Here is a 72089-nt window from a genome sequence, read left to right on the forward strand (position 1 = left end):
GTCCTTGTGACTCGTTGTGTGAACCATTTGTCCTTGTTCTTTAGTCCATGTGACTCGTTGTTTAAACCATTTCTCCTTAGTATTTAGTCCTTGTGACTCGTTTTGTGGACCATTTGTCCTTGTTCATTTATCCTTGTGACTCGATGTGTGAACCATTTGTCCTTGTTCATTACTCCTAGTGAATCGTTGTTCTTTAGTCCTTGTGTGAACCATTTTTTCTTGTTCTTTAGTCCTTGTGACTCGTTGTGTGGAATATTTGTCCTTGTTCATTAGTCCTTGTGACTCGTTGTGTGAACCATTTTTCCTTGTTCTTTCGTCCAAGTGACTCATTGTTTAAACCATTTGTCCTAAATCTTTAGTCCTTGTGACTCGTTGTGTGAACCATTTGTCCTTGTTCATTTGTCCTTGTGACTCGATGTGTGAACCATTTGTCCTTGTTCATTACTCCTAGTGAATCGTTGTTCTTTAGTCCTTGTGTGAACCATTTATCCTTGTTCTTTAGTACTTGTGACTCGTCGTGAGAAATATTTGTCCTTGTTCATTAGTCCTTGTGACTCCTTGTGTGAACCATTTTTCCTTGTTCTTTAGTCCATGTGACTCGTTGTTTACACCATTTCTCCTTAATCTTTAGTCCTTGTGACTCGTTGTGTGAACCATTTGTCCTTGTTCTTTTATCCATGTGACTCGATGTGTGAACCATTTGTCCTTGTTCATTACCCCTAGAGAATACTTGTTCTTTAGTCCTTGTGACTCGTTGTGTGAAATATTTGTCCTTGTTCATTAGTCCTTGTGACTCGTTGTGTGAACCATTTTCCCTTATTCTTAAGTCAATGTGACTCATTGTTTAAACCATTTCTCCTTAATCTTTAGTCCTTGTGACTCGTTGTGTGAACCATTTGTCCTTGTTCTTTAGTCCATGTGACTCGTTGTTTAAACCATTTGTCCTTAATCTTTAGTCCTTGTCACTCGTTGTGTGAACCCTTTGTCCTTGTTCGTTTGTCCTTGTGACTCGATGTGTGAACCATTTGTCCTTGTTCATTACTCCTAGTGAATCGTTGTTCTTTAGTCCTCGTGTGAACCATTTGTCCTTGTTCTTTAGTCCTTGTGACTCGTTGTGTGAAATATTTGTCCTTGTTCATTAGTCCTTGTGACTCGTTGTGTGAACCATTTTTCCTTGTTCTTTCGTTCAAGTGACTCGTTGTTTAAACCATTTGACCTAAATCTTTAGTCCTTGTGACTCGTTGTGTGAACCATTTGTCCTTGTTCAATTGTCCTTGTGACTCGATGTATTGAACCATTAGTCCTTGTTCATTACTCCTAGTGAATCGTTGTTCTTTAGTCCTTGTGTGAACCATTTTTCCTTGTTCTTTAGTCCTTGTCACTCGTTGTGTGAAATATTTGTCCTTGTTCATTAGTCCTTGTGACTCGTTGTGTGAACCATTTGTCCTAAATCTTTAGTCCTTGTGACTCGTTGTGTGAACCATTTGTCCTTGTTCATTTATCCTTGTGACTCGATGATGCGAACCAAGCTAAGGACCAAGCTAATGTCTCGGAATTAGTTGATGGGCTGGACGAGTTGGTTATGAACACTCAAGAGGAGGGTCTGATGTTGGTCCGTAAGTTTCGGCCTTTAAGCTACAAATTTCCTTCTTTTGTTAATTTGCTAAGTGTGGAGCATGGGAGCTGATGGGGATGGCACGCAACCCAAGGTGGACGGTCCACAAGACGTTTTTAGCTTAACATTTCAGATTATGTTTTAAAATAAAATGTTAGCTTAATTGTTGTTTGTCTAAGTTCAATGAACTAGTAGAGTTTATGATTGTAATTAAGTGAAGAGTAAATGATAAACTCTTCACTTTGCTTGGCTTTGCACGGCTGGTTTGAGGGCTATATAATGCCTCTTTTGCTTGAATAAAATCATCCAGAAAATTTGCAAAAACTTGTGTTTACAAAAATCGTTTCTTGCTTAGAAACAAAACTGGTTTTGATTAGGACGCGATTCTAATTAAAATTCTCGAGTTGTTGATCAATAGGTCTTGGTCTCACTCACTTTGATCAAGTAATAGGTCTTACTTGTTCAAAACACTATCCCTTATATACAAAAATCAGAACTGGTTGTACCTAGTACGTTCGGTTCGCCAAAAACAGTCCGTTAATTTTTAATCTTTTGTCCTCTAAATTGATCAGTTTCAGGGCTGCGCGTACCTAGTACGAACAGTCCTCAGCACTGTCCAAATCGTTCTAAATCCGCTGCTCAATTCGTATCATTTGTGGTATCAGAGCTTCGGCTCTTGATCCTTATTTATCGATGGATTTTGATAATCCTAACTTTTTGCAGCAACTTCGTGAGGCCTTGAAAAACGTGCAAGAAAGAGATGATAGGTGGCAACCAAGGCGTTTTGAAAGGGTGGCTGAACCATTCAAGGTGAACGAACTACCCGAGTTCGTTGGAGGGGCTGATCCCGAGGCCTATTTGGAGTGGGAACGGAAGATAGATCGTATGTTTGATTTCAAGGAATTGGATGATGAGAAAAGATGCAAATATGCAATTCTGAAATTAAGCAAGGGAGCATCTCTTTGGTTTGAAGGGTTGAAGGCCAAGAGGGTGCGCGCAGGGAAAGAAAAGATTGATTCTTGGGAGTCTCTGAAACGTAAACTTCGTAAAAGGTATGTGCCAACGACCCATAGGTTAGCTACATATCGTAAGATTGCTGATTTGAGACAAGGAAAATTAAGTGTTAGTGAATATATTGATGAATTTGAAAACTTATGTTTGATGGGTGAATTAGAGGAAGTAGAAGAGCAGAAAATGTCGAGATTTTTGCGTGGATTGAATTATAATATTGCTAGTTCCGTTGAGTTATACCCATATTCTGATTTTGATACTCTTTGTGGTCTTTGTTTGAAAGTGGAGTCACAAGGGAAGTCTAAATATGGGGAGGGTCGAGTTCGATTCGGGAAAGGCTAAATCATGGACCAAAATCAAACAAATCCCAAAACCGAAACACCTAGTAGTTCGTTTGTGAGTCCTAACAAAGCCACGGCCTCTTCAAACACTACCCCTAGGACCACGGCCAAAGAAACTAATCTGTCCAAAGTCCGTTGTTTCAAATGTCAAGGTTTCGGTCATTACCAAAGTACGTGTCCAAACAAAAGAGTCGTGACCTTGAGAGAAGCGGTAGAGTGTAGGGACGAGTTGTTGGCCGAGGAAGAACAGTTGGGTGAACTGTTTAATTTCAATGAAGGTGAGGAAGAGGACGAGTTAGTAGAGGACTATGAGGCACCAATTTACGACACCAATCTGGTTTTGCGGACCTTGCAAGTAAAGACTTTACCTACTGATTCGGAACAAAGAAATCAATTGTTTCATACCAAGTGTCGGGTAAACGATAAGTGGTGTAGTCTAATTATCGATGGGGGTAGTTGTACCAACGCGGCCTCCACTGAAATGGTGTCAAAATTGGGTCTTGTGACTACTAAACATCCGCACCCATATGCATTACATTCGCTAGATGATGGTAGTAGCATTAAGGTGACAAAACAGGCCCGGGTTGGTTTGGTTATGGGTTCCTATGTCGATGAGGTGTTGTGTGACGTTATTCCCATGGATGCTTGTCATATTTTGTTGGGTCGACCATGGCAATATGACCGGGATGTATTGCATAGAGGGAGGAGTAATGAGTATGAGTTGAAGGACAAGGGGAAGCGGATTGTGCTTAAACCAATGTCACCACAAGCTGTCCGTGCTTTGGGTTCAAAACCGAAAGCAAAAGCCCATGCTGCTATGTTGATTGGAGAACGGGATGTGGAGCGTGCCATTGATGATGGAGAACAAGTTTATTTGCTTGTTGCTAAAGAAAACTCGAGTGCTAATGTTGTTTTGCAGGAACATAACCCAATTGACGAGTTGCTTGAAGAGTTTGGGGATGTGTTTCCCGATGAATTACCCGCTGGATTGCCTCCTCTTCGAGGCATTGAACATCAAATTGATCTTATTCCGGGCTCAACCCTTCCAAATAAGGCTGCTTATCGATGTAATCCGGAGGAAACAAAAGAACTCCAAAGGCAAATTGATGAATTAATGGAGAGGGGCTATGTGCGTGAGAGTATGAGTCCGTGTGCTGTTCCGGTGTTGCTCGTACCAAAGAAGGATGGTTCATGGCGTATGTGTGTTGATAGCCGGGCTGTAAACAACATAACCATCAAATATCGCTTCCCAATACCGAGACTTGATGATATGCTTGACGAGCTTCATGGTTCGGTTATCTTCTCAAAAATCGACCTTAGAAGTGGTTACCATCAGATTCGGATGCGTGAGGGTGATGAATGGAAGACGGCTTTTAAAACGAAGCATGGATTGTATGAATGGACCGTCATGCCATTCGGTCTTACCAATGCTCCAAGTACCTTCATGAGATTGATGAATGAGGTACTTAAATCCTTTTTGGGCAGATTTGTTGTAGTTTATCTTGCCGATATTTTGGTGTATAGCAGGAGTATTGATGAGCATTTTGAACATTTGAGGCAAGTGTTTGAAACCTTGCGAAATCAGAAACTTTATGGGAAGCAAGAGAAGTGCTCTTTTCTTGTGGAGAGCGTGGTATTCTTGGGATACGTGGTGTCCAAGGATGGTGTCTCGGTTGATCAATCAAAAATCGAAGCAATCCGATCATGGCCGGAGCCTAAAACAGTTAGTGAGGTACGATCTTTTCATGGGCTTGCTTCTTTTTATCGACGATTCATTCGTAATTTTAGCACCATAACCAGCCATATTATGGAGTGTTTGAAGAAGGGCGGGTTTGAATGGGGTGTGGCTGCTAAACAAGCTTTTGAATTGATTAAGGAACGGTTGTGTACCGCTCCTATCTTGGCGTTACCTGATTTTTCTCAACCGTTCGAAGTTGAGTGCGATGCTAGCGGCGTAGGTATAGGTGCTGTTTTGATTCAAGGGAAAAGACCTATAGCCTATTTTTCAGAGAAGTTGGGTGGAGCTCGATTGAATTATTACACTTATGATAAGGAATTTTATGCTATTGTCCGGGCTCTTGATCATTGGAGTCACTACCTCCGTCCTAACCATTTTATATTGCATTCCGATCATGAATCTTTGAAGTATATCAATGGGCCGCAGAAGTTGAATCATAGGCATGCGAAATGGGTTGAATTCTTACAATCATTTCACTTTTCATCCAAATACAAAGATGGGAAGAGTAATGTTGTAGCCGATGCTTTATATCGTCGATATACTTTGCTGTCCACGCTTGATGTTCGCCTCTTGGGCTTTGAAACTTTGAAAGATTACTATGTTGAAGATGGAGATTTTGGTGCAATATATCTTGAGTGCAAATCAGGAGCTAAGGGAGAGTATTTGATCTAAGACGGTTTTCTCTTTAAAGGAAATCGACTTTGTGTTCCTAAGCATCCTATTCGGGAACTACTTGTAAGGGAGGCTCACGGTGGAGGATTGGCTGGCCATTTCGGAGTGGCAAAAACCGTGGAGATTTTGCAAGAACATTTCTTATGGCCACGATTGCAAAAAGATGTTCATAATGTCGTGGGTAAGTGTGTTACTTGTCAAGTATCGAAGAGCAAGTTCAAACCGGGCGAGTATACTCCTTTGCCAATTCCGGTCAGGCCGTGGGATGATGTTTCAATGGATTTCATTGTTGCTTTGCCACGCACTCAACGTGGTAAGGATGCTATCATGGTGGTGGTTGATCGATTTTCCAAGATGGCTCATTTTGTTGCTTGCCATAAAACCGATGATGCTTCTAATGTGGCTGATTTATACTATCGGGAAATTGTGAGGTTACATGGCATTCCAAAGACTATTGTGTCGGATCGGGATTCTAAATTCTTGAGCTACTTTTGGAATACATTATGGAGGAAAGTGGGTACAAAGTTGCTGTTTAGTACCTCTCACCATCCTCAAACGGATGGGCAAACCGAGGTCACCAATCGTACTTTGGGAACTTTGTTGCGTGGGCTTGTGAGCAAGACACAAAAGGATTGGGATCTCAAGCTTTCTCATGCCGAATTTGCTTATAACAGGTCGCCTACTCATGCTACGGGTCATTCACCATTTGAAATTGTCTACGGTATTAATCCTTATCTTCCTTTGGATTTAATTCCGTTGCCTAAAGATGAGTTGGTGCATAAAGATGCCGAGTCCAAGTTGAAAGCAATGTTGAAGCTTCATGAGCAAGTCCGTGCAAGAATTGAAGCCGTGAATGCAGCCTATAAACGCAAGTCAAGCAAGAATAAGAAGCCAAGGGTGTTTGAGGTTGGAGACTTGGTTTGGGTGCACTTGAGAAAGGAGCGTTTTCCTAGCAAACGAAAGAATAAACTCATGCCTAGAGCGGAAGGTCCTTACAAGATTGTGGGTCGAGTGAACAACAATGCTTACAAGGTTGAACTTCCCGGTGATTATGGTGTTCACGCCACTTTTAATGTTGGTGATCTCTCTCCTTATTTGGATGATGATGGCCTAGCTGAATTGAGGTCAATTCCTTTTCAAGGGGGAGGGGATGATGCGAACCAAGCTAAGGACCAAGCTAATGTCTCGGAATTAGTTGATGGGCTGGACGAGTTGGTTATGAACACTCAAGAGGAGGGTCTGATGTTGGTCCGTAAGTTTCGGCCTTTAAGCTACAAATTTCCTTCTTTTGTTAATTTGCTAAGTGTGGAGCATGGGAGCTGATGGGGATGGCACGCAACCCAAGGTGGACGGTCCACAAGACGTTTTTAGCTTAACATTTCAGATTATGTTTTAAAATAAAATGTTAGCTTAATTGTTGTTTGTCTAAGTTCAATGAACTAGTAGAGTTTATGATTGTAATTAAGTGAAGAGTAAATGATAAACTCTTCACTTTGCTTGGCTTTGCACGGCTGGTTTGAGGGCTATATAATGCCTCTTTTGCTTGAATAAAATCATCCAGAAAATTTGCAAAAACTTGTGTTTACAAAAATCGTTTCTTGCTTAGAAACAAAACTGGTTTTGATTAGGACGCGATTCTAATTAAAATTCTCGAGTTGTTGATCAATAGGTCTTGGTCTCACTCACTTTGATCAAGTAATAGGTCTTACTTGTTCAAAACACTATCCCTTATATACAAAAATCAGAACTGGTTGTACCTAGTACGTTCGGTTCGCCAAAAACAGTCCGTTAATTTTTAATCTTTTGTCCTCTAAATTGATCAGTTTCAGGTCTGCGCGTACCTAGTACGAACAGTCCTCAGCACTGTCCAAATCGTTCTAAATCCGCTGCTCAATTCGTATCACTCGATGTGTGAACCATTTGTCCTTGTTCATTACTCCTAGTGAATCGTTGTTCTTTAGTCCTTGTGTGAACCATTTGTCCTTATTCTTTAGTACTTGTGACTCGTTGTGTGGAATATTTGTCCTTGTTCATTAGTCCTTGTGACTCGTTGTTCATTTGTCCTTGTTCATTTATCCTTGTGACTCGATGTGTGAACCATTTGTCCTTGTTCATTACTCCTAGTGAATCGTTGTTCTTTAGTCCTTGTGTGAACCATTTGTCCTTGTTCATTTGTCCTTGTGACTCGATGTGTGAACCATTTGTCCTTGTTCATTACTCCTAGTGAATCGTTGTTCTTTAGTCCTTGTGTGAACCATTTGTCCTTGTTCTTTAGTACTTGTGACTCGTCGTGAGAAATATTTGTCCTTGTTCATTAGTCCTTGTGACTCCTTGTGTGAACCATTTTTCCTTAATCTTTAGTCCATGTGACTCGTTGTTTACACCATTTCTCCTTAATCTTTAGTCCTTGTGACTCGTTGTGTGAAACATTTGTCCTTGTTCTTTTATCCATGTGACTCGATGTGTGAACCATTTGTCCTTGTTCATTACCCCTAGAGAATCCTTGTTCTTTAGTCCTTGTGACTCGTTGTGTGAAATATTTGTCCTTGTTCATTAGTCCTTGTGACTCGTTGTGTGAACCATTTTCCCTTATTCTTAAGTCAATGTGACTCATTGTTTAAACCATTTCTCCTTAATCTTTAGTCCTTGTGACTCGTTGTGTGAACCATTTGTCCTTGTTCTTTAGTCCATGTGACTCGTTGTTTAAACCATTTGTCCTTAATCTTTAGTCCTTGTGACTCGTTGTGTGAACCATTTGTCCTTGTTCATTTGTCCTTGTGACTCGATGTGTGAACCATTTGTCCTTGTTCATTACTCCTAGTGAATCGTTGTTCTTTAGTCCTTGTGTGAACCATTTGTCCTTGTTCTTTAGTCCTTGTGACTTGTTGTGTGGAATATTTGTCCTTGTTCATTAGTCCTTGTGACTCGTTGTGTGAACCATTTTTCCTTGTTCTTTCGTTCAAGTGACTCGTTGTTTAATCCATTTGTCCTAAATCTTTAGTTCTTGTGACTCGTTGTGTGAACCATTTGTCCTTGTTCATTTGTCCTTGTGACTCGATGTATTGAACCATTAGTCCTTGTTCATTACTCCTAGTGAATCGTTGTTCTTTAGTCCTTGTGTGAACCATTTTTCCTTGTTCTTTAGTCCTTGTGACTCGTTGTCTGAAAGATTTGTCCTTGTTCATTAGTCCTTGTGACTCGTTGTGTGAACCATTTGTCCTTGTTCTTTAGTCCATGTGACTCGTTGTTTAAACCATTTGTCTTTAATCTTTAGTCCTTGTGACTCGTTGTGTGAACCATTTGTCCTTGTTAATTTGTCCTTATGACTCGATGTATTGAACCATTAGTCCTTGTTCATTACTCCTAGTGAATCGTTGTTCTTTAGTCCTTGTGTGAACCATTTGTCCTTGTTCTTTAGTCCTTGTCACTCGTTGTGTGAAATATTTGTCCTTGTTCATTAGTCCTTGTGACTCGTTGTGTGAACCATTATTCCTTATTCTTTAGTCCATGTGACTCTTTGTTTAAACCATTTCTCCTTAAACTTTAGTCCTTGTGATTCGTTGTGTGAACCATTTGTCCTTGTTCTTTAGTCCATGTGACCTGTTGTTTAAACCATTTGTCCTTAATCTTTAGTCCTTGTGACTCGTTCTGTGAACCATTATTCCTTGTTCATTTTTCCTTGTGACTCGATGTGTGAACCATTTGTCCTTGTTCATTACTCCTAGTGAATCGTTATTCTTTAGTCCTTGTGTGAACCATTTGTCCTTGATCTTTAGTCCTTGTGACTCGTTGTGTGAAATATTTGTCCTTGTTCATTAGTCCTCTTGACTCGTTGTGTGAACCATTTGTCCTTGTTCTTTAGTCCATGTGACTCGTTGTTTAAACCATTTCTCCTTAATATTTAGTCCTTGTGACTCGTTTTGTGAACCATTGTCCTTGTTCATTTATCCTTGTGACTCGATGTGTGAACCATTTGTCCTTGTTCATTACTCCTAGTGAATCGTTTTTCTTTAGTCCTTGTGTGAACCATTTGTCCTTGTTCTTTAGTCCTTGTGACTCGTGTGAAATATTTGTCCTTATTCATTAGTCCTTGTGACTCGTTGTGTGAACCATTTGTCCTTGTTCTTTCGTCCAAGTGACTCGTTGTTTAAACCATTTGTCCTAAATCTTTAGTCCTTGTGACTCGTTGTGTGAACCATTTGTCCTTGTTCATTTGTCCTTGTGACTCGATGTATTGAACCATTAGTCCTTGTTCATTACTCCTAGTGAATCGTTGTTCTTTAGTCCTTGTGTGAAATATTTGTCCTTGTTCAGTAGTCCTTGTGACTCGTTGTGTGAACCATTTTTCCTTATTCTTTAGTCCATGTGACTCATTGTTTAAACCATTTCTCCTTAATCTTTAGTCCTTGTGACTCGTTGTGTGAACCATTTGTCCTTGTTCTTTAGTCCATGTGACTTGTTGTTTAAACCATTTGTCCTTAATCTTTAGTCCTTGTGACTCGTTGTGAAAACCATTTGTCCTTGTGACTCGTTGTGTGAAACATTTGTCCATGTTCATTTTTCCTTGTGACTCGTTGTCTGAAAGATTTCTCCTTGTTCATTAGTCCTTGTGACTCGTTGTGTGAACCATTTGTCCTTGTTCTTTAGTCCATGTGACTCGTTGTTTAAACCATTTGTCCTTAATCTTTAGTCCTTGTGACTCGATGTGTGAACCATTTGTCCTTGTTCATTACCCCTAGAGAATCCTTGTTCTTTAGTCCTTGTGACTCGTTGTGTGAAATATTTGTCCTTGTTCATTAGTCCTTGTGACTCGTTGTGTGAACCATTTTCCCTTATTCTTAAGTCAATGTGACTCATTGTTTAAACCATTTCTCCTTAATCTTTAGTCCTTGTGACTCGTTGTGTGAACCATTTGTCCTTGTTCTTTAGTCCATGTGACTCGTTGTTTAAACCATTTGTCCTTAATCTTTAGTCCTTGTGACTCGTTGTGTGAACCATTTGTCCTTGTTCATTTGTCCTTGTGACTCGATGTGTGAACCATTTGTCCTTGTTCATTACTCCTAGTGAATCGTTGTTCTTTAGTCCTTGTGTGAACCATTTGTCCTTGTTCTTTAGTCCTTGTGACTTGTTGTGTGGAATATTTGTCCTTGTTCATTAGTCCTTGTGACTCGTTGTGTGAACCATTTTTCCTTGTTCTTTCGTTCAAGTGACTCGTTGTTTAAACCATTTGTCCTAAATCTTTAGTTCTTGTGACTCGTTGTGTGAACCATTTGTCCTTGTTCATTTGTCCTTGTGACTCGATGTATTGAACCATTAGTCCTTGTTCATTACTCCTAGTGAATCGTTGTTCTTAAGTCCTTGTGTGAACCATTTTTCCTTGTTCTTTAGTCCTTGTGACTCGTTGTCTGAAAGATTTGTCCTTGTTCATTAGTCCTTGTGACTCGTTGTGTGAACCATTTGTCCTTGTTCTTTAGTCCATGTGACTCGTTGTTTAAACCATTTGTCCTTAATCTTTAGTCCTTGTGACTCGTTGTGTGAACCATTTGTCCTTGTTCATTTGTCCTTATGACTCGATGTATTGAACCATTAGTCCTTGTTCATTACTCCTAGTGAATCGTTGTTCTTTAGTCCTTGTGTGAACCATTTGTCCTTGTTCTTTAGTCCTTGTCACTCGTTGTGTGAAATATTTGTCCTTGTTCATTAGTCCTTGTGACTCGTTGTGTGAACCATTATTCCTTATTCTTTAGTCCATGTGACTCTTTGTTTAAACCATTTCTCCTTAATCTTTAGTCCTTGTGATTCGTTGTGTGAACCATTTGTCCTTGTTCTTTAGTCCATGTGACCTGTTGTTTAAACCATTTGTCCTTAATCTTTAGTCCTTGTGACTCGTTCTGTGAACCATTATTCCTTGTTCATTTTTCCTTGTGACTCGATGTGTGAACCATTTGTCCTTGTTCATTACTCCTAGTGAATCGTTATTCTTTAGTCCTTGTGTGAACCATTTGTCCTTGATCTTTAGTCCTTGTGACTCGTTGTGTGAAATATTTGTCCTTGTTCATTAGTCCTCTTGACTCGTTGTGTGAACCATTTGTCCTTGTTCTTTAGTCCATGTGACTCGTTGTTTAAACCATTTCTCCTTAATATTTAGTCCTTGTGACTCGTTTTGTGAACCATTGTCCTTGTTCATTTATCCTTGTGACTCGATGTGTGAACCATTTGTCCTTGTTCATTACTCCTAGTGAATCGTTTTTCTTTAGTCCTTGTGTGAACCATTTGTCCTTGTTCTTTAGTCCTTGTGACTCGTGTGAAATATTTGTCCTTGTTCATTAGTCCTTGTGACTCGTTGTGTGAACCATTTGTCCTTGTTCTTTCGTCCAAGTGACTCGTTGTTTAAACCATTTGTCCTAAATCTTTAGTCCTTGTGACTCGTTGTGTGAACCATTTGTCCTTGTTCATTTGTCCTTGTGACTCGATGTATTGAACCATTAGTCCTTGTTCATTACTCCTAGTGAATCGTTGTTCTTTAGTCCTTGTGTGAAATATTTGTCCTTGTTCAGTAGTCCTTGTGACTCGTTGTGTGAACCATTTTTCCTTATTCTTTAGTCCATGTGACTCATTGTTTAAACCATTTCTCCTTAATCTTTAGTCCTTGTGACTCGTTGTGTGAACCATTTGTCCTTGTTCTTTAGTCCATGTGACTTGTTGTTTAAACCATTTGTCCTTAATCTTTAGTCCTTGTGACTCGTTGTGAAAACCATTTGTCCTTGTGACTCGTTGTGTGAAACATTTGTCCATGTTCATTTTTCCTTGTGACTCGTTGTCTGAAAGATTTCTCCTTGTTCATTAGTCCTTGTGACTCGTTGTGTGAACCATTTGTCCTTGTTCTTTAGTCCATGTGACTCGTTGTTTAAACCATTTGTCCTTAATCTTTAGTCCTTGTGACTCGTTGTGTGAACCATTTGTCCTTGTTCATTTATCCTTGTGACTCGATGTGTGAACCATTTGTCCTTGTTCATTACTCCTAGTGAATCGTTGTTCTTTAGTCCTTGTGTGAACCATTTGTCCTTGTTCTTGAGTCCTTGTGACTCGTTGTGTGAAATATTTGTCCTTGTTCATTAGTCCTTGTGACTCGTTGTGTGAACCTTTTGTCCTTGTTCTTTAGTCCATGTGACTCGTTGTTAAAACCATTTCTCCTTAATCTTTAGTCCTTGTGACTCGTTGTGTGAACCATTTGTCCTTGTTCTTTCGTCCAAGTGACTCGATGTATAAACCATTTGTCCTAAATCTTTAGTCCTTGTGACTCGTTGTGTGAACCATTTGTCATTGTTCATTTGTCCTTGTGACTCGATGTGTGAACCATTTGTCCTTGTTCATTACTCTTAGTGAATCGTTGTTCTTTAGTCCTTGTGTGAACCATTTGTCCTTGTTCTTTAATACTTGTGACTCGTTGTGTGGAATATTTGTCCTTGTTCATTAGTCCTTTTGACTCGTTGTGTGAACCATTTTTCCTTATTCTTTAGTCCATATGACTCATTGTTTAAACCATTTCTCCTTAATCTTTAGTCCTTGTGACTCGTTGTGTGAACCATTTGTCCTTGTTCTTTAGTCCATGTGACTCGTTGTTTAAACCATTTGTCCTTAATCTTTAGTCCTTGTTACTCGTTGTGTGAACCATTAGTCCTTGTTCATTTGTCCTTGTGACTCGATGTGTGAACCATTTGTCCTTGTTCATTACTCCTAGTGAATCGTTATTCTTTAGTCCTTGTGTGAACCATTTGTCCTTGTGACTCGTTGTGTGAAATATTTGTCCTTGTTTATTAGTCCTTGTGACTCGTTGTGTGAACCATTTGTCCTTGTTCTTTAGTCCATGTGACTCGTTGTTTAAACCATTTCTCCTTAATATTTAGTCCTTGTGACTCGTTTTGTGAACCATTTGTCCTTGTTCATTTATCCTTGTGACTCGATGTGTGAACCATTTGTCCTTGTTCATTAGTCCTAGTGAATCGTTGTTCTTTAGTCCTTGTGTGAACCATTTGTCCTTGTTCTTTAGTCCTTGTGACTCGTTGTGTGAAATATTTGTCCTTGTTCATTGGTCCTTGTGACTCGTTGTGTGAACCATTTTTCCTTGTTCTTTCGTCCAAGTGACTCGTTGTTTAAACCATTTGTCCTAAATCTTTAGTCCTTGTGACTCGTTGTGTGAACCTTTTGTCCTTGTTCATTTGTCCTTGTGACTCGATGTATTGAACCATTAGTCCTTGTTCATTACTCCTAGTGAATCGTTGTTTTTTAGTCCTTGTGTGAACCATTTGTCCTTGTTCTTTAGTCCTTGTCACTCGTTATGTGAAATATTTGTCCTTGTTCAGTAGTCCTTGTGACTCGTTCTGTGAACCATTTTTCCTTATTCTTTAGTCCATGTTACTCATTGTTTAAACCATTTCTCCTTAATCTTTAGTCCTTGTGACTCGTTGTGTGAACCATTTGTCCTTGTTCTTTAGTCCATGTGACTCGTTGTTTAAACCATTTGTCCTTAATCTTTAGTCCTTGTGACTCGTTTTGTGAACCATTTGTCCTTGTTCATTTGTCCTTGTGACTCGATGTGTGAACCATTTATCCTTGTTCATTACTCCTAGTGAATCGTTGTTCTTTAGTCCTTGTGTGAACCATTTGTCCTTGTTGTTTAGTCCTTGTGACTCGTTCTGTGAAATATTTGTCCTTGTTCATTAGTCCTTGTGACTCGTTGTGTGAACCATTTTTCCTTGTTCTTTCGTCCAAGTGATTTGTTGTTTAAACCATTTGTCCTAAATCTTTAGTCCTTGTGACTCGTGTGAACCATTTGTCCTTGTTCATTTATCCTTGTGACTCGATGTATTGAACCATTAGTCCTTGTTCATTACTCCTACTGAATCGTTGTTCTTTAGTCCTTGTGTGAACCATTTGTCCTTGTTCTTTAGTCCTTGTCACTCGTTGTGTGAAATATTTGTCCTTGTTCATTAGTCCTTGTGACTCGTTGTGTGAACCATTTTTCCTTATTCTTTAGTCCATGTGACTCATTGTTTAAACCATTTCTCCTTAATCTTTAGTCCTTGTGACTCGTTGTGTGAACCATTTATCCTTGTTCTTTAGTCCATGTGACTCGTTTTTTAAACCATTTGTCCTTAATCTTTAGTCCTTGTGACTCGTTGTGTGAACCATTAATCCTTGTTCATTTGTCCTTGTGACTCGATGTGTGAACCATTTGTCCTTGTTCATTACTCCAAGTGAATCGTTATTCTTTAGTCCTTGTGTGAACCATTTGTCCTTGTTCTTTAGTCCTTGTGACTCGTTGTGTGAAATATTTGTCCTTGTTCATTAGTCCTTGTGACTCCTTGTGTGAACCATTTGTCCTTGTTCTTTAGTACTTGTCACTCGTTGTGTGAAATATTTGTCCTTGTTCATTAGTCCTTGTGACTCGTTGTGTGAACCATTTTTCCTTATTCTTTAGTCCATGTGACTCATTGTTTAAACCATTTGGAGTGTAAACCCCGTGGGTCCTTACGAATTGCAATGGAGCCACCATAGGGTATGCACGAATTTGGCATACTTAAAAAAAAAACAGTTTCTCCCCTTTTCAAATCCTTTAAAAACAGCAAGAAAAAGAGGCAAAACAAGGCACAAAAATAAACAACGGATGCAACGTTACAAGGGACCGTTACAAGCTTGATAAATAAGGACAACTCAAGTCGAGAAAACAACCTCAATTCACGCCCAGACCAGGCTGCTTTGTGGCTGTTTTACACGGTCCTTGGCTGTCCATTCTTGGACTCTTATTTCCTTGTTTTGTTGGACATAAAAATGAAAGATATGGATGTGAAATTACTTCCCAAAGCAAGCACATGGTGAAGAAATTTCACAAACTACCCGGTTAAAGAGTTAAACTACAGCCTAGCACAAGTATTAACTCTCTAATTCGAGCTAGAGGATATGATTAAGGCCTAATCTACAGCCTAGCACAAGATTAGTCCTTAACCTACACGATTAGGAGAGCTTAACCACAGCCTAGCACAGGTTAACCTCCCTTAATCGCACAACCAAGAAAGGCTAAGCCACTATTGGTTGGACAAGAGGGCCCTTAAGCATCCCTTAAGTTTGTGTTTGACACAACAACTTTTTATCATTCATAAAATCTGATTGTTACAATGAGAGAGTGGCCTTTATATAGGCAAGCAAAAGGAAACCCTAAGTATAAGGGCAGCTATCATACTCTAATCTAAGGGTCTTAAACAATCTCATCCAAGGGCTGAGTACAAACTTACTATAGGACAAGTTTACATCAATACCAATTGCATAAAACAATATAAAATAAACAAAAGGGACGTTGGAGTTGGAATAGTGCAGCAGGAGCTACTGACCAGGACACTCCACAAATACAAGCAGGCCAAAACAGCACCACAACCACTTCAGGAAGCAACCAGAATGGGCTAGGTTTAGTGGCTAATGGGTACGAGTACAAGCCCAACCACCAGCTGCCACCATGGCCAGCTGGTTGGTCACTAAACTAGGCTCAGAAAAGTCCTAGGGGTCCAAGGGAGAATCACAATGCAAGTCCTAGAAATCCAAGCTGGACAGAATCGCAAAGAATTGACAAACAACAAAAGCAATCTTTCCATTTCTCGGGAACCATGAGGAAAAAGCATGCAAGGAACTTTTGGCTTGTCTTCCCATATACCAGATACAACCTAGAGCCAATTTTAATGCCAAGGACTCAATCATTTCGTCCTCAAGTGCCTACATTCAACAGAAAAGCCAAAGCAATGCAAAAAAGGACCACAACATGTCACTGTCACCTGCATTTCTCTTTTGTTTTCATTCCAGTTTACAATTAAGAGCTTTTAAACCGTTGTAATATTGTACTTGGACTCTTACCAGCATGTGAGGAGAGATCCTGACCCTTGGATGTAGTTTTTCTTTCAAGTTTGTAACCTAAAAAGGCCTATATAAGGACCTCAACTCGATCATAACACAAACTGATTGATGAATGAAACCTGAGATTTCTCTCAAATTTAAACCTCTTAATCTTGTGCTTAGTCTGTAGATTAGAGTCAGGCTTGGTAATAACCTGTGCTTAGACTGTGGTTATTGATTAAGTACCTGTTAGTAGAGTATAAACCTTCCTGTGCTTAGACTGTGGATGGTTTAGCTTTGCTGTTTGTTTCAGTTGAGTCTTTCCTGTGTTAACCTGTGGGATTTCTTAACTCTAACACCCTAAATTATTAGCTTAATTCCCTGTGAGTATTCTGTGGGTTTTTCAGTTGATAATTATATCCAAGTTCCCTCCTTTCAAGCATTATCCCAGAACTGTCTCGATTCTTATCCTTTGTGCTCGTCGGTCGATTCAGTTGAGTCTTAAAAATACCTTGAATCCTCTACAAATCTTGGTCTTCTGCTCAGAAGTAGTTCTTATATCAAAGTAATTTACTGCCAAGTTTCATGATTTTAGGAGGTCAATTCATAATTTTATTAATTAGCACAAGTTTATTGCATTCCCGAGAACTTGTTTTATTTCTCATGGTTTGATTGTTGTTTTTGTCTAAACCCTTGGGCATTACACCGCAAATTGGTATATCGAGCAAGGTTTTAACACGATTCTATCTTGTGTTAGTCTTGGGAAGGAAAGTGAGTTCATTTTTTACCCTAACTACAACAAAACTACAAAAATAACCCATGAGTGAAGAGAGACTAGCTGGCATTGAAGCCACAGTTGGGGATATGGCCAGAAATATGGGTACGCTGGTGAATGCTATGCATGCTGTCATGGAAAGAATCCCAAACCCAGACCCCAGGGGGCAACCCGCCGAGGAAGGGGTAGAGGGAGAGGCTTTGCCATGGGAGGAAGAGGACAACCATACCACCAGGAGCATGAAGGAGACATGTCGATATCGATGAATCTATGGCGGGGGCATCTACATGGAAAGAGACAAAGATATAAAGGTAGAAATTCCTGATTTCCATGGTAGTTTAAACCCTGAAGATTTGTTAGACTAGATTAGAACTGTTGAGAGAGTCTTTGAATTTAAGGGATATACTGACAGGAAAGCTTTCAAGGTTTCTATCCTTAAATTTAAAGGTTATGCTTCACTTTGGTATGAAACCCTGAAAAGCCAGAGAATGAGAGAAGGCAAGGAACCCATTAAATCTTGGCTAAAACTTAAAAAGAAATTGAAGGATAAGTTTATAGCTAAAGATTACACACAGGATATGTTTATCAAGTTAACCCAATCAAACAAGACCAACAATCTGTTGAGTCTTATCTTAGGAGCTTTGAACAACTTACCCCGCAATGTGAGATCACCGAAAAGCCCGAGCAGAAAATTGCTAGGTTTGTTGAGGGTTTAGATCCTAAGATTGCTATAAGAGTTAGAATGCAACAAGTCTGGTCCTTTGATGAGGCAGTCAACCTGGCATTGAGGATTGAAAAGATGGGAAAAGCCAAAGTCACTACTTCCAAACCCCTTGCCAGACCCACTTTCAAACCTTTTTCTGGGGTTAGGATTGGAGAAACTCCAAAACTTGCAACCCAACCAACACCAGACAAGGGGAAGAGTCATGTGAATACTAGAACCAACACATCTGTGACTGATGGGAAAATTAAATGCTTCCAGTGCCAAGGGTATGGCCATTTTAGGAAGGACTGTCCTTCTAAGAGAACCTTGACAGCAATGGAAGTAGAGCAGTGGGAGAGAGAAGGTTTGGTTCAGTATGAGGAAGATGAGACCCTGATAATGGAGGAAGTGGAGACTGAAGGAGAACCAGAACAAGATGCAGTTGTGGCCCCCCCTGATACAGGTCACAACTTAGTCTTGTGGAGGGTTATGCATTCCCAACACTCACCTCTGGAAGCTGATCAAAGATCCCTGATATTCAGAACCAGATGCACAGTCCAGGGAAGGGTTTGTAACCTGATCATAGATGGGGGAAGTTGTACAAATGTGGCATCAAATGCCATGGTTAGTAAGCTCAACCTGACAACTCAAGAGCACCCAAACCCTTACAAGTTGAGATGGTTGAACAAGGGAGCAGAAGTAAGGGTGGACAAGCAATGCTTGGTTCCATTTTCTATTGGGAAGGTGTATAAAGATGAAGTCTTGTGTGATATTGTTCCAATGGATGCCTGCCACCTACTCTTAGGAAGACCATGGGAGTATGACAGGAATACCACTCACCATGGGAAGGATAACATCTATAGCTTCAAGCATGAGGGCAAGAAAGTTACTCTGACCCCATTACCACCCAACCAGAGAAACTATGGAGGTCCAAGTATGCCAGAGGAGAACAATGGTGTGCTATTTCTTTCTGAAGCAGCCATGATCAAAGAAATGAAGCAAGAACAACCTGTCTGGATGTTACTATCCAAAGAAGTAAGCAAGGAAGGGAGCCCTGAGATACCTGCTGAAGTTAGACCATTAATTCAGAGGTATAAAGAGGTATTTCCAAGAGAGCTGCCTAGTGGGTTGCCACCATTGAGGGGCATTGAACACCACATTGACCTTGTTCCAGGCTCAGTGCTTCCCAACAGGCCAGCTTATAGAAGTGATCCAACTGCTACCAAAGAGTTGCAAAACCAGATTGAGGAACTTATGAGTAAAGGATTTGTCGGGAATCTCTCGGTCCTTGTGCGAGTCCCTGCTCTACTTGTTCCCAAGAAAGATGGAACATGGAGGATGTGTACTTGACAAAGGGCCATTAACAACATCACTGTCAAGTACAGGTTCCCAATACCAAGGTTGGATGACATGTTAGATGAGCTCAGTGGTGCCATGGTATTTTCTAAAATTGATCTCAGGCAAGGGTACCATCAAGTCAGGATAAGGGAAGGAGATGAGTGGAAGACTGCCTTCAAAACTAAACATGGACTGTATGAGTGGCTTGTGATGCCATTTGGTCTTTCTAATGCACCAAGCACCTTTATGAGACTGATGACTGAGGTGCTAAGGCCATGTTTAGGCAAATTTGCAGTGGTCTACTTTGATGACATCTTGGTTTATAGCAGCAGTGAAAGGGAACACCTGAAACATCTTGAAGCTGTGTTCAGGATCCTCAAGGAACAAAAACTATTTGGCAAAATAGAGAAATGCACTTTTATGGTTGAAGAAATGGCATTCCTAGGGTACATTGTCTCTGGAAGAGGGATTACAGTTGATCAGGACAAAATTGTAGCCATTCAATCATGGCCTACTCCTAAAACAATCACTGAGGTGAGGGGGTTCCATGGATTGGCCTCCTTTTATAGGAGATTTATCAAGAACTTCAGTTCAGTTGTTGCTCCAATTACTGAGTGTATGAAGAAAGGAGAGTTCCACTGGACTGAGAATGCTCAACAGTCCTTTGAGAAGATTAAGAAATTGATGTGTGAGACTCCTATTCTGAAATTGCCAGACTTTGATCAACTCTTTGAAGTAGAGTGTGATGCCGAGTGGGGTAGGCATTGGTGCGTCTGATCCAAGCCCAGAAACCTGTAGCATACTTCAGTGAGAAGTTGAATGGAGCTAAGTTAAAGTATTCTACCTATGACAAAGAATTCTATGCAATTATCGGGCGAGTCATGCATTGGAGTCATTATTTGAAGCCAAAGCCATTTGTGTTACACTCTGATCATGAAGCTTTGAAATATATCAATGGCCAGCACAAGTTGAGTCACAGGCATGCCAAATGGGTAGAGTACTTGCAATCATTCACCTTTTCCAGCAAGTATAAAGAAGGAAAACAAAATGTAGTGGCAGATGCACTATCAAGGAGGCACTCCTTACTGTCAACTATGGGAACCAGGGTCCTTGGTTTTGAGTTCATGAAAGAGATGTACAAGGAAGACCCTGACTTCTCTGAGGAGTGGATCACACAGTTTGAAGGGCATAGGGTTCCAGGGAACAAATACTTGCTGCAAGATGGGTTTCTATTCCAAGGGAACAAGCTCTGTGTTCCAAGGGGTTCCTACAGGGACCTCCTAATCAGGGAAGTCCATTCAGGAGGCTTAGGAGGACATTTTGGTGTTCAAAAGACACTGGACATACTACAAGAACAGTTCTATTGGCCAAAAATGATGGGGGATGTCCAAAATGTTCTCGGAGATGTTCAGGTATGTCAAATGGCTAAGAGTTCCTTCCAGACTGGTCCATATATTCCATTACCAGTACCAAGCAGGCCATGGGAAGATGTGAGCATGGATTTTATTGTTGCACTGCCAAGAACACAGAGAGGAAAGGATTCAGTCATGGTTGTTGTTGATAGGTTCAGTAAAATGGCCCATTTCATAGCTTGCAAGAAGACAGAGGATGCTTTGCTAGTGTTCTTTGAGCTATACCTGAAAGAAATTGTAAGGCTTCATGGAATTCCAAAGACAATTGTATCAGATAGGGATACAAAGTTCATGAGTTACTTTTGGAAAACTCTATGGAAGCTACTCAAGACCAAATCTGTTGTTCAATACATCTCACCACCCCCAAACAGATGGCCAAACTGAGGTCACCAACAAAACCTTGGGTAAGATTCTGAGATGTATTGTAAGCAAGAGTCTAAAAGATTGGGACATCAAGTTAGCAGCAGCAGAATTTGCCTTCAACGGATCACCCTCAACTCAAGCTATCGGTCATAGTCCTTTTGAGGTTGTCTATGGGGTTAACCCCCTAATGCCTGTAGACTTATCATCTGTACCAAGAAATGAGATGAATCATGATGCTAAGGCCAGGGCGAAATGCTGCTTGAAACTCCATGAAACTGTGAAAAGAGAGATTGAGAAGACCAATGAGAAGTACAGGAAACAGTCCAAGGTACCTCAGAAAGGGAAGGAATTTGTTCCAGGGGATTTAGTCTGGGTTCATTTAAGAAAAGAGAGGTTTCCATCAAGAAGAAAGAACAAGTTAATGCCAAGAGCTGATGGCCCCTTTGAAATTATTGAGAGGATTGGTCCAAATGCCTACAAAGTGGATCTACCAGGAGAGTATGAGGTGCATGACACTTTCAATGTAGGTGACCTAAGTCCATATTATGAGGATGCTGAGGGGGAGGAGTCACCAGGCTTGAGGACAAGCCCTGTTCAACCAGGGAGGTTGCAGCAGGAGCTACCGACCAGGACACTCCACAAATACAAGCAGGCCAAAACAAAGACCACAACCACTTCAGAAGCAACCGAATGGGCTAGGTTTAGTGGCTAATGGGTACGAGTACAAGCCCAACCACCAGCTGCCACCATGGCCAGCTGGTTGGTCACTAAACTAGGCTCAGAAAAGTCCTAGGGGTCCAAGGGAGAATCACAATGCAAGTCCTAGAAATCCAAGTGGACAGAATCGCAAAGAATTGACAAACAACAAAAGCAATCTTTCCATTTCTGGCTGAACCATGAGGAAAAAGCATGCAAGGAACTTTTGGCTTGTCTTCCCATATACCAGATACAACCTAGAGCCAATTTTAATGCCAAGGACTCAATCATTTCGTCCTCAAGTGCCTACATTCAACAGAAAAAGCCAGCAATGCAAAGAAAGGACCACAACATGTCACTGTCACCTGCATTTCTCTTTTGTTTTCATTCCAGTTTACAATTAAGAGCTTTTAAACCGTTGTAATATTGTACTTGGACTCTTACCAGCATGTGAGGAGAGATCCTGACCCTTGGATGTAGTTTTTCTTTCAAGTTTGTAACCTAAAAAGGCCTATATAAGGACCTCAACTCAGACTGTTGTAACACAGCTGATTGATGAATGAAACCTGAGATTTCTCTCAAATTTAAACCTCTTAATCTTGTGCTTAGTCTGTAGATTAGAGTCGGGCTTGATAATAACCTCGTGCTTAGACTGTGGTTATTGATTAAGTACTGTTAGTAGAGTATAAACCTTCCCGTGCTTAGACTGTGGATGGTTTAGCTTTGCTGTTTGTTTCAGTTGAGTCTTTCCTGTGTTAACCTGTGGGATTTCTTAACTCTAACACCCTAAATTATTAGCTTAATTCCCTGTGAGTATTCTGTGGGTTTTTCAGTTGATAATTATATCCAAGTTCCCTCCTTTCAAGCATTATCCCAGAACTGTCTCAGTTACAGTCCTTTGTGCCTGTCAGTCAGTTCAGTTGAGTCTTAAAAATACCTTGAATCCTCTACAAATCTTGGTCTTCTGCTCAGAAGTAGTTCTTATATCAAAGTAATTTACTGCCAAGTTTCATGATTTTAGGAGGTCAATTCATAATTTTATTAATTAGCACAAGTTTATTGCATTCCTGAGAACTTGTTTTATTTCTGCTGGTTTGATTGTTGTTTTTGTCTAAACCCTTGGGCATTACACTGCAAATAGCAGCTGGTATGTTGTTCTTATATGCCATAATGTGAAGATAGGACAATGTAGGACCATTTATGTCGTTTTCAAGCTGCTGCACTTCAGGTCTTCTTTAATCAAATTTGTATCTTCTCAATTGAGGCCCTTCCAAAATGCATTTTATAGCTATCAATATTATAAACGTTCATGGACCAGCATGTCACTCTAAGATGTGCATTAGGCTTCATTCTTGCTGCCCCTCTTGACAGAAATGTCGTTCCATACAAAAAAAATGCCCTTGTTTCGCCAAAAAAAGATAGGACTGCAAAACCGCGAAGTAATAGTTGAACGAGCTGTTATTTCGAGCTTAACAAGAAATGATAGACCCCCCCCCCCCCCCCCCTATTTTGCTACAACCTCTCCTTGTTAAAGAAAATTTGTCCTCAAATTTTGTTGTGCAAAAAGAAAGGAAAAAAGGAACAAAACAATTTTAGAAAAATAGGAGTATGGGTGATGAAAAAGACAACAACAAGAGGACTCTAAACCCTAGCCTAGCACAGGTTTAGGATCCTTTTGCTAACTAACCTAATCCAAGACACTACAGCCTAGCACAAGTGTCCTTAACAGGTATTAGGCCGTTCCTTCAAACCACAGTCTATGCACAGGAATGAAGGGTGGCTCCTTTGCACATCCATGACTACCTTCTTTTCCCAAGACCGTCTTGATTTAAGAAAATGCAAGAGCTGAAGCTCTGATACCAATTTGGAGTGTAAACCCCGGGGGTCCTTACGAATTGCAATGGAGCCACCATAGGGTATGCACGAATTTGGCATACTTAAAAAAAACAGTTTCTCCCCTTTTCAAATCCTTTAAAAACAGCAAGAAAAAGAGGCAAAACAAGGCACAAAAATAAACAACGGATGCAACGTTACAAGGGACCGTTACAAGCTTGATAAATAAGGACAACTCAAGTCGAGAAAACAACCTCAATTCACGCCCAAATTAGGCTGCTTTGTGGCTGTTTTACACGGTCCTTGGCTGTCCATTCTTGGACTCTTATTTCCTTGTTTTGTTGGACATAAAAATGAAAGATATGGATGTGAAATTACTTCCCAAAGCAAGCACATGGTGAAGAAATTTCACAAACTACCCGGTTAAAGAGTTAAACTACAGCCTAGCACAAGTATTAACTCTCTAATTCGAGCTAGAGGATATGATTAAGGCCTAATCTACAGCCTAGCACAAGATTAGTCCTTAACCTACACGATTAGGAGAGCTTAACCACAGCCTAGCACAGGTTAACCTCCCTTAATCGCACAACCAAGAAAGGCTAAGCCACTATTGGTTGGACAAGAGAGCCCTTAAGCATCCCTTAAGTTTGTGTTTGACACAACAACTTTTTATCATTCATAAAATCTGATTGTTACAATGAGAGAGTGGCCTTTATATAGGCAAGCAAAAGGAAACCCTAAGTATAAGGGCAGCTATCATACTCTAATCTAAGGGTCTTAAACAATCTCATCCAAGGGCTGAGTACAAACTTACTATAGGACAAGTTTACATCAATACCAATTGCATAAAACAATATAAAATAAACAAAAGGGACGTTGTAGTTGGAATAGCAGCTGGTATGTTGTTCTTATATGCCATAATGTGAAGATAGGACAATGAAGGACCATTTATGTCGTTTTCAAGTCTTTGCACTTCAGTCTTCTTTAATCAAATTTGTATCTTCTCAATTGAGGCCCTTCCAAAATGCATTTTATAGCTATCAATATTATAAACGTTCATGGACCAGCATGTCACTCTAAGATGTGCATTAGGCTTCATTCTTGCTGCCCCTCTTGACAGAAATGTCGTTCCATACAAAAAAAATGCCCTTGTTTCGCCAAAAAAAGATAGGACTGAAAAACCGCGAAGTAATAGTTGAACGAGCTGTTATTTCGAGCTTAACAAGAAATGATAGACCCCCCCTATTTTGCTACACCATTTCTCCTTAATCTTTAGTCCTTGTGACTCGTTGTGTGAACCATTTGTCCTGATTCTTTAGTCCATGTGACTCGTTGTTTAAACCATTTGTCCTTAATCTTTAGTCCTTGTGACTCGTTATGTGAACCATTTGTCCTAGTTCTTTAGTCCTTATGACTCGTTCCGTGAAATATTTGTCCTTGTTCATTAGTCCTTGTGACTCGTTGTGTGAACCATTTGTCCTTGTTCTTTAGTCCATGTGACTCATTGTTTAAACCATTTGTCCTTAATCTTTAGTCCTTGTGACTCGTTGTGTGAACCATTTGTCTAGTTCTTTAGTCCTTATGACTCGTTCTGTGAAATATTTGTCCTTGTTCATTAGTCCTTGTAACTCGTTGTGTGAACCATTTGTCCTTGTTCTTTAGTCCATGTGACTCGTTGTTTAAACCATTTGTCCTTAATCTTTAGTCCTTGTGACTCGTTGTGTGAACCATTTGTCCTTGTTCATTTGTCCTTGTGAATCGATGTGTGAACCATTTGTCCTTGTTCATTACTCCTAGTGAATCGTTGTTCTTTAGTCCTTGTGAGAACCATTTGTCCTTGTTCTTTAGTCCTTAAGACTCGTTGTGTGAAATATTTGTCCTTGTTCATTAGTTCTTGTGACTCGTTGTGTGAACCATTTTTCCTTGTTCTTTCGTCCAAGTGACTCGTTGTTTAAACCATTTGTCCTAAATCTTTAGTCCTTGTGACTCGTTGTGTGAACCTTTTGTCCTTGTTCATTTGTCCTTGTGACTCGATGTATTGAACCATTAGTCCTTGTTCATTACTCCTAGTGAATCGTTGTTCTTTAGTCCTTGTGTGAACCATTTTTCCTTATTCTTTAGTCCATATGACTCATTGTTTAAACCATTTCTCCTTAATATTTAGTCCTTGTGACTCGTTGTGTGAACCATTTTTCCTTATTCTTTAGTCCATGTTACTCATTGTTTAAACCATTTCTCCTTAATCTTTAGTCCTTGTGACTCGTTGTGTGAACCATTTGTCCTTGTTCTTTAGTCCATGTGACTCGTTGTTTAAACCATTTGTCCTTAATCTTTAGTCCTTGTGACTCGTTGTGTGAACCATTTGTCCTTGTTCATTTGTCCTTGTGACTCGATGTGTGAACCATTTATCCTTGTTCATTACTCCTAGTGAATCGTTGTTCTTTAGTCCTTGTGTGAACCATTTGTCCTTGTTGTTTAGTCCTTGTGACTCGTTCTGTGAAATATTTGTCCTTATTCATTAGTCCTTGTGACTCGTTGTGTGAACCATTTTTCCTTGTTCTTTCGTCCAAGTGACTCGTTGTTTAAACCATTTGTCCTAAATCTTTAGTCCTTGTGACTCGTGTGAACCATTTGTCCTTGTTCATTTATCCTTGTGACTCGATGTATTGAACCATTAGTCCTTGTTCATTACTCCTAGTGAATCGTTGTTCTTTAGTCCTTGTGTGAACCATTTGTCCTTGTTCTTTAGTCCTTGTCACTCGTTGTGTGAAATATTTGTCCTTGTTCATTAGTCCTTGTGACTCGTTGTGTGAACCATTTTTCCTTATTCTTTAGTCCATGTGACTCATTGTTTAAACCATTTCTCCTTAATCTTTAGTCCTTGTGACTCGTTGTATGAACCATTTATCCTTGTTCTTTAGTCCATGTGACTCGTTTTTTAAACCATTTGTCCTTAATCTTTAGTCCTTGTGACTCGTTGTGTGAACCATTAGTCCTTGTTCATTTGTCCTTGTGACTCGATGTGTGAACCATTTGTCCTTGTTCATTACTCCAAGTGAATCGTTATTCTTTAGTCCTTGTGTGAACCATTTGTCCTTGTTCTTTAGTCCTTGTGACTCGTTGTGTGAAATATTTGTCCTTGTTCATTAGTCCTTGTGACTCCTTGTGTGAACCATTTGTCCTTGTTCTTTAGTACTTGTCACTCGTTGTGGGAAATATTTGTCCTTGTTCATTAGTCCTTGTGACTTGTTGTGTGAACCATTTTTCCTTATTCTTTAGTCCATGTGACTCATTGTTTAAACCATTTCTCCTTAATCTTTAGTCCTTGTGACTCGTTGTGTGAACCATTTGTCCTGGTTCTTTAGTCCATGTGACTCGTTGTTTAAACCATTTGTCCTTAATCTTTAGTCCTTGTGACTCGTTATGTGAACCATTTGTCCTAGTTCTTTAGTCCTTATGACTAGTTCTGTGAAATATTTGTCCTTGTTCATTAGTCCTTGTGACTCGTTGTGTGAACCATTTGTCCTTGTTCTTTAGTCCATGTGACTCATTGTTTAAACCATTTCTCCTTTATATTTAGTCCTTGTGACTCGTTTTGTGAACCATTTGTCCTTGTTCATTTATCCTTGTGACTCGATGTGTGAACCATTTGTCCTTGTTCATTACTCCTAGTGAATCGTTGTTCTTTAGTCCTTGTGTGAACCATTTGTCCTTGTTCTTTAGTCCTTGTGACTCGTTGTGTGAAATATTTGTCCTTGTTCATTAGTCCTTGTGATTCGTTGTGTGAACCATTTTTCCTTGTTCTTTCGTCCAAGTGACTCGTTGTTTAAACCATTTGTCCTTAATCTTTAGTCCTTGTGACTCGTTGTGTGAACAATTAGTCCTTGTTCATTTGTCCTTGTGACTCGATGTGTGAACCATTTGTCCTTGTTCATTACTCCAAGTGAATCGTTATTATTTAGTCCTTGTGTGAACCATTTGTCCTTGTTCTTTAGTCCTTGTGACTCGTTGTGTGAAATATTTGTCCTTGTTCATTAGTCCTTGTGACTCCTTGTGTGAACCATGAAGGAAATGTAGATTCATATACATATTTAACATATTCATATATGTCTAATTAAATTGTCATAAATTAAAACGGATCTTATGCATGCAAACAATAAAATGAATAGAGGAGAAATCATGTCCTTACATGGTAAATTTCGGCTATAAGGGCACAAAAGAGATCACCTTTCTCTTTTGTTCTTGAGCTTATTCCAATGGAAGAACAAAGATCTAAGAGTAAGATCTCTCCCTATGTATTATACCCAAGGCTCCTTTTAATTTAATTAATATTACAAAACTAGTATAATATTAATTATAGTAGAAAATTGAACCAAAAATATTGTTAACACTTTGAATATTTTCGGTTTTGATGAGAGATAAAGAGAGGATTTTATTTCTCTAGAAAACTAATATTTTGGATGAGTTGAATGAATGAATACACTAACTCCTTTTAGTGTAATATTAGGTAAATTTAGAAGAAAAACAATGATGAATTGTTCTTCTCCAAAACCGTGTAAGAGAGGACATAAAGGGAGCCAATGCATGAAGAAATTGTTCTTCACAAGGAACAATAGGTATGCAAGGCTAGGGTTGCCTTTAATCATTGTGTTTTGCCACTAATTAAACAATTAATTAGCTTAACATCCCCTCCTATTTTCGGCACCTTTAGCTAATATGGATTCCATATTAATTTTGTCAATTGTCAATATGTTACATGTCATATGTCACATATATTTGTTATGTATTTTTAACATATTAAAAATCAACGTATTAATAAAAATACGTCACATACAAAAATCGACTTAGTAATATCATAATTACTTGTCCAAAATATTTTACCAATTTATAAATCACAACTGATTGTATTTATAACAATTCATTCGATTTAATTGTTACATTAAACAATTCATTTCATCCGAGTAATTATACAATTTAATTACTCAGACCGTATCTTATTTAATCACATTTCAATATGATACGTAAATTTTACTTCCAAAATCGTCCGTCAATTTTCAAGTAATTTAATTAACTCGTAACATTATACGATTAGTTAAATAATCAATTAAGAGGGTTGCCCTTTAGGTATGACCTAGGGGTCAACTGATCACCACCGTCATCACACGACAAATGTCAAACTCTAGTCAGCCAATCATTACCGATATATGTTGACCAGTTGACAGTAACAATATTACTTCCCAATTGTATTCATTTTAATGAGACTTAAACATGTGATCATCATGATCAACAGTCGTGATCGCATTATTGTCGGAGGACACATATTCCAACAATCTCCCACTTGTCCTCGACAAGTGTGCGTCACCAATTCTCTTGTCCTATTACTATCTCCCACTCAATGCAAGGTGTCTTTCAGGTCGTACTTGCAAGTGATCATATCGAGAGTGGTTTCCTCGATCCGGAGAATAACTGATTGACCGGATTTATCCACTCGGATACCATCCGAGCGTGGCCACGCATTTCCAATTCATTACTCCTCGAGTGGCCCCGAGATATTGTTATAACCCCGACTAGGGGTGGACAATTCCTATCGCACTTATTCCCTTCGACTAGCCACAGCCATCATAACCCAAAATATGCCCATTTGACCCCATTTACGAAGGTCGTAGTAACACAAATCAAAGTTAATCTGAAACTGTGCCATCTTAGGCGAATAGTCTTTAGTCAAAAGAATCGACTCATTTGAATACTATAGTAGCTCTCGCCACGACCAGGCTATATAAATTTGCCAGAACTCTATAAGCGGTCATAAGGCCCGACAAAATGTTCCTAACAGTCTGCCTATGTGATTGACTAGTCATCTCACATGACTGTATGGCATTTGAACTTGCCATCAATCGCCTCACACTCTAGTCACTTCGAGACGTCACCTCATATAAGTGACTATGGGCAAAAACAATGTTAATCCATGTTCACTTTAACGGGGTTCAATTGTCTCTACAACCCGTTTGGATATAACAATGTACCAAGTGAGTTAATAATAACTCAAACGACAAATGTCGGCATCACACTCGGGTAGTCAATATCATATTACAACCTTGTGATGTATATCATAAGTGTAAACACTCATTGATTGCAATAGAAGTTTAACATCCCATGTGTCCATGTGTTCAAACTTCTTACACTTGCTATTTCCTTCACATTCATGTTCTCATAGCATGAATCTTACCAAGTACACATCAAGGTTCTCCACCTTGGTTTTGGTTCTTTAACTTGAAAGAACTTTCTTATCGATCATTTCATAACGAACGAATTTGCGATGAATAATACAACTTGTACAATCAAGTATTCCATCCACACACAATGCACTAGGTATATGCTTTGTAGGATCTTGCAACAATTGACAAGATTATTGGCTTGGTACTTTTCACAAGTCCTAGCTTCATTAGGAAAGATTTTTTTTTTTTTGAATAACCTCTTATTTAATCAAGTATCTTTCCAAAACTTCTCATTTCTCTTTCTAGGCTTGAAAGATTTGGGATTCTCATAAATCCTCATATGTGCTCGGATTTTCTACAGTATGTGCAACCTCTTAACACACAATGGAACATTCCGTCAATCACCGAAATCGCTCATCGGATTCTACTCGAGAATCCATGACGTTTCTGTTATGGCTCACCAACCAATCATCATGCTCTTATGCATACGATTCAAAATTGGACATGTACATGATTATTCTAATGGCGGAAACATTAGTTACTAACAATCATGAGATCAACCGTTCTCAGGTTCAATGAACTACCATGACTGCTAATGGTAATTCCATTTTCATTCATATGAATAACCTATGTATATGTTGATGTGATGTGTATCTCTTAATACTAATCCAACATCCCTGATGTAATTGGATTCATCATTGTCCATTTTCATCCAGAATTGAAAACTCAAAAGCTTCTTTATGAAAGAAGGTATTAGCTCGTCATTCTTTAATGAGTAATGGGTTTTATACATTCAAGGATGATAGCTCCCACTAAATTCCATGTCTTCACATGAGAATATCCTAACTCCCACTCAATTCAACATATTTCGAAATTGATTTCTCAATCAAAATTTGACTAGAATATAAATATAAATCGCTTTGCCAAGTTACTAGAATAAAACCATATATGTTCCCATCATATCCTTTCAAAATGCTTATTTCGAAGTGGTCTTATCTCAACCTTACGGAAAGAGATTTTAAATCTCTAACACCCTCATTTCATAATGATGTGTAGCAATGTCATTATTCAAATACAAATAATATTTAGAACAGGTCCTTCGGAATACCCTTTCGGAAGGAGGTTTAACCATTTCATAGCGAGGTTAAACAATGACACTTGTATGGTTAATGCGTTGGCTTATTGAAGATATCGGAATATCAATCTTTGCAACTTAACCTTGATTATAACTAGTATGTTACTTTGATTCATTTAGGCTCTTAAGTAAAACTCATGATTGAAACTATTGGTCAAATGATTCAAAACCTTAGTCAAAAGCTTGTTAAGACTTTACATTAGTCATTTTTCTTCCAAAACTTCTTTTGGTCTCCTCGTGTAGTTATCTTGAGAATAAACTCTTATGATTACTTCACTTAGTCTCTTAAGTCATTTAGAATTAACTTGAGACTATAGATCTCATCTATTTGGTATACTATGTAAATAGATGTACCTTCATTCAAATCATTCTCTTTACTTCATTTACACAAGTACACAATAATATCTTGCCTTGTGTGTTGTGTCCTCATTTTTCTCCCACTCTATCTTTAGAATAAGTACACTAATCATTCAAAGATAGCATATGAGACACAAATTAATGATGTTGAATTATAAGGAGAACTACCTCATAGGTAGACTAATAGATATTGTTTTCATATGAGTTCTTGGTGATTGACATTCCTTTAAGAGAGTTCATAGACTCAAAATCGCTTCATAAATGATCATACACAAGCCTTAAGCATGTGGACATATAATGAAACCGGTCATTATATTTGTCTATTAGATCACTTTAAGTGATTAATCTTATGTTTCAAAACGCAAGCAATTTAAAGATGAAATTTTAGAACATAAAGGATAAATGATAAAACGTGTGACTTGGGTTGCAAACCAAGTCACTATCATCCAAAATACAAACCATTATCCAAAATACCTTTCCATGTCGAACACGAAAACTTAAAGTTCTAAAAATTCAAAACATAACTTAAAATAAGACAATGAAAAACAAAGCTCCATAAAAGCTATCCTTAGCTTCTTCATGGTTTCTTATGCTTGCTTTTCTTTTCCTTTGTCTTTGCTTGGTGGAGGCCCTATTTACAATAAAAAGGGAGATACATTATCACAACTTTGCATCATAATACCATAGTTGAATTTAGAAACATAAAAGAAGGTTAGTCATTTACCTACTGGAGTGATCTTTCCAGCTTTGATATCACCAAGGTATTTGGAACAATTCCTCTTCCAATGTCCCATGCCATTACAATAATGGCATTTGTCAAGAGGACCCTTCTTGACTTTGGAGGTGCCAGCTTCACAAGACTTAGCTTTGGTGAATGTGGGAGCTTGCTTCTTGCCCTTTCTCCCATTCTTCTTGAACTTCCCTTACTCTTTGTGCTTATGTTAAGCACATCCTTGGGAGGGTTCACATTTAACCCCATGTCCCTCTCGGCTTGCACAAGTAACTTGTGCAACTCCTCAAGAGACACATCCTTGTCTTGCATGTTGAAATTCACCCGGAATTGCACATATGCCTTGACCTTAGACAAGGAGTGTAGAATCCTATCTACGATGAGTTCTTTAGGGATTTCAACTTTTTGAATCTTCAAGGTCTCGACAAGCTCCATGAGTTTGAGCACATGAGGGCTAACCTTTTGGCCCTCTTTGAAGTCGAGATCAAAGAATGCCGCGGCCGCCTCATATTGGACGATCCGCGGAGTTTGTGAAAACATGGTCACAAGTTTGGAGTAAATCTCATTAGCATTGCCCATTTTGAAGGCTCTCCTTTGGAGTTCCGCCTCCATCGCAAATATTAAGACATTTTTCATTGCGGCGGACTCCTTTTGGTAAGCCTCATAGGCTTCCCTAGTGGCCGCGGTGGACCTAGTGGAGGGTTCGGGTGGAGAGGCCTCGGTAAGGTAACGAAGCTTGTCGTCACCTTCGGCGGCTAATTTGAGTTGGGCATCCCACTCGGAGAAATTTGACCCATTCTTTTCAAGTTTACATCGATCCATAAAGGATCGGAGCCATGATGAAGTAGCGAGTGGTGTAGCATTAGGAGTTGGTGTTGCCATTTGTTATGAATAAGAAGTGGTCTACAAAACAAAATATAAGGAGTAAAACAATTGTCGTTTTAATAATACTCGTAAAAATGTATGATTTAAACAAGTTTTAAGCATTTTTCTAGTGACCTCTACCCAACTAGATAAATGATTCCAAGACCCAAATTCATATCGACTTAGGCACGGGGTAGCCGATGCAACCTTTATCAATATAACTCGGTGGATTAACCTTTTAATCGATTCTACTTTTAGAATTCTTGGTCGATAAAATTACTCTAATGTTTATCTATAGCCCAAAACACATCAACAAGGGCACGGGGTAGCCGATACATCCCTTATCAATAACTTTTGTTGAGATCAATCCAAATTTCGAATAAATGTGTCCATAATCCAAACCCACATCAACTTGGGCACGGGGTAGCCGATACATCCCTTATCAACATGAATTCGGTGGATTTAACATTCATCACCCACTTCCCCTACGTAACAAGGTTTGTACCCCGGGGTAGCCGAGTGCACTCCCTCGCGAAATAGGTTTTCATGGTTTCTACTATTTGGTAAGGCTATGTCTCAATTGTTTGTTTTAGCGAGAGGTCATGTCAATTTATTATCTATCACGTTTTAAGTGAACTAAAGCGGTGAACTACGATAATTCTAATTGACACGGTCGATAAACTCGATAAAATAAGAATGCATGTTTTAGTTATGGCGATTTAGCGATGCATGTGACATAAATAAAATGCAAGCATAAAAGATAAATAAATCCTAGTATGGCCTTTCCTAAAATAGAAAAACTATTAATCTATTACATATTCGGAAACCAACTCCATTGGTCCCTTGAACTTCGGTTGTGGCACGCATCTCGAGGTAACACCGTCTTTATGTATCGCCATTCTTGAAGAAATCCGTCTTTTGGAACTCCGGAATGAATAAAAATACATAATAAATTACATAATTTCCTATTATACATTTGTAACTAAAATAAAATAAATCTATTAAATATTACAAAACGGTGATACGAGATCACAATAAAAATTACAACCGAATCGATATTCCCATACATTTCGGGAAATACCAATTAAAATCTAAGGCCATACTAAGTAAAATTACATAATTCAAAATTACATAAATTAAAATTATGACAATCATAAAGTAAAATGCAGCATTATAATATGTATGAACATGCTCAATTTTTATGCTAAATCGCCTTTTAATTAGCCAATATCGTATATTACTCGGTTTTTACGGTTTGCGTGATTTCAACATTTTATAATCACAAAAATACATAAACTCATATTTATGCATAAGTTAATTACCCTAACCTCTTAGGACTCAAAATATAGTCTTCACTAATAATTTGACCATAATTAACCTTTTATTTATAAAATTGTTCATAATTGGACCAAAAATTACAAAAATAAGCCATTAAACTTCAAATAAATCGAAAAATTTCAAATAAATTCAAAATTTGAAATTTAAATTCATGAACATTCTGGAAAAATTCCATGACACTCATAATGTTCAAAATCTTAGGTTAAAAATTTCGAAAATTTTCCGGAAAAACAATGTTGCGGTTTATCGATATTTAATAAAATAATCATAAAAACATGGAAAAATTATTTTCATTAACTTTTCATTTTAGATCTGGAAAAATATAATAAAATGCAACATTAGACGTTTTTCCTTAGTCATAGGTTATGTTTTATTAATTTTCAACTAATAATGTCACTATTTATGCCATTTTTCTTCAAAAATTCATAAATCATGCTAAAAGACTTCTCTATAGCCAATTATTTTACACACATCTTGTAAAATTGCATGTGACAACATATTAATTTTCTATGACCAGATTCGAAATTTAACTCATATTAACCTATTTTTCTCTTAAATCCGCATTTAATAATGAAAAATTCATTTTTCGAGCATAACAAGTGCAAAAATTATGAAAATTTACAGGTTATCTCAAAATTATATATGTAACAACATATCCAAAAACCAAGTGAAAATTCGAAGTATAGCTAATTTTCGACCAAAAATGACATTTTTACTCATAAAATCACATTTAAATGTCATTATTATTAAATATGAACAATAAAAATCCGAAAAATTAACCAAAAAATCCTAAAACACTTTAGGACCAGAAATATTAACATGCATGTAATTATTTCGTGATATATCATAATAACACAAATTTTACAAGTTTTATTTTGTTATTCATATAACTCGGAAAAACTTTTAACCAATTTGCATGCAAACAACCGTGGCTCTGATACCAATTGAAGGAAATGTAGATTCATATACATATTTAACATATTCATATATGTCTAATTAAATTGTCATAAATTAAAACGGATCTTATGCATGCAAACAATAAAATGAATAGAGGAGAAATCATGTCCTTACATGGTAAATTTCGGCTATAAGGGCACAAAAGAGATCACCTTTCTCTTTTGTTCTTGAGCTTATTCCAATGGAAGAACAAAGATCTAAGAGTAAGATCTCTCCCTATGTATTATACCCAAGGCTCCTTTTAATTTAATTAATATTACAAAACTAGTATAATATTAATTATAGTAGAAAATTGAACCAAAAATATTGTTAACACTTTGAATATTTTCGGTTTTGATGAGAGATAAAGAGAGGATTTTATTTCTCTAGAAAACTAATATTTTGGATGAGTTGAATGAATGAATACACTAACTCCTTTTAGTGTAATATTAGGTAAATTTAGAAGAAAAACAATGATGAATTGTTCTTCTCCAAAACCGTGTAAGAGAGGACATAAAGGGAGCCAATGCATGAAGAAATTGTTCTTCACAAGGAACAATAGGTATGCAAGGCTAGGGTTGCCTTTAATCATTGTGTTTTGCCACTAATTAAACAATTAATTAGCTTAACATCCCCTCCTATTTTCGGCACCTTTAGCTAATATGGATGAAGCAAAACGGACAGCCCCACGAAACACCCTTTCACCCGGTTTTGATCCTTCACGCAAAACGAGGCCAAACTCAAAAACCGTCTACGAAAACATGGTGATTTTTGGCACGACTAAATTCTTTAATGAATTTGGAGACTTTTTGTCTAGGGACTTTTATTTAAATAAGGATCCAAACTGAGATGAATTCACAAGACAAAACCGAGTAACGAGTTTATCGGTTTTCAACAAACGAGCTTAGTTTGCTTCCAATCGGTCCCATCTTTTTAGTAATCACATGAAGACCATCCTAGGCCATAAACCAGCTGCTTGGACCGTCCAAATCAGTCCTAGGAGGCTGCTTTATTATTTTTCAAAAGAGCTCAAATGTCGCTTTCAAGGAAGGTCCAAAGTGTCACTATCATTCTTACAATTGTGTAAGAGCTTTGGGGGCTGCTCTCAAGGGCTTATATCAGCTGAATATTTGACTAAGGAAGCCTCCAATTGTGTGTTCCTAGGTTAGCTCTTATGTCCCTTTCATTGTAAGACCTTGAGAAGACCATTTGGATTGTTCTTGCTTGGTTGATGCTCACGGTTGCCTAGGGTAGATTTTCAGCAACTTTTCTTGTTTTCCTTCTTGTTTAATGTTAGCCATTGGATGTAAAATAAGTGGTTAGGATTAGAAGGCTTGGTACTATATAAACCAAGGCCCTTGGTTGTAAAAATTCAGATTTGATTGAGTTAAAAACTGAGTAAGAAACCAAGTGTTTTCTTCACAAAAATCTCTTCTTTGCTTTGTGCTTGAAGAGCTCCATTGCTTTGTGCTTGGGGTTGGTAATTCATTTGCTTGTGTGCTTTGAATTATCGAGGCTAGTCCTATTGCTTTGTGTTCGGGTCTAGTCATATCCAAATCGTCCTCTAAGGACACGCCTAAACAAAGGGTTTGTTTCATGCAAACTTAGGCTCATTTCTTTAGTTTTTCCACTTAAATTATCGAGTGAGAGGTTTCACTCCAACTTGGTTATCAGAGCTTTGGTTAGTATGACACAATTCTATTGTTGTGTTAGTGTCAAGCCTTTGTGAGTTCATCATATGTCCTAACCACATCCTAAACCACAAAATAGGCATGAGTAAAATGAGTGAAGAGAGATTGAGTGGTCTTGAACAAAAGTTTAATCGGCTAACAACAAATGTCGATTTGATTTTGCAATCCATGACTACATTGATGGCAAACGTCCCTACACCACCAAGAGGAGGAGGAAGACCACCACCACAACCACCACCGGGCAGAGGTAGATGCCGTGAGTTCATAGGGAGAGGAATAGAACACAAGGTTCCTCAAAGTGTCAATGAAGGTGAGCCCAACTCGGATTTGGAGGATTCTATGGCCAAAGCTTTTCAACAAGAGCACACCAAGGATTTAAAGGTAGTAATTCCTGATTTTTATGGTAGCTTAAACCCCGATGATTGGTTAGATTGGTTTGAGACCATGGAAAGAATCTTTGAGTTTAAAGATTATTCGGATAGCAAATCTTTCAAAGTTGCAATCTTGAAACTCAAAGGCCATGCTTTTCTTTGTTATGAGAACTTAAAATTTCAAAGGAGAAGAGATGGTAAGGAACCTATTAAGTCTTGGTCTAAGTTGAAGGAGAAGCTTATGAGAAAGTTTGTGCCTAGAAACTACACCCGAAACATGTCTACCACCACAAAATGGGCGTCCAAAACAGTCCCACATAAACTCCAACCCAAAACCGAAATGATTGAGCCTATCACCACGAAGTTGTCCTCCAAAACAGTCCCCCACCAAGTTCAAACCGTGACCAAGGTTGTTGAACCAAACCCTCTAAACGAAACCACAACTCTTGACAAGGGTAAGTGTAATGAGGATGGGGAAAAAAGGGTTCATGAGGAAATAAGTGATGATTTGACGGAGATGGATATGGGTCTTGGCTTGGTTACTTGGAGACCATCTAGTAATCACATTGAGAGGCTAAGTCAAGAGGTGAGTGGTATAGAGAGTGTCCATGTTGTCCATGACAAAGATGAGTTCAAAGAGTCAAGGGTCCAAGCATTACTCAAAGGGAAAGATCAAACCGAGGGTTTCTTTGAAGGCTTACAATGTGAGCCTACTACATTCTCTAATCCAAGTTTAACTCGCTCATTTGAATTCAAGTGCAAGGCTAGTGGCAATGACTATGACAATGAGGCTGTCCAAATGAAAAATTTTGAGCCAATTGTTGAGGAATGGAAAGGAGCTAAGAAACGAGTTAAAAGGAGGCTCTCCATTCATACTCAAACCGAGAAGAACAAGGGAACTTGCGAGGAAAGGTCCAAGAGTCCTATGCAAACCAAAATTTTTGATCCCGGAGGACAAGTATGGATACATTTCAGCAAGGGGAGAGCCGTCAAGCAAAGAGAAGAACGGTTCATGGCAAGTAATGAAGGACAATGCAAGGTCATCAAGAGAATTGAGTCCAACAAGTGCAAGTTCGATCGTTCGGAAATCCGTAGCACATTTAACATTGGCGATTCGAAACCATGTCATGATGAGGTCGAGGATGATGATGGCCAGGATTTGAGGACAAATCCTTTTTGAAGAGAGAGGGATTGAAGCAAAACGGACAGCCCCACGAGTTGGAGTGAAACCTCTCACTCGATAATTTAAGTGGAAAAACTAAAGAAATGAGCCTAAGTTTGCATGAAACAAACCCTTTGTTTAGGCGTGTCCTTAGAGGACGATTTGGATATGACTAGACCCGAACACAAAGCAATAGGACTAGCCTCGATAATTCAAAGCACACAAGCAAATGAATTACCAACCCCAAGCACAAAGCAATGGAGCTCTTCAAGCACAAAGCAAAGAAGAGATTTTTGTGAAGAAAACACTTGGTTTCTTACTCAGTTTTTAACTCAATCAAATCTGAATTTTTACAACCAAGGGCCTTGGTTTATATAGTACCAAGCCTTCTAATCCTAACCACTTATTTTACATCCAATGGCTAACATTAAACAAGAAGGAAAACAAGAAAAGTTGCTGAAAATCTACCCTAGGCAACCGTGAGCATCAACCAAGCAAGAACAATCCAAATGGTCTTCTCAAGGTCTTACAATGAAAGGGACATAAGAGCTAACCTAGGAACACACAATTGGAGGCTTCCTTAGTCAAATATTCAGCTGATATAAGCCCTTGAGAGCAGCCCCCAAAGCTCTTACACAATTGTAAGAATGATAGTGACACTTTGGACCTTCCTTGAAAGCGACATTTGAGCTCTTTTGAAAAATAATAAAGCAGCCTCCTAGGACTGATTTGGACGGTCCAAGCAGCTGGTTTATGGCCTAGGATGGTCTTCATGTGATTACTAAAAAGATGGGACCGATTGGAAGCAAACTAAGCTCGTTTGTTGAAAACCGATAAACTCGTTACTCGGTTTTGTCTTGTGAATTCATCTCAGTTTGGATCCTTATTTAAATAAAAGTCCCTAGACAAAAAGTCTCCAAATTCATTAAAGAATTTAGTCGTGCCAAAAATCACCATGTTTTCGTAGACGGTTTTTGAGTTTGGCCTCGTTTTGCGTGAAGGATCAAAACCGGGTGAAAGGGTGTTTCGTGGGGCTGTCCGTTTTGCTTCAATGGATTCCATATTAATTTTGTCAATTGTCAATATGTTACATGTCATATGTCACATATATTTGTTATGTATTTTTAACATATTAAAAATCAACGTATTAATAAAAATACGTCACATACAAAAATCGACTTAGTAATATCATAATTACTTGTCCAAAATATTTTACCAATTTATAAATCACAACTGATTGTATTTATAACAATTCATTCGATTTAATTGTTACATTAAACAATTCATTTCATCCGAGTAACTATACAATTTAATTACTCAGACCGTATCTCATTTAATCACATTTCAATATGATACGTAAATTTTACTTCCAAAATCGTCCGTCAATTTTCAAGTAATTTAATTAACTCGTAACATTATACGATTAATTAAATAATCAATTAAGAGGGTTGCCCTTTAGGTATGACCTAGGGGTCAATGATCACCACCGTCACACGACAAAGAATGTCAAACTCTAGTCACCAATCATTACCGATATATGTTGACCAGTTGACAGTAACAATATTACTTCCCAATTGTATTCATTTTAATGAGACTTAAACATGTGATCATCATGATCAACAGTCGTGATCGCATTATTGTCGGAGGACACATATTCCAACAAACCATTTGTCCTTGTTCTTTAGTACTTGTCACTCGTTGTGTGAAATATTTGTCCTTGTTCATTAGTCCTTGTGACTCGTTGTGTGAACCATTTTTCCTTATTCTTTAGTCCATGTGACTCATTGTTTAAACCATTTCTCCTTAATCTTTAGTCCTTGTGACTCGTTGTGTGAACCATTTCTCCTGGTTCTTTAGTCCATGTGACTCGTTGTTTAAACCATTTGTCCTTAATCTTTAGTCCTTGTGACTCGTTATGTGAACCATTTGTCCTAGTTCTTTAGTCCTTATGACTCATTCCGTGAAATATTTGTCCTTGTTCATTAGTCCTTGTGACTCGTTGTGTGAACCATTTGTCCTTGTTCTTTAGTCCATGTGACTCATTGTTTAAACCATTTCTCCTTAATATTTAGTCCTTGTGACTCGTTTTGTGAACCATTTGTCCTTGTTCATTTATCCTTGTGACTCGATGTGTGAACCATTTGTCCTTGTTCATTACTCCTAGTGAATTGTTGTTCTTTAGTTCTTGTGTGAACCATTTGTCCTTGTTCTTTAGTCCTTAAGACTCGTTGTGTGAAATATTTGTCCTTGTTCATTAGTTCTTGTGACTCGTTGTGTGAACCATTTTTCCTTGTTCTTTCGTCCAAGTGACTCGTTGTTTAAACCATTTGTCCTAAATCTTTAGTCCTTGTGACTCGTTGTGTGAACCTTTTGTCCTTGTTCATTTGTCCTTGTGACTCGATGTATTGAACCATTAGTCCTTGTTCATTACTCCTAGTGAATCGTTGTTCTTTAGTCCTTGTGTGAACCATTTATCCTTGTTCTTTAGTCCTTGTCACTCGTTGTGTGAAATATTTGTCCTTGTTCAGTAGTCCTTGTGACTCGTTGTGTGAACCATTTTTCCTTATTCTTTAGTCCATGTTACTCATTGTTTAAACCATTTCTCCTTAATCTTTAGTCCTTGTGACTCGTTGTGTGAACCATTTGTCCTTGTTCTTTAGTCCATGTGACTCGTTGTTTAAACCATTTGTCCTTAATCTTTAGTCCTTGTGACTCGTTGTGTGAACCATTTGTCCTTGTGACTCGATGTGTGAACCATTTGTCCTTGTTCATTACTCCTAGTGAATCGTTGTTCTTTAGTCCTTGTGTGAACCATTTGTCCTTGTTCTTTAGTCCTTGTGACTCGTTGTGTGAAATATTTGTCCTTGTTCATTAGTCCTTGTGACTCGTTGTGTGAACCATTTTTCCTTGTTCTTTCGTCCAAGTGACTCGTTGTTTAAACCATTTGTCCTAAATCTTTAGTCCTTGTGACTCGTTGTGTGAACCTTTTGTCCTTGTTCATTTGTCCTTGTGACTCGATGTATTGAACCATTTGTCCTTGTTCATTACTTTTAGTGAATCGTTGTTCTTTAGTCCTTGTGTGAACCATTTGTCCTTGTTCTTTAGTCCTTGTCACTCGTTGTGTGAAATATTTGTCCTTGTTCATTAGTCCTTGTGACTCGTTGTGTGAACCATTTTTCCTTATTCTTTAGTCCATGTGACTCATTGTTTAAACCATTTCTCCTTAATCTTTAGTCCTTGTGACTCGTTGTGTGAACCATTTATCCTTGTTCTTTAGTCCATGTGACTCGTTTTTTAAACCATTTGTCCTTAATCTTTAGTCCTTGTGACTCGTTGTGTGAACCATTAGTCCTTGTTCATTACTCCAAGTGAATCGTTATTCTTTAGTCCTTGTGTGAACCATTTGTCCTTGTTCTTTAGTCCTTGTGACTCGTTGTGTGAAATATTTGTCCTTGTTCATTAGTCCTTGTGACTCCTTGTGTGAACCATTTGTCCTTGTTCTTTAGTACTTGTCACTCGTTGTGTGAAATATTTGTCCTTGTTCATTAGTCCTTGTGACTTGTTGTGTGAACCATTTTTCCTTATTCTTTAGTCCATGTGACTCATTGTTTAAACCATTTCTCCTTAATCTTTAGTCCTTGTGACTCGTTGTGTGAACCATTTGTCCTGGTTCTTTAGTCCATGTGACTCGTTGTTTAAACCATTTGTCCTTAATCTTTAGTCCTTGTGACTCGTTATGTGAACCATTTGTCCTAGTTCTTTAGTCCTTATGACTCGTTCTGTAAAATATTTGTCCTTGTTCATTAGTCCTTGTGACTCGTTGTGTGAACCATTTGTCCTTGTTCTTTAGTCCATGTGACTCATTGTTTAAACCATTTCTCCTTAATATTTAGTCCTCGTGACTCGTTTTGTGAACCATTTGTCCTTGTTCATTTATCCTTGTGACTCGATGTGTGAACCATTTGTCCTTGTTCATTACTCCTAGTGAATCGTTGTTCTTTAGTCCTTGTGTGAACCATTTGTCCTTGTTCTTTAGTCCTTGTGACTCGTTGTGTGAAATATTTGTCCTTGTTCATTAGTCCTTGTGACTCGTTGTGTGAACCATTTTTCCTTGTTCTTTCGTCCAAGTGACTCGTTGTTTAAACCATTTCTCCTAAATCTTTAGTCCTTGTGACTCGTGTGAACCATTTGTCCTTGTTCATTTATCCTTGTGACTCGATGTATTGAACCATTAGTCCTTGTTCATTACTCCTAGTGAATCGTTGTTCTTTAGTCCTTGTGTGAACCATTTGTCCTTGTTCTTTAGTCCTTGTCACTCGTTGTGTGAAATATTTGTCCATGTTCATTAGTCCTTGTGACTCGTTGTGTGTACCATTTGTCCTTGTTCTTTAGTCCATGTGACTCGTTGTTTAAACCATTTGTCCTTAATCTTTAGTCCTTGTGACTCGTTATGTGAACCATTTGTCCTAGTTCTTTAGTCCTTATGACTCGTTCTGTGAAATATTTGTCCTTGTTCATTAGTCCTTGTGACTCGTTGTGTGAACCATTTGTCCTTGTTCTTTAGTCCATGTGACTCATTGTTTAAACCATTTCTCCTTAATATTTAGTCCTTGTGACTCGTTTTGTGAACCATTTGTCCTTGTTCATTTATCCTTGTGACTCGATGTGTGAACCATTTGTCCTTGTTCATTACTCCTAGTGAATCGTTGTTCTTTAGTCCTTGTGTGAACCATTTTCCTTGTTCTTTAGTCCTTGTGACTTGTTGTGTGGAATATTTATCCTTGTGACTCGTTGTGTGAACCATTTTTCCTTGTTCTTTCGTCCAAGTGACTCGTTGTTTAAACCATTTGTCCTAAATCTTTAGTCCTTGTGACTCGTTGTGTGAACCATTTGTCTTTGTTCATTTGTCCTTGTGACTCGATGTGTGAACCATTTGTCCTTGTTCATTACTCCTAGTGAATCGTTATTCTTTAGTCCTTGTGTGAACCATTTGTACTTGTGACTCGTTGTGTGAAATATTTGTCCTTGTTTATTAGTCCTTGTGACTCGTTGTGTGAACCATTTGTCCTTGTTCTTTAGTCCATGTGACTCGTTGTTTAAACCATTTCTCCTTAATATTTAGTCCTTGTGACTCGTTTTGTGAACCATTTGTCCTTGTTCATTTATCCTTGTGACTCGATGTGTGAACCATTTGTCCTTGTTCATTACTCCTAGTGAATCGTTGTTCTTTAGTCCTTGTGTGAACCATTTGTCCTTGTTCTTTAGTCCTTGTGACTCGTTGTGTGAAATATTTGTCCTTGTTCATTAGTCCTTGTGACTCGTTGTGTGAACCATTTTTCCTTGTTCTTTCGTCCAAGTGACTCGTTGTTTAAACTATTTGTCCTAAATCTTTAGTCCTTGTGACTCGTTGTGTGAACCTTTTGTCCTTGTTCATTTGTCCTTGTGACTCGATGTATTGAACCATTAGTCCTTGTTCATATCTCCTAGTGAATCGTTGTTCTTTAGTCCTTGTGTGAACCATTTATCCTTGTTCTTTAGTCCTTGTCACTCGTTGTGTGAAATATTTGTCCTTGTTCAGTAGTCCTTGTGACTCGTTGTGTGAACCATTTTTCTTTATTCTTTAGTCCATGTTACTCATTGTTTAAACCATTTCTCCTTAATCTTTAGTCCTTGTGACTCGTTGTGTGAACCATTTGTCCTTGTTCTTTAGTCCATGTGACTCGTTGTTTAAACCATTTGTCCTTAATCTTTAGTCCTTGTGACTCGTTGTGTGAACCATTTGTCTTTGTTCATTTGTCCTTGTGAATCGATGTGTGAACCATTTATCCTTGTTCATTACTCCTAGTGAATCGTTGTTCTTTAGTCCTTGTGTGAACCATTTGTCCTTGTTGTTTAGTCCTTGTGAATCGTTACTGAAATATTTGTCCTTGTTCATTAGTCCTTGTGACTCGTTGTGTGAACCATTTTTCCTTGTTCTTTCGTCCAAGTGACTCGTTGTTTAAACCATTTGTCCTAAATCTTTAGTCCTTGTGACTCGTGTGAACCATTTGTCCTTGTTCATTTATCCTTGTGACTCGATGTATTGAACCATTAGTCCTTGTTTATTACTCCTAGTGAATCATTGTTCTTTAGTCCTTGTGTGAACCATTTGTCCTTGTTCTTTAGTCCTTGTCACTCAGTGTGTGAAATAATTGTCCTTGTTCATTAGTCCTTGTGACTCGTTGTGTGAACCATTTTTCCTTATTCTTTAGTCCATGTGACTCATTGTTTAAACCATTTCTCCTTAATCTTTAGTCCTTGTGACTCGTTGTGTGAACCATTTATCCTTGTTCTTTAGTCCATGTGACTCGTTTTTTAAACCATTTGTCCTTAATCTTTAGTCCTTGTGACTCGTTGTGTGAACCATTAGTCCTTGTTCATTTGTCCTTGTGACTCGATGTGTGAACCATTTGTCCTTGTTCATTACTCCAAGTGAATCGTTATTCTTTAGTCCTTGTGTGAACCATTTGTCCTTGTTCTTTAGTCCTTGTGACTCGTTGTGTGAAATATTTGTCCTTGTTCATTAGTCCTTGTGACTCCTTGTGTGAACCATTTGTCCTTGTTCTTTAGTACTTGTCACTCGTTGTGTGAAATATTTGTCCTTGTTCATTAGTCCTTGTGACTTGTTGTGTGAACCATTTTTCCTTATTCTTTATTCCATGTGACTCATTGTTTAAACCATTTCTCCTTAATCTTTAGTCCTTGTGACTCGTTGTGTGAACCATTTGTCCTGGTTCTTTAGTCCATGTGACTCGTTGTTTAAACCATTTGTCCTTAATCTTTAGTCCTTGTGACTCGTTATGTGAACCATTTGTCCTAGTTCTTTAGTCCTTATGACTCGTTCTGTGAAATATTTGTCCTTGTTCATTAGTCCTTGTGACTCGTTGTGTGAACCATTTGTCCTTGTTCTTTAGTCCATGTGACTCATTGTTTAAACCATTTCTCCTTAATATTTAGTCCTTGTGACTCGTTTTGTGAACCATTTGTCCTTGTTCATTTAACCTTGTGACTCGATGTGTGAACCATTTGTCCTTGTTCATTACTCCTAGTGAATCGTTGTTCTTTAGTCCTTGTGTGAACCATTTGTCCTTGTTCTTTAGTCCTTGTGACTCGTTGTGTGAAATATTTGTCCTTGTTCATTAGTCCTTGTGACTCGTTGTGTGAACCATTTTTCCTTGTTCTTTCGTCCAAGTGACTCGTTGTTTAAACCATTTGTCCTAAATCTTTAGTCCTTGTGACTCGTTGCGTGAACCTTTTGTCCTTGTTCATTTGTCCTTGTGACTCGATGTATTGAACCATTAGTCCTTGTTCATTACTCCTAGTGAATCGTTGTTCTTTAGTCCTTGTGTGAACCATTTGTCCTTGTTCTTTAGTCCTTGTCACTCGTTGTGTTAAATATTTGTCCTTGTTCAGTAGTCCTTGTGACTCGTTGTGTGAACCATTTTTCCTTATTCTTTAGTCCATGTTACTCATTGTTTAAACCATTTCTCCTTAATCTTTAGTCCTTGTGACTCGTTGTGTGAACCATTTGTCCTTGTTCTTTAGTCCATGTGACTCGTTGTTTAAACCATTTGTCCTTACTTTAGTCCTTGTGACTCGTTGTGTGAACCATTTGTCCTTGTTCATTTGTCCTTGTGACTCGATGTGTGAACCATTTGTCATTGTTCATTACTCCTAGTGAATCGTTATTCTTTAGTCCTTGTGTGAACCATTTGTCCTTGTGACTCGTTGTGTGAAATATTTGTCCTTGTTTATTAGTCCTTGTGACTCGTTGTGTGAACCATTTGTCCTTGTTCTTTAGTCCATGTGACTCGTTGTTTAAACCATTTCTCCTTAATATTTAGTCCTTGTGACTCGTTTTGTGAACCATTTGTCCTTGTTCATTTATCCTTGTGACTCGATGTGTGAACCATTTGTCCTTGTTCATTACTCCTAGTGAATAGTTGTTCTTTAGTCCTTGTGTGAACCATTTGTCCTTGTTCTTTAGTCCTTGTGACTCGTTGTGTGATATATTTGTCCTTGTTCATTAGTCTTTGTGACTCGTTGTGTGAACCATTTTTCCTTGTTCTTTCGTCCAAGTGACTCGTTGTTTAAACCATTTGTCCTAAATCTTTAGTCCTTGTGACTCGTTGTGTGAACCTTTTGTCCTTGTTCATTTGTCCTTGTGACTCGATGTATTGAACCATTAGTCCTTGTTCATTACTCCTAGTGAATCGTTGTTCTTTAGTCCTTGTGTGAACCATTTATCCTTGTTCTTTAGTCCTTGTCACTCGTTGTGTGAAATATTTGTCCTTGTTCAGTAGTCCTTGTGACTCGTTGTGTGAATCATTTTTCCTTATTCTTTAGTCCATGTTACTCATTGTTTAAACCATTTCTCCTTAATCTTTAGTCCTTGTGACTCGTTGTGTGAACCATTTGTCCTTGTTCTTTAGTCCATGTGACTCGTTGTTTAAACCATTTGTCCTTAATCTTTAGTCTTTGTGACTCGTTGTGTGAACCATTTGTCCTTGTTCATTTGTCCTTGTGACTCGATGTGTGAACCATTTATCCTTGTTCATTACTCCTAGTGAATCGTTGTTCTTTAGTCCTTGTGTGAACCATTTGTCCTTGTTGTTTAGTCCTTGTGACTCGTTATGTGAAATATTTGTCCTTGTTCATTAGTCCTTGTGACTCGTTGTGTGAACCATTTTTCCTTGTTCTTTCGTCCAAGTGACACGTTGTTTAAACCATTTGTCTTAAATCTTTAGTCCTTGTGACTCGTGTGAACCATTTGTCCTTGTTCATTTATCCTTGTGACTCGATGTATTGAACCATTAGTCCTTGTTTATTACTCCTAGTGAATCGTTGTTCTTTAGTCCTTGTGTGAACCATTTGTCCTTGTTCTTTAGTCCTTGTCACTCAGTGTGTGAAATATTTGTCCTTGTTCATTAGTCCTTGTGACTCGTTGTGTGAACCATTTTTCCTTATTCTTTAGTCCATGTGACTCATTGTTTAAACCATTTCTCCTTAATATTTAGTCCTTGTGACTCGTTGTGTGAACCATTTATCTTTGTTCTTTAGTCCATGTGACTCGTTTTTTAAACCATTTGTCCTTAATCTTTAGTCCTTGTGACTCGTTGTGTGAACCATTAGTCCTTGTTCATTTGTCCTTGTGACTCGATGTGTGAACCATTTGTCCTTGTTCATTACTCCAAGTGAATCGTTATTCTTTAGTCCTTGTGTGAACCATTTGTCCTTGTTCTTTAGTCCTTGTGACTCGTTGTGTGAAATATTTGTCCTTGTTCATTAGTCCTTGTGACTCCTTGTGTGAACCATTTGTCCTTGTTCTTTAGTACTTGTCACTCGTTGTGTGAAATATTTGTCCTTGTTCATTAGTCCTTGTGACTTGTTGTGTGAACCATTTGTCCTTGTTCTTTAGTCCATGTGACTCGTTGTTTAAACCATTTGTCCTTAATCTTTAGTCCTTGTGACTCGTTATGTGAACCATTTGTCCTAGTTCTTTAGTCCTTATGACTCGTTACGAAATATTTGTCCTTGTTCATTAGTCCTTGTGACTCGTTGTGTGAACCATTTGTCCTTGTTCTTTAGTCCATGTGACTCATTGTTTAAACCATTTCTCCTTAATATTTAGTCCTTGTGACTCGTTTTGTGAACCATTTGTCCTTGTTCATTTATCCTTGTGACTCGATGTGTGAACCATTTGTCCTTGTTCATTACTCCTAGTGAATCGTTGTTCTTTAGTCCTTGTGTGAACCATTTTCCTTGTTCTTTAGTCCTTGTGACTTGTTGTGTGGAATATTTATCCTTGTGACTCGTTGTGTGAACCATTTTTCCTTGTTCTTTCGTCCAAGTGACTCGTTGTTTAAACCATTTGTCCTAAATCTTTAGTCCTTGTGACTCGTTGTGTGAACCATTTGTCTTTGTTCATTTGTCCTTGTGACTCGATGTGTGAACCATTTGTCCTTGTTCATTACTCCTAGTGAATCGTTATTCTTTAGTCCTTGTGTGAACCATTTGTACTTGTGACTCGTTGTGTGAAATATTTGTCCTTGTTTATTAGTCCTTGTGACTCGTTGTGTGAACCATTTGTCCTTGTTCTTTAGTCCATGTGACTCGTTGTTTAAACCATTTCTCCTTAATATTTAGTCCTTGTGACTCGTTTTGTGAACCATTTGTCCTTGTTCATTTATCCTTGTGACTCGATGTGTGAACCATTTGTCCTTGTTCATTACTCCTAGTGAATCGTTGTTCTTTAGTCCTTGTGTGAACCATTTGTCCTTGTTCTTTAGTCCTTGTGACTCGTTGTGTGAAATATTTGTCCTTGTTCATTAGTCCTTGTGACTCGTTGTGTGAACCATTTTTCCTTGTTCTTTCGTCCAAGTGACTCGTTGTTTAAACTATTTGTCCTAAATCTTTAGTCCTTGTGACTCGTTGTGTGAACCTTTTGTCCTTGTTCATTTGTCCTTGTGACTCGATGTATTGAACCATTAGTCCTTGTTCATATCTCCTAGTGAATCGTTGTTCTTTAGTCCTTGTGTGAACCATTTATCCTTGTTCTTTAGTCCTTGTCACTCGTTGTGTGAAATATTTGTCCTTGTTCAGTAGTCCTTGTGACTCGTTGTGTGAACCATTTTTCTTTATTCTTTAGTCCATGTTACTCATTGTTTAAACCATTTCTCCTTAATCTTTAGTCCTTGTGACTCGTTGTGTGAACCATTTGTCCTTGTTCTTTAGTCCATGTGACTCGTTGTTTAAACCATTTGTCCTTAATCTTTAGTCCTTGTGACTCGTTGTGTGAACCATTTGTCTTTGTTCATTTGTCCTTGTGAATCGATGTGTGAACCATTTATCCTTGTTCATTACTCCTAGTGAATCGTTGTTCTTTAGTCCTTGTGTGAACCATTTGTCCTTGTTGTTTAGTCCTTGTGAATCGTTCTGTGAAATATTTGTCCTTGTTCATTAGTCCTTGTGACTCGTTGTGTGAACCATTTTTCCTTGTTCTTTCGTCCAAGTGACTCGTTGTTTAAACCATTTGTCCTAAATCTTTAGTCCTTGTGACTCGTGTGAACCATTTGTCCTTGTTCATTTATCCTTGTGACTCGATGTATTGAACCATTAGTCCTTGTTTATTACTCCTAGTGAATCATTGTTCTTTAGTCCTTGTGTGAACCATTTGTCCTTGTTCTTTAGTCCTTGTCACTCAGTGTGTGAAATAATTGTCCTTGTTCATTAGTCCTTGTGACTCGTTGTGTGAACCATTTTTCCTTATTCTTTAGTCCATGTGACTCATTGTTTAAACCATTTCTCCTTAATCTTTAGTCCTTGTGACTCGTTGTGTGAACCATTTATCCTTGTTCTTTAGTCCATGTGACTCGTTTTTTAAACCATTTGTCCTTAATCTTTAGTCCTTGTGACTCGTTGTGTGAACCATTAGTCCTTGTTCATTTGTCCTTGTGACTCGATGTGTGAACCATTTGTCCTTGTTCATTACTCCAAGTGAATCGTTATTCTTTAGTCCTTGTGTGAACCATTTGTCCTTGTTCTTTAGTCCTTGTGACTCGTTGTGTGAAATATTTGTCCTTGTTCATTAGTCCTTGTGACTCCTTGTGTGAACCATTTGTCCTTGTTCTTTAGTACTTGTCACTCGTTGTGTGAAATATTTGTCCTTGTTCATTAGTCCTTGTGACTTGTTGTGTGAACCATTTTTCCTTATTCTTTATTCCATGTGACTCATTGTTTAAACCATTTCTCCTTAATCTTTAGTCCTTGTGACTCGTTGTGTGAACCATTTGTCCTGGTTCTTTAGTCCATGTGACTCGTTGTTTAAACCATTTGTCCTTAATCTTTAGTCCTTGTGACTCGTTATGTGAACCATTTGTCCTAGTTCTTTAGTCCTTATGACTCGTTACTGTGAAATATTTGTCCTTGTTCATTAGTCCTTGTGACTCGTTGTGTGAACCATTTGTCCTTGTTCTTTAGTCCATGTGACTCATTGTTTAAACCATTTCTCCTTAATATTTAGTCCTTGTGACTCGTTTTGTGAACCATTTGTCCTTGTTCATTTAACCTTGTGACTCGATGTGTGAACCATTTGTCCTTGTTCATTACTCCTAGTGAATCGTTGTTCTTTAGTCCTTGTGTGAACCATTTGTCCTTGTTCTTTAGTCCTTGTGACTCGTTGTGTGAAATATTTGTCCTTGTTCATTAGTCCTTGTGACTCGTTGTGTGAACCATTTTTCCTTGTTCTTTCGTCCAAGTGACTCGTTGTTTAAACCATTTGTCCTAAATCTTTAGTCCTTGTGACTCGTTGCGTGAACCTTTTGTCCTTGTTCATTTGTCCTTGTGACTCGATGTATTGAACCATTAGTCCTTGTTCATTACTCCTAGTGAATCGTTGTTCTTTAGTCCTTGTGTGAACCATTTGTCCTTGTTCTTTAGTCCTTGTCACTCGTTGTGTTAAATATTTGTCCTTGTTCAGTAGTCCTTGTGACTCGTTGTGTGAACCATTTTTCCTTATTCTTTAGTCCATGTTACTCATTGTTTAAACCATTTCTCCTTAATCTTTAGTCCTTGTGACTCGTTGTGTGAACCATTTGTCCTTGTTCTTTAGTCCATGTGACTCGTTGTTTAAACCATTTGTCCTTACTTTAGTCCTTGTGACTCGTTGTGTGAACCATTTGTCCTTGTTCATTTGTCCTTGTGACTCGATGTGTGAACCATTTGTCATTGTTCATTACTCCTAGTGAATCGTTATTCTTTAGTCCTTGTGTGAACCATTTGTCCTTGTGACTCGTTGTGTGAAATATTTGTCCTTGTTTATTAGTCCTTGTGACTCGTTGTGTGAACCATTTGTCCTTGTTCTTTAGTCCATGTGACTCGTTGTTTAAACCATTTCTCCTTAATATTTAGTCCTTGTGACTCGTTTTGTGAACCATTTGTCCTTGTTCATTTATCCTTGTGACTCGATGTGTGAACCATTTGTCCTTGTTCATTACTCCTAGTGAATAGTTGTTCTTTAGTCCTTGTGTGAACCATTTGTCCTTGTTCTTTAGTCCTTGTGACTCGTTGTGTGATATATTTGTCCTTGTTCATTAGTCTTTGTGACTCGTTGTGTGAACCATTTTTCCTTGTTCTTTCGTCCAAGTGACTCGTTGTTTAAACCATTTGTCCTAAATCTTTAGTCCTTGTGACTCGTTGTGTGAACCTTTTGTCCTTGTTCATTTGTCCTTGTGACTCGATGTATTGAACCATTAGTCCTTGTTCATTACTCCTAGTGAATCGTTGTTCTTTAGTCCTTGTGTGAACCATTTATCCTTGTTCTTTAGTCCTTGTCACTCGTTGTGTGAAATATTTGTCCTTGTTCAGTAGTCCTTGTGACTCGTTGTGTGAATCATTTTTCCTTATTCTTTAGTCCATGTTACTCATTGTTTAAACCATTTCTCCTTAATCTTTAGTCCTTGTGACTCGTTGTGTGAACCATTTGTCCTTGTTCTTTAGTCCATGTGACTCGTTGTTTAAACCATTTGTCCTTAATCTTTAGTCTTTGTGACTCGTTGTGTGAACCATTTGTCCTTGTTCATTTGTCCTTGTGACTCGATGTGTGAACCATTTATCCTTGTTCATTACTCCTAGTGAATCGTTGTTCTTTAGTCCTTGTGTGAACCATTTGTCCTTGTTGTTTAGTCCTTGTGACTCGTTCTGTGAAATATTTGTCCTTGTTCATTAGTCCTTGTGACTCGTTGTGTGAACCATTTTTCCTTGTTCTTTCGTCCAAGTGACACGTTGTTTAAACCATTTGTCTTAAATCTTTAGTCCTTGTGACTCGTGTGAACCATTTGTCCTTGTTCATTTATCCTTGTGACTCGATGTATTGAACCATTAGTCCTTGTTTATTACTCCTAGTGAATCGTTGTTCTTTAGTCCTTGTGTGAACCATTTGTCCTTGTTCTTTAGTCCTTGTCACTCAGTGTGTGAAATATTTGTCCTTGTTCATTAGTCCTTGTGACTCGTTGTGTGAACCATTTTTCCTTATTCTTTAGTCCATGTGACTCATTGTTTAAACCATTTCTCCTTAATATTTAGTCCTTGTGACTCGTTGTGTGAACCATTTATCTTTGTTCTTTAGTCCATGTGACTCGTTTTTTAAACCATTTGTCCTTAATCTTTAGTCCTTGTGACTCGTTGTGTGAACCATTAGTCCTTGTTCATTTGTCCTTGTGACTCGATGTGTGAACCATTTGTCCTTGTTCATTACTCCAAGTGAATCGTTATTCTTTAGTCCTTGTGTGAACCATTTGTCCTTGTTCTTTAGTCCTTGTGACTCGTTGTGTGAAATATTTGTCCTTGTTCATTAGTCCTTGTGACTCCTTGTGTGAACCATTTGTCCTTGTTCTTTAGTACTTGTCACTCGTTGTGTGAAATATTTGTCCTTGTTCATTAGTCCTTGTGACTTGTTGTGTGAACCATTTGTCCTTGTTCTTTAGTCCATGTGACTCGTTGTTTAAACCATTTGTCCTTAATCTTTAGTCCTTGTGACTCGTTGTGTGAACCATTTGTCCTTTTTCATTTGTCCTTGTGACTCGATGTGTGAACCATTTATCCTTATTCATTACTCCTAGTGAATCGTTGTTCTTTAGTCCTTGTGTGAACCATTTGTCCTTGGTGTTTAGTCCTTGTGACTCGTTCTGTGAAATATTTGTCCTTGTTCATTAGTCCTTGTGACTCGTTGTGTGAACCATTTTTCCTTGTTCTTTCGTCCAAGTACTCGTTGTTTAAACCATTTGTCCTAAATCTTTAGTCCTTGTGACTCGTGTGAACCATTTGTCCTTGTTCATTTATCCTTGTGACTCGATGTATTGAACCATTAGTCCTTGTTTATTACTCCTAGTGAATCGTTGTTCTTTAGTCCTTGTGTGAACCATTTGTCCTTGTTCTTTAGTCCTTGTCACTCAGTGTGTGAAATATTTGTCCTTGTTCATTAGTCCTTGTGACTCGTTGTGTGAACCATTTTCCCTTATTCTTTAGTCCATGTGACTCATTGTTTAAACCATTTCTCCTTAATCTTTAGTCCTTGTGACTCGTTGTGTGAACCATTTATCCTTGTTCTTTAGTCCATGTGACTCGTTTTTTAAACCATTTGTCCTTAATCTTTAGTCCTTGTGACTCGTTGTGTGAACCATTAGTCCTTGTTCATTTGTCCTTGTGACTCGATGTGTGAACCATTTGTCCTTGTTCATTACTCCAAGTGAATCGTTATTCTTTAGTCCTTGTGTGAACCATTTGTCCTTGTTCTTTAGTCCTTGTGACTCGTTGTGTGAAATATTTGTCCTTGTTCATTAGTCCTTGTGACTCCTTGTGTGAACCATTTGTCCTTGTTCTTTAGTACTTGTCACTCGTTGTGTGAAATATTTGTCCTTGTTCATTAGTCCTTGTGACTTGTTGTGTGAACCATTTTTCCTTATTCTTTAGTCCATGTGACTCATTGTTTAAACCATTTCTCCTTAATCTTTAGTCCTTGTGACTCGTTGTGTGAACCATTTGTCCTGGTTCTTTAGTCCATGTGACTCGTTGTTTAAACCATTTGTCCTTAATCTTTAGTCCTTGTGACTCGTTATGTGAACCATTTGTCCTAGTTCTTTAGTCCTTATGACTCGTTCTGTGAAATATTTGTCCTTGTTCATTAGTCCTTGTGACTCGTTGTGTGAACCATTTGTCCTTGTTCTTTAGTCCATGTGACTCATTGTTTAAACCATTTCTCCTTAATATTTAGTCCTTGTGACTCGTTTTGTGAACCATTTGTCCTTGTTCATTTATCCTTGTGACTCGATGTGTGAACCATTTGTCCTTGTTCATTACTACTAGTGAATCGTTGTTCTTTAGTCCTTGTGTGAACCATTTGTCCTTGTTCTTTAGTCCTTGTGACTCGTTGTGTGAAATATTTGTCCTTGTTCATTAGTCCTTGTGACTCGTTGTGTGAACCATTTTTCCTTGTTCTTTCGTCCAAGTGACTCGTTGTTTAAACCATTTGTCCTAAATCTTTAGTCCTTGTGACTCGTTGTGTGATCCTTTTGTCCTTGTTCATTTGTCCTTGTGACTCGATGTATTGAACCATTAGTCCTTGTTCATTACTCCTAGTGAATCGTTGTTCTTTAGTCCTTGTGTGAACCATTTGTCCTTGTTCTTTAGTCCTTGTCACTCGTTGTGTGAAATATTTGTCCTTGTTCAGTAGTCCTTGTGACTCGTTGTGTGAACCATTTTTCCTTATTCTTTTGTCCATGTTACTCATTGTTTAAACCATTTCTCCTTAATCTTTAGTCCTTGTGACTCGTTGTGTGAACCATTTTTCCTTGTTCTTTCGTCCAAGTGACTCGTTGTTTAAACCATTTGTCCTAAATCTTTAGTCCTTGTGACTCGTTGTGTGAACCATTTGTCCTTGTTCATTTGTCCTTGTGACTCGATGTATTGAACCATTAGTCCTTGTTTATTACTCCTAGTGAATCGTTGTACTTTAGTCCTTGTGTGAACCATTTGTCCTTGTTCTTTAGTCCTTGTCACTCGTTGTGTAAAATATTTGTCCTTGTTCATTAGTCCTTGTGACTCGTTGTGTGAACCATTTTTCCTTATTCTTTAGTCCATGTGACTCATTCTTTAAACCATTTCTCCTTAATCTTTAGTCCTTGTGACTCGTTGTGTGAACCATTTGTCCTTGTTCTTTAGTCCATGTGACTCGTTTTTTAAACCATTTGTCCTTAATCTTTAGTCCTTGTGACTCGTTGTGTGAACCATTAGTCCTTGTTCATTTGTCCTTGTGACTCGATGTGTGAACCATTTGTCCTTGTTCATTACTCCAAGTGAATCGTTATTCTTTAGTCCTTGTGTGAACCATTTGTCCTTGTTCTTTAGTCCTTGTGACTCGTTGTGTGAAATATTTGTCCTTGTTCATTAGTCCTTGTGACTCCTTGTGTGAACCATTTCTCCTTGTTCTTTAGTACTTGTCACTCGTTGTGTGAAATATTTGTCCTTGTTCATTAGTCCTTGTGACTCGTTGTGTGAACCATTTTTCCTTATTCTTCAGTCCATGTGACTCATTGTTTAAACCATTTCTCCTTAATCTTTAGTCCTTGTGACTCGTTGTGTGAACCATTTGTCCTTGTTCTTTAGTCCATGTGACTCGTTGTTTAAACCATTTGTCCTTAATCTTTAGTCCTTGTGACTCGTTGTGTGAACCATTTGTCCTAGTTCTTTAGTCCTTATGACTCGTTCTGTGAAATATTTGTCCTTGTTCATTAGTCCTTGTAACTCGTTGTGTGAACCATTTGTCCTTGTTCTTTAGTCCATGTGACTCTTTGTTTAAACCATTTGTCCTTAATCTTTAGTCCTTGTGACTCGTTGTGTGAACCATTTGTCCTTGTTCATTTGTCCTTGTGACTCGATGTGTGAACCATTTGTCCTTGTTCATTACTCCTAGTGAATCGTTGTTCTTTAGTCCTTGTGAGAACCATTTTCCTTGTTCTTTAGTACTTGTGACTCGTTGTGTGGAATATTTGTCCTTGTTCATTAGTCCTTGTGACTCGTTGGGTAAACCATTTTTCCTTATTCTTTCGTCCAAGTGACTCGTTGTTTAAACCATTTGTCCTAAATCTTTAGTCCTTGTGACTCGTTGTGTGAACCATTTGTCCTTGTTCATTTGCCTTGTGACTCGATGTGTGAACTATTTGTCCTTGTTCATTACACCTAGTGAATCGTTGTTCTTTAGTCATTGTGTGAACCATTTGTCCTTGTTCTTTAGTACTTGTGACTCGTCGTGTGAAATATTTGTCCTTGTTCATTAGTCCTTGTGACTCGTTGTGTGAACCATTTTTCCTTGTTCTTTAGTCCATGTGACTCGTTGTTTATACCATTTCTCCTTAATCATTAGTCCTTGTGACTCGTTGTGTGAACCATTTGTCCTTGTTCTTTAGTCCATGTGACTCGTTGTTTAAACCATTTGTCCTTAATCTTTAGTCCTTGTGACTCGTTGTGTGAACCATTTGTCTAGTTCTTTAGTCCTTGTGACTCGTTCTGTGAAATATTTGTCCTTGTTCATTAGTCCTTGTGACTCGTTGTGTGAACCATTTTTCCTTGTTCTTTCGTCCAAGTGACTCGTTGTTTAAACCATTTGTCCTAAATCTTTAGTCCTTGTGACTCGTGTGAACCATTTGTCCTTGTTCATTTATCCTTGTGACTCGATGTATTGAACCATTAGTCCTTGTTTATTACTCCTAGTGAATCGTTGTTCTTTAGTCCTTGTGTGAACCATTTGTCCTTGTTCTTTAGTCCTTGTCACTCAGTGTGTGAAATATTTGTCCTTGTTCATTAGTCCTTGTGACTCGTTGTGTGAACCATTTTCCCTTATTCTTTAGTCCATGTGACTCATTGTTTAAACCATTTCTCCTTAATCTTTAGTCCTTGTGACTCGTTGTGTGAACCATTTATCCTTGTTCTTTAGTCCATGTGACTCGTTTTTTAAACCATTTGTCCTTAATCTTTAGTCCTTGTGACTCGTTGTGTGAACCATTAGTCCTTGTTCATTTGTCCTTGTGACTCGATGTGTGAACCATTTGTCCTTGTTCATTACTCCAAGTGAATCGTTATTCTTTAGTCCTTGTGTGAACCATTTGTCCTTGTTCTTTAGTCCTTGTGACTCGTTGTGTGAAATATTTGTCCTTGTTCATTAGTCCTTGTAACTCCTTGTGTGAACCATTTGTCCTTGTTCTTTAGTACTCGTCACTCGTTGTGTGAAATATTTGTCCTTGTTCATTAGTCCTTGTGACTTGTTGTGTGAACCATTTTTCCTTATTCTTTAGTCCATGTGACTCATTGTTTAAACCATTTCTCCTTAATCTTTAGTCCTTGTGACTCGTTGTGTGAACCATTTGTCCTGGTTCTTTAGTCCATGTGACTCGTTGTTTAAACCATTTGTCCTTAATCTTTAGTCCTTGTGACTCGTTATGTGAACCATTTGTCCTAGTTCTTTAGTCCTTATGACTCGTTCTGTGAAATATTTGTCCTTGTTCATTAGTCCTTGTGACTCGTTGTGTGAACCATTTGTCCTTGTTCTTTAGTCCATGTGACTCATTGTTTAAACCATTTCTCCTTAATATTTAGTCCTTGTGACTCGTTTTGTGAACCATTTGTCCTTGTTCATTTATCCTTGTGACTCGATGTGTGAACCATTTGTCCTTGTTCATTACTCCTAGTGAATCGTTGTTCTTTAGTCCTTGTGTGAACCATTTGTCCTTGTTCTTTAGTCCTTGTGACTCGTTGTGTGAAATATTTGTCCTTGTTCATTAGTCCTTGTGACTCGTTGTGTGAACCATTTTTCCTTGTTCTTTCGTCCAAGTGACTCGTTGTTTAAACCATTTGTCCTAAATCTTTAGTCCTTGTGACTCGTTGTGTGATCCTTTTGTCCTTGTTCATTTGTCCTTGTGACTCGATGTATTGAACCATTAGTCCTTGTTCATTACTCCTAGTGAATCGTTGTTCTTTAGTCCTTGTGTGAACCATTTGTCCTTGTTATTTAGTCCTTGTCACTCGTTGTGTGAAATATTTGTCCTTGTTCAGTAGTCCTTGTGACTCGTTGTGTGAACCATTTTTCCTTATTCTTTTGTCCATGTTACTCATTGTTTAAACCATTTCTCCTTAATCTTTAGTCCTTGTGACTCGTTGTGTGGACCATTTGTCCTTGTTCTTTAGTCCATGTGACTCGTTGTTTAAACCATTTGTCCTTAATCTTTAGTCCTTGTGACTCGTTGTGTGAACCATTTGTCCTTGTTCATTTGTCCTTGTGACTCGATGTGTGAACCATTTGTCATTGTTCATTACTCCTAGTGAATCGTTGTTCTTTAGTCCTTGTGTGAACCATTTGTCCTTGTTGTTTAGTCCTTGTGACTCGTTCTGTGAAATATTTGTCCTTGTTCATTAGTCCTTGTGACTCGTTGTGTGAACCATTTTTCCTTGTTCTTTCGTCCAAGTGACTCGTTGTTTAAACCATTTGTCCTAAATCTTTAGTCCTTGTGACTCGTTGTGTGAACCATTTGTCCTTGTTCATTTGTCCTTGTGACTCGATGTATTGAACCATTAGTCCTTGTTTATTACTCCTAGTGAATCGTTGTACTTTAGTCCTTGTGTGAACCATTTGTCCTTGTTCTTTAGTCCTTGTCACTCGTTGTGTAAAATATTTGTCCTTGTTCATTAGTCCTTGTGACTCGTTGTGTGAACCATTTTTCCTTATTCTTTAGTCCATGTGACTCATTCTTTAAACCATTTCTCCTTAATCTTTAGTCCTTGTGACTCGTTGTGTGAACCATTTGTCCTTGTTCTTTAGTCCATGTGACTCGTTTTTTAAACCATTTGTCCTTAATCTTTAGTCCTTGTGACTCGTTGTGTGAACCATTAGTCCTTGTTCATTTGTCCTTGTGACTCGATGTGTGAACCATTTGTCCTTGTTCATTACTCCAAGTGAATCGTTATTCTTTAGTCCTTGTGTGAACCATTTGTCCTTGTTCTTTAGTCCTTGTGACTCGTTGTGTGAAATATTTGTCCTTGTTCATTAGTCCTTGTGACTCCTTGTGTGAACCATTTCTCCTTGTTCTTTAGTACTTGTCACTCGTTGTGTGAAATATTTGTCCTTGATCATTAGTCCTTGTGACTCGTTGTGTGAACCATTTTTCCTTATTCTTTAGTCCATGTGACTCATTGTTTAAACCATTTCTCCTTAATCTTTAGTCCTTGTGACTCGTTGTGTGAACCATTTGTCCTTGTTCTTTAGTCCATGTGACTCGTTGTTTAAACCATTTGTCCTTAATCTTTAGTCCTTGTGACTCGTTGTGTGAACCATTTGTCCTAGTTCTTTAGTCCTTATGACTCGTTCACGTGAAATATTTGTCCTTGTTCATTAGTCCTTGTAACTCGTTGTGTGAACCATTTGTCCTTGTTCTTTAGTCCATGTGACTCGTTGTTTAAACCATTTGTCCTTAATCTTTAGTCCTTGTGACTCGTTGTGTGAACCATTTGTCCTTGTTCATTTGTCCTTGTGACTCGATGTGTGAACCATTTGTCCTTGTTCATTACTCCTAGTGAATCGTTGTTCTTTAGTCCTTGTGAGAACCATTTTCCTTGTTCTTTAGTCCTTGTGACTCGTTGTGTGGAATATTTGTCCTTGTTCATTAGTCCTTGTGACTCGTTGGGTAAACCATTTTTCCTTATTCTTTCGTCCAAGTGACTCGTTGTTTAAACCATTTGTCCTAAATCTTTAGTCCTTGTGACTCGTTGTGTGAACCATTTGTCCTTGTTCATTTGCCTTGTGACTCGATGTGTGAACTATTTGTCCTTGTTCATTACTCCTAGTGAATCGTTGTTCTTTAGTCATTGTGTGAACCATTTGTCCTTGTTCTTTAGTACTTGTGACTCGTCGTGTGAAATATTTGTCCTTGTTCATTAGTCCTTGTGACTCGTTGTGTGAACCATTTTTCCTTGTTCTTTAGTCCATGTGACTCGTTGTTTATACCATTTCTCCTTAATCATTAGTCCTTGTGACTCGTTGTGTGAACCATTTGTCCTTGTTCTTTAGTCCATGTGACTCGTTGTTTAAACCATTTGTCCTTAATCTTTAGTCCTTGTGACTCGTTGTGTGAACCATTTGTCTAGTTCTTTAGTCCTTATGACTCGTTCTGTGAAATATTTGTCCTTGTTCATTAGTCCTTGTAACTCGTTGTGTGAACCATTTGTCCTTGTTCTTTAGTCCATGTGACTCGTTGTTTAAACCATTTGTCCTTAATCTTTAGTCCTTGTGACTCGTTGTGTGAACCATTTGTCCTTGTTCATTTGTCCTTGTGACTCGATGTGTGAACCATTTGTCCTTGTTCATTACTCCTAGTGAATCGTTGTTCTTTAGTCCTTGTGAGAACCATTTTCCTTGTTCTTTAGTCCTTGTGACTCGTTGTGTGGAATATTTGTCCTTGTTCATTAGTCCTTGTGACTCGTTGGGTAAACCATTTTTCCTTATTCTTTCGTCCAAGTGACTCGTTGTTTAAACCATTTGTCCTAAATCTTTAGTCCTTGTGACTCGTTGTGTGAACCATTTGTCCTTGTTCATTTGCCTTGTGACTCGATGTGTGAACCATTTGTCCTTGTTCATTACTCCTAGTGAATCGTTGTTCTTTAGTCATTGTGTGAACCATTTGTCCTTGTTCTTTAGTACTTGTGACTCGTCGTGTGAAATATTTGTCCTTGTTCATTAGTCCTTGTGACTCGTTGTGTGAACCATTTTTCCTTGTTCTTTAGTCCATGTGACTCGTTGTTTATACCATTTCTCCTTAATCATTAGTCCTTGTGACTCGTTGTGTGAACCATTTGTCCTTGTTCTTTTGTCCATGTGACTCGATGTGTGAACCATTTGTCCTTGTTCATTACTCCTAGAGAATCCTTGTTCTTAACTCCTTGTGACTCGTTGTGTGAAATATTTGTCCTTGTTCATTAGTCCTTGTGACTCGTTGTGTGAACCATTTTTCCTTATTCTTTAGTCAATGTGACTCATTGTTTAAAGCATTTCTCCTTAATCTTTAGTCCTTGTGACTCGTTGTGTGAACTATTTGTCCTTGTTCTTTAGTCCATGTAACTCGTTGTTTAAACCATTTGTCCTTAATCTTTAGTCCTTGTGACTCGTTGTGGGAATCATTTGTCCTTGTTCATTTGTCCTTGTGACTCGATGTGTGAACCATTTGTCCTTGTTCATTACTCCTAGTGAATCGTTGTTCTTTAGTCCTTGTGTGAACCATTTGTCCTTGTTCTTTAGTCCTTGTCACTCGTTGTGTGAAATATTTGTCCTCGTTCAGTAGTCCTTGTGACTCGTTGTGTGAACCATTTTTCCTTATTCTTTAGTCCATGTGACTCATTGTTTAAACCAATTCTCCTTAATCTTTTGTCCTTCTGACTTGTTGTGTGAACCATTTGTCCTTGTTCTTTAGTCCATGTGACTTGTTGTTTAAACCATTTGTCCTTAATCTTTAGTCCTTGTGACTCGTTGTGAAAACCATTTGTCCTTGTGACCAGTTGTGTGAAACATTTGTCCATGTTCATTTTTCCTTGTGACTCGTTGTCTGAGAGATTTGTCCTTGTTCATTAGTCCTTGTGACTCGTTGTGTGAACCATTTGTCCTTGTTCTTTAGTCCATGTGACTCGTTGTTTAAACCATTTGTCCTTAATCTTTAGTCCTTGTGACTCGTTGTGTGAACCATTTGTCCTTGTTCATTTGTCCTTGTGACTCGATGTGTGAACCATTTGTCCTTTTCCATTACTCCTAGTGAATCGTTGTTCTTTAGTCCTTGTGTGAACCATTTGTCCTTGTTCTTTAGTCCTTCTGACTCGTTGTGTGAAATATTTGTCCTTGTTCATTAGTCCTTGTGACTCGTTGTGTGAACCATTTTTCCTTATTCTTTAGTCCATGTGACTCATTGTTTAAACCATTTCTCCTTAATCTTTAGTCCTTGTGACTCGTTGTGTGAACCATTTGTCCTTGTTCTTTAGTCCATGTGACTCATTGTTTAAACCATTTGTCCTTAATCTTTAGTCCTTGTGACTCGTTGTGTGAACCATTTGTCCTAGTTCTTTAGTCCTTATGACTCGTTCTGTGAAATATTTGTCCTTGTTCATTAGTCCTTGTAACTCGTTGTGTGAACCATTTGTCCTTGTTCTTTAGTCCATGTGACTCGTTGTTTAAACCATTTGTCCTTAATCTTTAGTCCTTGTGACTCGTTGTGTGAACCATTTGTCCTTGTTCATTTGTCCTTGTGACTCGATGTGTGAACCATTTGTCCTTGTTCATTACTCCTAGTGAATCGTTGTTCTTTAGTCCTTGTGAGAACCATTTTCCTTGTTCTTTAGTCCTTGTGACTCGTTGTGTGGAATATTTGTCCTTGTTCATTAGTCCTTGTGACTCGTTGGGTAAACCATTTTTCCTTATTCTTTCGTCCAAGTGACTCGTTGTTTAAACCATTTGTCCTAAATCTTTAGTCCTTGTGACTCGTTGTGTGAACCATTTGTCCTTGTTCATTTGCCTTGTGACTCGATGTGTGAACCATTTGTCCTTGTTCATTACTCCTAGTGAATCGTTGTTCTTTAGTTATTGTGTGAACCATTTGTCCTTGTTCTTTAGTACTTGTGACTCGTCGTGTGAAATATTTATCCTTGTTCATTAGTCCTTGTGACTCGTTGTGTGAACCATTTTTCCTTATTCTTTAGTCCATGTGACTCGTTGTTTATACCATTTCTCCTTAATCATTAGTCCTTGTGACTCGTTGTGTGAACCATTTGTCCTTGTTCTTTTGTCCATGTGACTCGATGTGTGAACCATTTGTCCTTGTTCATTACTCCTAGAGAATCCTTGTTCTTAAGTCCTTGTGACTCGTTGTGTGAAATATTTGTCCTTGTTCATTAGTCCTTGTGACTCGTTGTGTGAACCATTTTTCCTTATTCTTTAGTCAATGTGACTCATTGTTTAAAGCATTTCTCCTTAATCTTTAGTCCTTGTGACTCGTTGTGTGAACTATTTGTCCTTGTTCTTTAGTCCATGTAACTCGTTGTTTAAACCATTTGTCCTTAATCTTTAGTCCTTGTGACTCGTTGTGTGAATCATTTGTCCTTGTTCATTTGTCCTTGTGACTCGATGTGTGAACCATTTGTCCTTGTTCATTACTCCTAGTGAATCGTTGTTCTTTAGTCCTTGTGTGAACCATTTGTCCTTGTTCTTTAGTCCTTGTCACTCGTTGTGTGAAATATTTGTCCTCGTTCAGTAGTCCTTGTGACTCGTTGTGTGAACCATTTTTCCTTATTCTTTAGTCCATGTGACTCATTGTTTAAACCAATTCTCCTTAATCTTTTGTCCTTCTGACTTGTTGTGTGAACCATTTGTCCTTGTTCTTTAGTCCATGTGACTTGTTGTTTAAACCATTTGTCCTTAATCTTTAGTCCTTGTGACTCGTTGTGAAAACCATTTGTCCTTGTGACCAGTTGTGTGAAACATTTGTCCATGTTCATTTTTCCTTGTGACTCGTTGTCTGAGAGATTTGTCCTTGTTCATTAGTCCTTGTGACTCGTTGTGTGAACCATTTGTCCTTGTTCTTTAGTCCATGTGACTCGTTGTTTAAACCATTTGTCCTTAATCTTTAGTCCTTGTGACTCGTTGTGTGAACCATTTGTCCTTGTTCATTTGTCCTTGTGACTCGATGTGTGAACCATTTGTCCTTTTCCATTACTCCTAGTGAATCGTTGTTCTTTAGTCCTTGTGTGAACCATTTGTCCTTGTTCTTTAGTCCTTGTGACTCGTTGTGTGAAATATTTGTCCTTGTTCATTAGTCCTTGTGACTCGTTGTGTGAACCATTTTTCCTTATTCTTTAGTCCATGTGACTCATTGTTTAAACCATTTCTCCTTAATCTTTAGTCCTTGTGACTCGTTGTGTGAACCATTTGTCCTTGTTCTTTAGTCCATGTGACTCGTTGTTTAAACCATTTGTCCTTAATCTTTAGTCCTTGTGACTCGTTGTGTGAACCATTTGTCCTAGTTCTTTAGTCCTTATGACTCGTTCTGTGAAATATTTGTCCTTGTTCATTAGTCCTTGTAACTCGTTGTGTGAACCATTTGTCCTTGTTCTTTAGTCCATGTGACTCGTTGTTTAAACCATTTGTCCTTAATCTTTAGTCCTTGTGACTCGTTGTGTGAACCATTTGTCCTTGTTCATTTGTCCTTGTGACTCGATGTGTGAACCATTTGTCCTTGTTCATTACTCCTAGTGAATCGTTGTTCTTTAGTCCTTGTGAGAACCATTTTCCTTGTTCTTTAGTCCTTGTGACTCGTTGTGTGGAATATTTGTCCTTGTTCATTAGTCCTTGTGACTCGTTGGGTAAACCATTTTTCCTTATTCTTTCGTCCAAGTGACTCGTTGTTTAAACCATTTGTCCTAAATCTTTAGTCCTTGTGACTCGTTGTGTGAACCATTTGTCCTTGTTCATTTGCCTTGTGACTCGATGTGTGAACCATTTGTCCTTATTCATTACTCCTAGTGAATCGTTGTTCTTTAGTCATTGTGTGAACCATTTGTCCTTGTTCTTTAGTACTTGTGACTCGTCGTGTGAAATATTTGTCCTTGTTCATTAGTCCTTGTGACTCGTTGTGTGAACCATTTTTCCTTGTTCTTAAGTCCATGTGACTCGTTGTTTATACCATTTCTCCTTAATCATTAGTCCTTGTGACTCGTTGTGTGAACCATTTGTCCTTGTTCTTAAGTCCTTGTGACTCGTTGTGTGAAATATTTGTCCTTGTTCATTAGTCCTTGTGACTCGTTGTGTGAACCATTTTTCCTTATTCTTTAGTCAATGTGACTCATTGTTTAAAGCATTTCTCCTTAATCTTTAGTCCTTGTGACTCGTTGTGTGAACTATTTGTCCTTGTTCTTTAGTCCATGTAACTCGTTGTTTAAACCATTTGTCCTTAATCTTTAGTCCTTGTGACTCGTTGTGTGAATCATTTGTCCTTGTTCATTTGTCCTTGTGACTCGATGTGTGAACCATTTGTCCTTGTTCATTACTCCTAGTGAATCGTTGTTCTTTAGTCCTTGTGTGAACCATTTGTCCTTGTTCTTTAGTCCTTGTCACTCGTTGTGTGAAATATTTGTCCTCGTTCAGTAGTCCTTGTGACTCGTTGTGTGAACCATTTTTCCTTATTCTTTAGTCCATGTGACTCATTGTTTAAACCAATTCTCCTTAATCTTTTGTCCTTCTGACTTGTTGTGTGAACCATTTGTCCTTGTTCTTTAGTCCATGTGACTTGTTGTTTAAACCATTTGTCCTTAATCTTTAGTCCTTGTGACTCGTTGTGAAAACCATTTGTCCTTGTGACCAGTTGTGTGAAACATTTGTCCATGTTCATTTTTCCTTGTGACTCGTTGTCTGAGAGATTTTTCCTTGTTCATTAGTCCTTGTGACTCGTTGTGTGAACCATTTGTCCTTGTTCTTTAGTCCATGTGACTCGTTGTTTAAACCATTTGTCCTTAATCTTTAGTCCTTGTGACTCGTTGTGTGAACCATTTGTCCTTGTTCATTTGTCCTTGTGACTCGATGTGTGAACCATTTGTCCTTGTTCTTTAGTTCATGTGACTCGTTGTTTAAACCATTTCTCCTTAATCTTTAGTCCTTATGACTCGTTTTATGAACCATTTGTCCTTGTTCATTTATCCTTTCGACTCGATGTGTGAACTATTTGTCCTTGTTCATTACTCCTAGTGAATCGTTGTTCTTTAGTCCTTGTGTGAACCATTTGTCCTTGTTCTTTAGTCCTTGTCACTCGTTGTGTGAAATATTTGTCCTTGTTCATTAGTCCTTGTGACTCGTTGTGTGAACCATTTTTCCTTATTCTTTAGTCCATGTGACTCATTGTTTAAACCATTTATCCTTAATCTTTAGACCTTGTGACTCGTTGTGTGAACCATTTATCCTTGTTCTTTAGTCCATGTGACTCGTTTTTTAAACCATTTGTCCTTAATCTTTAGTCCTTGTGACTCGTTGTGTGAACCATTAGTCCTTGTTCATTTGTCCTTGTGACTCGATGTGTGAACCATTTGTCCTTGTTCATTACTCCAAGTGAATCGTTATTCTTTAGTCCTTGTGTGAACCATTTGTCCTTGTTCTATAGTCCTTGTGACTCGTTGTGTGAAATATTTGTCCTTGTTCATTAGTCCTTGTGACTCCTTGTGTGAACCATTTGTCCTTGTTCTTTAGTACTTGTCACTCGTTGTGTGAAATATTTGTCCTTGTTCATTAGTCCTTGTGACTCGTTGTGTGAACCATTTTTCCTTATTCTTTAGTCCATGTGACTCATTGTTTAAACCATTTCTCCTTAATCTTTAGTCCTTGTGACTCGTTGTGTGAACCATTTGTCCTGGTTCTTTAGTCCATGTGACTCGTTGTTTAAACCATTTGTCCTTAATCTTTAGTCCTTGTGACTCGTTATGTGAACCATTTGTCCTAGTTCTTTAGTCCTTATGACTCGTTCTGTGAAATATTTGTCCTTGTTCATTAGTCCTTGTGACTCGTTGTGTGAACCATTTGTCCTTGTTCTTTAGTCCATGTGACTCATTGTTTAAACCATTTCTCCTTAATATTTAGTCCTTGTGACTCGTTTTGTGAACCATTTGTCCTTGTTCATTTATCCTTGTGACTCGATGTGTGAACCATTTGTCCTTGTTCATTACTCCTAGTGAATCGTTGTTCTTTAGTCCTTGTGTGAACCATTTGTCCTTGTTCTTTAGTCCTTGTGACTCGTTGTGTTAAATATTTGTCCTTGTTCATTAGTCCTTGTGACTCGTTGTGTGAACCATTTTTCTTTGTTCTTTCGTCCAAGTGACTCGTTGTTTAAACCATTTGTCCTAAATCTTTAGTCCTTGTGACTCGTTGTGTGAACCTTTTGTCCTTGTTCATTTGTCCTTGTGACTCGATGTATTGAACCATTAGTCCTTGTTCATTACTCCTAGTGAATCGTTGTTCTTTAGTCCTTGTGTGAACCATTTGTCCTTGTTCTTTAGTCCTTGTCACTCGTTGTGTGAAATATTTGTCCTTGTTCATTAGTCCTTGTGACTCGTTGTGTGAACCATTTTTCCTTGTTCTTTAGTCCATGTGACTCGTTGTTTATACCATTTCTCCTTAATCATTAGTCCTTGTGACTCGTTGTGTGAACCATTTGTCCTTGTTCTTTTGTCCATGTGACTCGATGTGTGAACCATTTGTCCTTGTTCATTACTCCTAGAGAATCCTTGTTCTTAAGTCCTTGTGACTCGTTGTGTGAAATATTTGTCCTTGTTCATTAGTCCTTGTGACTCGTTGTGTGAACCATTTTTCCTTATTCTTTAGTCAATGTGACTCATTGTTTAAAGCATTTCTCCTTGTTCTTTAGTTCATGTGACTCGTTGTTTAAACCATTTCTCCTTAATCTTTAGTCCTTATGACTCGTTTTATGAACCATTTGTCCTTGTTCATTTATCCTTGTGACTCGATGTGTGAACTATTTGTCCTTGTTCATTAGTCCTAGTGAATCGTTGTTCTTTAGTCCTTGTGTGAACCATTTGACCTTGTTCTTTAGTCCTTGTCACTCGTTGTGTGAAATATTTGTCCTTGTTCATTAGTCCTTGTGACTCGTTGTGTGAACCATTTTTCCTTATTCTTTAGTCCATGTGACTCATTCTTTAAACCATTTCTCCTTAATCTTTAGACCTTGTGACTCGTTGTGTGAACCATTTATCCTTGTTCTTTAGTCCATGTGACTCGTTTTTTAAACCATTTGTCCTTAATCTTTAGTCCTTGTGACTCGTTGTGTGAACCATTAGTCCTTGTTCATTTGTCCTTGTGACTCGATGTGTGAACCATTTGTCCTTGTTCATTACTCCAAGTGAATCGTTATTCTTTAGTCCTTGTGTGAACCATTTGTCCTTGTTCTATAGTCCTTGTGACTCGTGTGAAATATTTGTCCTTGTTCATTAGTCCTTGTGACTCCTTGTGTGAACCATTTGTCCTTGTTCTTTAGTACTTGTCACTCGTTGTGTGAAATATTTGTCCTTGTTCATTAGTCCTTGTGACTCGTTGTGTGAACCATTTTTCCTTATTCTTTAGTCCATGTGACTCATTGTTTAAACCATTTCTCCTTAATCTTTAGTCCTTGTGACTCGTTGTGTGAACCATTTGTCCTGGTTCTTTAGTCCATGTGACTCGTTGTTTAAACCATTTGTCCTTAATCTTTAGTCCTTGTGACTCGTTGTGTGAACCATTTGTCCTTGTTCTTTTGTCCATGTGACTCGATGTGTGAACCATTTGTCCTTGTTCATTACTCCTAGAGAATCCTTGTTCTTAAGTCCTTGTGACTCGTTGTGTGAAATATTTGTCCTTGTTCATTAGTCCTTGTGACTCGTTGTGTGAACCATTTTTCCTTATTCTTTAGTCAATGTGACTCATTGTTTAAAGCATTTCTCCTTGTTCTTTAGTTCATGTGACTCGTTGTTTAAACCATTTCTCCTTAATCTTTAGTCCTTATGACTCGTTTTATGAACCATTTGTCCTTGTTCATTTATCCTTGTGACTCGATGTGTGAACTATTTGTCCTTGTTCATTAGTCCTAGTGAATCGTTGTTCTTTAGTCCTTGTGTGAACCATTTGACCTTGTTCTTTAGTCCTTGTCACTCGTTGTGTGAAATATTTGTCCTTGTTCATTAGTCCTTGTGACTCGTTGTGTGAACCATTTTTCCTTATTCTTTAGTCCATGTGACTCATTCTTTAAACCATTTCTCCTTAATCTTTAGACCTTGTGACTCGTTGTGTGAACCATTTATCCTTGTTCTTTAGTCCATGTGACTCGTTTTTTAAACCATTTGTCCTTAATCTTTAGTCCTTGTGACTCGTTGTGTGAACCATTAGTCCTTGTTCATTTGTCCTTGTGACTCGATGTGTGAACCATTTGTCCTTGTTCATTACTCCAAGTGAATCGTTATTCTTTAGTTCTTGTGTGAACCATTTGTCCTTGTTCTATAGTCCTTGTGACTCGTGTGAAATATTTGTCCTTGTTCATTAGTCCTTGTGACTCCTTGTGTGAACCATTTGTCCTTGTTCTTTAGTACTTGTCACTCGTTGTGTGAAATATTTGTCCTTGTTCATTAGTCCTTGTGACTCGTTGTGTGAACCATTTTTCCTTATTCTTTAGTCCATGTGACTCATTGTTTAAACCATTTCTCCTTAATCTTTAGTCCTTGTGACTCGTTGTGTGAACCATTTGTCCTGGTTCTTTAGTCCATGTGACTCGTTGTTTAAACCATTTGTCCTTAATCTTTAGTCCTTGTGACTCGTTATGTGAACCATTTGTCCTAGTTCTTTAGTCCTTATGACTCGTTCTGTGAAATATTTGTCCTTGTTCATTAGTCCTTGTGACTCGTTGTGTGAACCATTTGTCCTTGTTCTTTAGTCCATGTGACTCATTGTTTAAACCATTTCTCCTTAATATTTAGTCCTTGTGACTCGTTTTGTGAACCATTTGTCCTTGTTCATTTATCCTTGTGACTCGATGTGTGAACCATTTGTCCTTGTTCATTACTCCTAGTGAATCGTTGTTCTTTAGTCCTTGTGTGAACCATTTGTCCTTGTTCTTTAGTCCTTGTGACTCGTTGTGTGAAATATTTGTCCTTGTTCATTAGTCCTTGTGACTCGTTGTGTGAACCATTTTTCTTTGTTCTTTCGTCCAAGTGACTCGTTGTTTAAACCATTTGTCCTAAATCTTTAGTCCTTGTGACTCGTTGTGTGAACCTTTTGTCCTTGTTCATTTGTCCTTGTGACTCGATGTATTGAACCATTAGTCCTTGTTCATTACTCCTAGTGAATCGTTGTTCTTTAGTCCTTGTGTGAACCATTTGTCCTTGTTCTTTAGTCCTTGTCACTCGTTGTGTGAAATATTTGTCCTTGTTCATTAGTCCTTGTGACTCCTTGTGTGAACCATTTGTCCTTGTTCTTTAGTACTTGTCACTCGTTGTGTGAAATATTTGTCCTTGTTCATTAGTCCTTGTGACTCGTTGTGTGAACCATTTTTCCTTATTCTTTAGTCCATGTGACTCATTGTTTAAACCATTTCTCCTTAATCTTTAGTCCTTGTGACTCGTTGTGTGAACCATTTGTCCTGGTTCTTTAGTCCATGTGACTCGTTGTTTAAACCATTTGTCCTTAATCTTTAGTCCTTGTGACTCGTTATGTGAACCATTTGTCCTAGTTCTTTAGTCCTTATGACTCGTTCTGTGAAATATTTGTCCTTGTTCATTAGTCCTTGTGACTCGTTGTGTGAACCATTTGTCCTTGTTCTTTAGTCCATGTGACTCATTGTTTAAACCATTTCTCCTTAATATTTAGTCCTTGTGACTCGTTTTGTGAACCATTTGTCCTTGTTCATTTATCCTTGTGACTCGATGTGTGAACCATTTGTCCTTGTTCATTACTCCTAGTGAATCGTTGTTCTTTAGTCCTTGTGTGAACCATTTGTCCTTGTTCTTTAGTCCTTGTGACTCGTTGTGTGAAATATTTGTCCTTGTTCATTAGTCCTTGTGACTCGTTGTGTGAACCATTTTTCTTTGTTCTTTCGTCCAAGTGACTCGTTGTTTAAACCATTTGTCCTAAATCTTTAGTCCTTGTGACTCGTTGTGTGAACCTTTTGTCCTTGTTCATTTGTCCTTGTGACTCGATGTATTGAACCATTAGTCCTTGTTCATTACTCCTAGTGAATCGTTGTTCTTTAGTCCTTGTGTGAACCATTTGTCCTTGTTCTTTAGTCCTTGTCACTCGTTGTGTGAAATATTTGTCCTTGTTCATTAGTCCTTGTGACTCGTTGTGTGAACCATTTTTCCTTGTTCTTTAGTCCATGTGACTCGTTGTTTATACCATTTCTCCTTAATCATTAGTCCTTGTGACTCGTTGTGTGAACCATTTGTCCTTGTTCTTTTGTCCATGTGACTCGATGTGTGAACCATTTGTCCTTGTTCATTACTCCTAGAGAATCCTTGTTCTTAAGTCCTTGTGACTCGTTGTGTGAAATATTTGTCCTTGTTCATTAGTCCTTGTGACTCGTTGTGTGAACCATTTTTCCTTATTCTTTAGTCAATGTGACTCATTGTTTAAAGCATTTCTCCTTGTTCTTTAGTTCATGTGACTCGTTGTTTAAACCATTTCTCCTTAATCTTTAGTCCTTATGACTCGTTTTATGAACCATTTGTCCTTGTTCATTTATCCTTGTGACTCGATGTGTGAACTATTTGTCCTTGTTCATTAGTCCTAGTGAATCGTTGTTCTTTAGTCCTTGTGTGAACCATTTGACCTTGTTCTTTAGTCCTTGTCACTCGTTGTGTGAAATATTTGTCCTTGTTCATTAGTCCTTGTGACTCGTTGTGTGAACCATTTTTCCTTATTCTTTAGTCCATGTGACTCATTGTTTAAACCATTTCTCCTTAATCTTTAGACCTTGTGACTCGTTGTGTGAACCATTTATCCTTGTTCTTTAGTCCATGTGACTCGGTTTTTAAACCATTTGTCCTTAATCTTTAGTCCTTGTGACTCGTTGTGTGAACCATTAGTCCTTGTTCATTTGTCCTTGTGACTCGATGTGTGAACCATTTGTCCTTGTTCATTACTCCAAGTGAATCGTTATTCTTTAGTCCTTGTGTGAACCATTTGTCCTTGTTCTATAGTCCTTGTGACTCGTGTGAAATATTTGTCCTTGTTCATTAGTCCTTGTGACTCCTTGTGTGAACCATTTGTCCTTGTTCTTTAGTACTTGTCACTCGTTGTGTGAAATATTTGTCCTTGTTCATTAGTCCTTGTGACTCGTTGTGTGAACCATTTTTCCTTATTCTTTAGTCCATGTGACTCATTGTTTAAACCATTTCTCCTTAATCTTTAGTCCTTGTGACTCGTTGTGTGAACCATTTGTCCTGGTTCTTTAGTCCATGTGACTCGTTGTTTAAACCATTTGTCCTTAATCTTTAGTCCTTGTGACTCGTTATGTGAACCATTTGTCCTAGTTCTTTAGTCCTTATGACTCGTTACTGTGAAATATTTGTCCTTGTTCATTAGTCCTTGTGACTCGTTGTGTGAACCATTTGTCCTTGTTCTTTAGTCCATGTGACTCATTGTTTAAACCATTTCTCCTTAATATTTAGTCCTTGTGACTCGTTTTGTGAACCATTTGTCCTTGTTCATTTATCCTTGTGACTCGATGTGTGAACCATTTGTCCTTGTTCATTACTCCTAGTGAATCGTTGTTCTTT

The 72089-nt window shown here is 38.2% G+C and overlaps 2 protein-coding genes across 2 annotated transcripts; both read left to right on the plus strand.

The window, feature by feature from the left end:
- Window positions 1–2308: 2308 nt before the first annotated feature.
- Window positions 2309–2968, plus strand: LOC141654795 (uncharacterized). Its single transcript, XM_074461915.1, has one exon. The coding sequence runs from the start codon at window positions 2309–2311 to the stop codon at window positions 2966–2968; it is 660 nt and encodes a 219-aa protein (XP_074318016.1).
- A 15104-nt stretch (window positions 2969–18072) lies between these two features.
- LOC141654818 (uncharacterized) lies at window positions 18073–22540 on the plus strand. Its single transcript, XM_074461935.1, has 6 exons — window positions 18073–18303; window positions 18652–19076; window positions 19401–19608; window positions 20433–20773; window positions 20916–21177; window positions 22457–22540. Exons 1-6 carry the CDS (start codon window positions 18073–18075, stop codon window positions 22538–22540), a joined length of 1551 nt encoding a protein of 516 aa, XP_074318036.1.
- The last annotated feature ends 49549 nt before the right edge of the window (window positions 22541–72089 follow it).

Source organism: Silene latifolia, chromosome 1, assembly GCF_048544455.1.
Source record: "Silene latifolia isolate original U9 population chromosome 1, ASM4854445v1, whole genome shotgun sequence".
NCBI lineage: Eukaryota > Viridiplantae > Streptophyta > Magnoliopsida > Caryophyllales > Caryophyllaceae > Silene > Silene latifolia.

Excerpts from the sequence above, each read along its gene's own strand:
- LOC141654795 (XM_074461915.1), top strand. The coding sequence starts at position 2,309 with ATGGATTTTGATAATCCTAACTTTTTGCAGCAACTTCGTGAGGCCTTG.
- LOC141654818 (XM_074461935.1), top strand. The coding sequence starts at position 18,073 with ATGGAAGTAGAGCAGTGGGAGAGAGAAGGTTTGGTTCAGTATGAGGAA. Across the intron at positions 20,774-20,915 it reads GTATCAGATAGGGATACAAA|CAAGAGTCTAAAAGATTGGG; the intron begins GTTCATGAGTTA and ends ATGTATTGTAAG. Across the intron at positions 21,178-22,456 it reads AGTACAGGAAACAGTCCAAG|TCAGTTCAGTTGAGTCTTAA; the intron begins GTACCTCAGAAA and ends TGTGCCTGTCAG.